The following is a 72089-nucleotide window of genomic DNA, read 5'->3' as shown; positions in this document are numbered from 1 at the left end:
CCATGATTCCGATTTATCTTTTCTAACCCTTTTATGTTATGCTTTAGCTTGGTCATTGCATACCATTTAAAGTCCATTTTAGAACGATTTATATTGTGTATGCATTGCCATGATACTTGGTACATTCTTTGTACTAATACATACTCTTCCCTACAAAGTCTCACTATTGTAAGGTTCGACGTTCCCATTCCGCATCTTCATGGGTAGTGATCACATTAGTAGATTTGAAGTCTGGTGAGTCCTCATGTTCCGAGGACCGAACCCTTATTGCTTATTGCCTTTAATTTTCCATATTGTATGTGATCTATGGGTTACATCTTAACCACTCTTGATGTACTAGATAGCTTTGAGACTATGTTAGATTTTTCGCTTCATTTTTTTGTCAAACATTTTACGATATAAACTGCCTTCTAAATGCTTTAATTATATTATTTTGTATGATGTATGCTAAGTTGCTTGTGTGGGGACTCTCGGGGTCCTACTTAATGTTATGTCTAGGGTGTACTCTACATCGTGACACCAAGCAAGTGACTTACGCCAAATTCTGAGATACTTCCAAATTGTTGAATCAAGTTATAATGGCCCAAGAGAATAGAGAAGTTGTTTCTCCCGTGAACATAATTGTGGGTACGGGGTTGACAAGGATAAGAGACTTCACTACCATGAATCGTCTAGATTTCCATTGTTTCATGATTAATAAGGATCCTCAAGAGTTCATTGATGAGGTGAAAATGATAGTGGGAATTATGGGAGTGTCTATTGTGGGTACTGTAGAATTGGCCGCTTATCAACTAAAGGGCGTTAGTCGAGTGTGGTTTGAACAATGGAAAAGTGTTAAGGGGGTTGATGTGGATCCTCTTGGTTGGGAGAAATTTAAAGGAGTTTTTCTTGATTGTTTCTTTCCCCTTGAGATAATGGAGGCAAATGTTCTTGAGTTCATTATTTTTATTCAAGGGAACATCAGTGTGAAGGATTATGGTGTGAAGTTGTAACATTATGGAAACTAGTAAACTAAACTAGAGCCTCACGTAAGGGTTAGAGTCGTAATTAACTCCCAGTACACAATATATATGTTTTTGAGTTAAACGTCAAGGTACGACCCCCCCCCCCCAAGGAACAACCATGTGTCCTTGAGGAGGACCCAAAAAGATGACCCAAAACAATCCACCCAGGAGAGGGGACCCCCAGCCAGTAGGTTTACCCATCCCCCGTGGGTGGGGGTCGTGGGCCAAGGCCCCAGAAAAAAGGCTACAGAACCCAACCAACGGACCACCAGCACACCACATGAGTCCACTCACACACCGTGGCAGTGGGATCGTGGGTGGTCATTGAAACGGCCTTATGCCAGTTGACTCTAGGGGCCTTTTGGGGTTTTTTTTTATTAAATATTAAGTGCTGTCGTTTTACACTTAATTAAACTAACTATATAAGGTTTATAAGTCCCTAAACTAAGTCATCCAAATCAGAATTTCGAAATTCCCAAATCAAAATCAACTTCCCCCAAAATCCACTCTTTAGAACTCCAAGGAAGAAGGAGAAGAAGATCAAGCTAGCGTTTGGAGAAGAAGGATGTTTCACTCAATATCCTTGGAGAATCATAACTAAGGTATGGTAGTCTTTTCTCCATGGAGCCCCTCCAAAACCTCCAATTTCAAAGCTTGAAATCCCAAAAGTTAGGGTTTGACTTCAACCTCATGGATTCCATTCAAATTCATTTTTAATGATTGAATTATATTTTATTATTGATATTGGATGATTTTAAATGGTTTTATATTGAATTCCCCAAGAATCCTTGAACTTCTTTATTTTCGAAAATTGGATCTCAAATTGTGGGTATTGATTGGTGCAAGTAGAATATTGTAGAATTATGCATGTGGTAATTGAACTACTTGAATTATGTTATAATCCATGTCTAATGTAGTAATTCTAGATGTGGTGATGGAATATGATCTATAGTGCGTGAATGGAAAAGCATGAGAATTATGTATGATTATGAGGTTTATGTATATGATTTATGAACACTTTGAGAGTAAAGTAAATATGATTATGATCTAGTTGTTTTGTTGTTGGATGATTATCCTCATGTACACACTTATGTATTGATATGATATGATGTGAAAGGTTTGTCACATGTAGTGATTCTAAGGTTGGAAGACTAGCCTCACTTATTGAATCTATGAGCCTTATTATGAGTTATGTTGGATTGAGTGTCAACACATTCTTCCATAATTATGAACTTAAGTCAAGACTTAATATGAACTCAATGGGAATTAATGCTTCACACCTAGTGGATATGAATATGAGATGAAACCTTTTACACTAGTTGAGTCTGGCTTTCCAAATGGGTACCTTCTACCATTGTTGAGTTCGAGTTCCCAAAGTATGTATCTCATGATATGGAAACCTTCTACCTTAGTTGAGTCCATTTTTCTAGAAGGAATATCCTTATCCCATAACTATGTGTCCACATAGGTCATTAGCTAGTTGATCCACCTAACCTAAGAGTATGGTTCTACCTTAGGAAAGTAGGACAACCCCTTTTCGATGTGGGGTAGACACCAGATTCAATAGAGAGGAACGTATGCTACTAGAATGCTTCTATATAGGTATTGGCCATGAGATTCGAATGGTGACTGAATAACTTTCTCCAGGCGGACTCATGCAGTTGCCCTATGCAAAAGCAGCCCACCTCCTTGATCACATGGCCAAGACCATCAAGAAGAAGGAGAAAAACCAAGGAATGGCCACTTTGTTCGAGCAGCTCGATGACTTGGCCCAAAAGGTCAATGACTTAGAGGTACTATACAAAGGAAAGGATAAGCACCTTCCTCCTCACAATCGTCAAAAGACGAAGAAGAAAGAGGGTGAGAAATTTGAAGAAGTCCACTTTCTCATCGTACATAAAGGCGATAGGCACGACAAAGTGTTAGAAGAGATTAGAGAGAATGTTATGATGCTAAATTAGATGACTACCTCTCATTCTTTTTTCATTTAGCTGCCGGGGTCCCAAATGGACCAATTGATGCCCTCGCTCAACTCGGATCCAACAGAGGGGTGGCCTTATGAAAATGAGGCAACACCGAATACTGAATTTAATGGCTTATTCACGTCGTACCACGACATTAACTAAGGCGCTTCTTTGGAGGCCAGCCAAGGTCTTAAATGATTTGTTTTATTATAGAAATAATGATGTATTCATTTTACAGGTTGAAATGTGGAAAGTGATCGACAAGTGTAGATTGGTAGTATATAGGTCCATTTCGCGAATCGCCAAAAGGTTCGGCGACCCCGAACAATACCGCTGTTAGACTCAAGACAGATTTACATTGGAGTATGTAAAACTCTGTGAGGAAGGTGACTATTCGGCGTGATGCCAAGTAGTTCGGCGGTCGTGACTACTATCGCCGAATAGGCAACAACTAGACGGTTTTAAAGGCCGATGGTTTCAAAGTTTGACAAATTATCATTTTCCACTCAATTTTAACTTTCGCAAATCCACACCTAGTAAGTAATTTTCATTATCTTTGCATTCCTGTTATTTTAGTCGTCGATTGGTGTTCAAACTTTTGATTACATTGCCTCCTAGCATTTCAAAGTACTTTAATCAGCATAAAATGTTGGTTTTCCCGAACCCTGAGACTTCTTTGAAAAATTTCTTCTCTTATGCAATTGGGCTTATTGAATTGATATGTGCTACGCCTCTCTGATAGTTTTAGATTGTTGAAATGCTGAGTTTGATTTGTAAATCTTTCCCATTTGATATTGAATTTTTGACTCCATTTTTGTTGCGCGTAAAAATGAGTTAAATATGTGAGGTTGTGTGTGCGTGGTGCTTATCATGATTAAGTGTTACGGGTCTGCGACTAATTGTACTAGTGCATAGTTTAATTTTTTTTCTGGGGTTGCGGAGTTGAAGTCGAGAAGATAGGTTGGAAATAGGCACGTTAGGCCGTTTGGCGAGCTGGGTCTAGCTCACCAAACCACTCGGTGGTTCGCCTAATGACCCCATCTTACTTTTAATTTCATGCTACTTGTGACATGGGTTCTGTAACTATCTGCGAGAAGTCTTTCATCGACTAAAGTATTAGGCGACTCACCAAAAGTTTCCTTGATCGCCCTTTCTCTACACCCCTGAACCATTGTTGCACTGTATCTTTCGGAGGATAAAACCCTGCTCATCGAAAGAGGCCGGCGACCCGCCGAAAGGATTTTCCCATTGCCAACTTGTTAAAATTTTTAAGCCTAATCCTATCAACGAGCTCGGCCTAGCTTGCCAAAGCAACTTGGCGATTCGCCAATTTATTTGGTGAATTATTCTACAATTGTGTCCCTATGAATTTGATTTAGTTGTTTTAACTTCTTCCCAATTCTTTGAAGAAATGGCTAGATCTAAAGTTGCAAGAAGAAGCAGGCCACCCTAAGGTAAAACAAAAGGAATTACAATCAACGAAGATGCAACTACATCAAGAAGTAAGGTTGCTAAACTTTCCACAAGTGCTGGGAAAGACAAGACCCTTGAATTATCAGATGTAAGCATTGACAGTAATGGCTTTTATAGAAATGACCCCAACCAATCTGAAAGTGAAGGTGTGGGTTCTGATGAGGATGATTTGTTAATAGCACAGAGGAATGAGCGACGAACTAAGAATCTAATTGATCCATCCAGGGTTAGGAGTCCCCACCCTACCACTATTACACCTCAGGAGGCAATGGGATTGGCTCCTCAAAACAGGGTCCACCACCTAAGTCAATGAATCAACTAAAGGCTGAGGGGCTGAGGACAATTCTTGAGGAAAATCGTTTGTCCATAGACAGGGTTATAGACAGGCACCCAGAGATAATGAAGCGCTTGAGATACCACAAGTTCCAAATTTTCACAAAAACCTTGTGGCCATTATATTTCAAAATAGGTAAGAGAGTTCTATAGTGCATACAGTGCACTAATTCCCCAGAAAAAGCAGCTAGCAGCAGCCTTCAAAGAGGTGGACTAATAGAGGCAGGAGGGTGATGTGTGATAGTGGCGCGATCAACACAATCTTGGGCATGTCCATGAATATTAGGGATCATTATCAGCACTTGATCAGAATAGAGAAGCTGGATGAGATGAAAAAGTGGTTAGCCCAACTAATTTCAGATGAGACTCTGAAGTGGTTGGCGGAAGGAGTTTCGATTGAAAAGAATGAACTAAACATAGCCGCAACAATGTGGTTTGGTTTTATCATAAGCACAATTATGCCATCCCAGAATGAGTCTATCCTTCGTCTTGCCAAGGCAGCTTGCATTGGTTGCATCATAAAGGAAACTTTGATAATTTGGGTACAATCATTGCTTCACAAATACTCATGTGTGCAAGGCAGAGTCGGACCTCACTTTCATTCCCAGTATTGATCACAGAATTATGCAAACAAGCTCAAGTACCTCGAGACACCAAGAAGGATGTGGAAGTGATGCCCACATCCTCTACTAATATCCAGAGAATTGAAGCTGAGTACCTTAAGGATAAGGTAGAAAGGAAGAAGGCAGCATTGGTGGAGTTAGTAAACATAGAATCATCACCCGCAGAGGCACCTCTGCCTACTCCGGCCCCTTGTCCTTCACGTAAATCCATTACCACTGCTACTCCTACTGATACTCTAGGTTCTTCTGCTACTGGACGGTCACCCAGACCCATTGATGCTGCTGCTGTTTCCCAGCCTCCACTCACCCAAGCTTCCCTACTCCGGATGGGACAGCTGGCCCTTTCTGCTGATCGTCGGGTTGCCAGTCTAGAGGCCTCTATTCCAGGAATGATCGAGATTTCCCTAGCTGATGTTGTTACACCTCTGAGTGATCTTAGGCATATTTATATGCCTAAGTTGTCAATAATTGCCCATAACGTCCTCGAATTGAGGAATGACCTTGAGTATATTAGCTTGATTTTTGTTATACTTGTGATGATCGTGCACTTACACACATGATTAGTTGTTGCAGGGACTTTTAAAGAGCTTGGAGTCGAATGGAAGAAAAGAGATGCGAAGGCATGCGTAGAATGGACTAAGTGTGGAAGCACCTGGGCCTGGCGTACTGAGAGATGCGCCGCTCTAAGTTTGAAAGTTCTGAAGCACCTTCCTAGCGCTCAGCTAGGCGCGACACGCCAACCATGAAAGTTCTGAAGTGCATTCCTAGTGCGATGCTAGGCGTGATGCCCCACCCTGATGCCGACGTCTCTAGCAAAAATACAACTAAATATGACTCATTTTTAGTTTAGGAATGGGTCTTAGTTTTTCTAATTATTATAAATAGACCCCTAGGGTTCATTAGTGGGGTTCGAGTTTTATTTGGTGTGGAAGAGCAAGATTCGTCTTTTGGTAATAGGTTTTGATCTTCTAACTCTTCTATTTTCCTGAAATCACATGAACAATTTTATGTTGTGGTTTTCTAATAGCATGAGTGGATAAACGCCCTTGATCTGGGGTTGTATGCTACGAATGGATTGATGATTATTAAAGGCTTTATGAATTAATTCTTGGTCGTCATTATAAGTTACTTATATATTCTTGTTTTAGTATTTCTTGACTGTCCATCTAGAGATAAAGCTATTGTTTAACCTTAAAATCAGGAGATGAGAGGTTAGATAGACCAAAGAATATATAGAGCTCGATCGACCCATTTGATTGAGGTGATTTTTGTTTAGGAGTGACGCTAGAAGAACAACTTGCTTGGTTACAAAATAGGATGAAATATAAATGCTCGCTAGTTAGTCTATTTATCGCTGCTCAACGATGTAGTTAGATAGCTAACTGGAGTAGGCGACTAGATATGTATAGCCCGATTCATACAATTAACCCTATAAACTAGTAACTTGACAACTGAAATTTGTTCTAAGCCAATTATATGTTACATGATATTCAGTATATGTTGCAGCCCTGGAATTGACCTTTACTTGCTTGAAACATCATCTTAAAGTCGTTCACATTTAGTTACATTTATTTATTTCATAATAGTAGTAGTTAACAATCAATCATCAACTCTTAAAAAGGTTACTTTACTTTTATTTGTAGAGTTAAGTGTTGAATATAATTTGATAATAAGTCCCTTGGGAACGATAACTCGTTTCTTAAAGAATCTATATTACTTGTGTGAACACGTACACTTGCGTGTATATTGGGGAGCAACAGGTTTTTGGCACTGCTGCTGGGGACTTAGAAATTGATTTATATTCAATGTTCTTAAGTATACACTTAAGATATTCAGGTATTAATTACTTGATCTTAACCTGTGTATTGCAGACACTTGATTTTCAGGTTTGGCTCGGAAGGGAGATCTTGCCGAACCTTACAACGAACCTAAAAGAGTTCTACGACAGCGTAGAAATATGAATCAAGGACGAGGAGAATTAGGGTTAGGTCTTCCGGAAAACATTGATGATGATAATCAAGACAACTTGAATAACTCGAAAAATGTGAATAACCAAAGGAACCCGAATAACCAAGGAGCACCGCCTGTCGTACCCGCAAGACCAGTCCGTGATGTGGCAGTCCCACTCACAACCAATTATGAATCTAGCATTAGGAAACCTCCACCGGGGGGTAGATTTGAACTAAAGCAGAGCATGGTACAGATCCTCCATTCTAATGGGGAATTCACTGGCCTCCCCCATGAGGATCCTCAAGTCCATCTTAGGACTTTTATAGACATTACCAATACATACATCCCAATTGGAGTCTCATCAGACTATGTAAGGTTGACTTTGTTCCCATTCTCATTGTTAGGAGTTGCAAGGCATTAGTTAGACTCTGAGCCACCAAACTCCATCACTACTTGGGATGATCTAGCAAACAAGTTCCTGAGTAAATTTTTCCCATCCAAGAAAACCACTAAGCTGAGGGGTGAGATAATAAACTTTGTTCAAAAGCAAGGGGAGGACATGTACCAAGCAGCGGTGCGTTTCAAAAAAAGTTTAATGCTTGCCCACACCATATGCAAACCAATGAGGTACTTGCTCACACTTTCTTTAAGTATTTAGACTATAATGCTTGTGCTCTTCTTAATAGTACAGTAGTTGGACATGCCCTATCCATAACAAGTGAAAAGTTATTTTCCTTACTCGATACACTTTCTCAAGGGAATCAAGGGTATGAGGGGGAAATGTCTAGAACCCCAACCAAAATGGTTGTAGGGATCTTAGATGTAGACCAAGCTACTGCCATAAATGCCAAATTAGATGCAATGCAACATAACATTACCTTACAATTTAAACAAATGGCTCTAAATCAGGAACCGGTAAACGTAGTACAACAGGTAGTAAATTGGTGTGAGGTATATGGTAGTGGAACTCATGAAATTGAGCAATGTGAGCCAAACCCGAATTCTATAAACTATGTGGGTAATGCACAAAGGGGTGGAGTGCAACGAAATTATGGTAACAGTTAAAACCCTAGTTGGAAGAACCATCCTAACTTCTCATAGGGTGGGAACCAAAACCAAAATCAGGCGCAAGGGGTTAACCAATACCATTCTCAAGGGGATGGGCAACAATACTACAATCATAACCAAGGCTCAAATCCTAGTGCACCAAAAAGAGGGATGACCAATGCAGAGCTACTCCAAAAGCTCATGACTTAAATAGGGACCAAATTAAATGCTAGATTAGATAAGCAGGATGAGAACATTAGAAACATCTAGATGTCCCAAATGAGATTAGAGAAACAAGTGGTGCAAGTGGCTAATTCTTTGAACCTGCATCCCCAAGGTGGGATGTACGGTGATACTGACCCCAACCAAAGCAGTTGCATCCGGTAAGTACTAGAAGTGGGCTGCAGTTAGAGGAACTAGCTCTAGAGAAGAGAGACACTGTGGTAATTAACAAAGCAAATAAGGTGGAAAGAGGTAGTAAAAAGCTCCAATGTTGAGGTACCCATTCCTCAAAAGAAATTACCACCTCCATTTCCACAAAGGCTGAAAAAGCACAATGAAGATGAATGCTTTGGTAAGTTTCTGTCTTCTTAAAAGGGTTCACATTAATCTACCTTTGGTTGATATTTTGCAAGGTATCCTGAAGTATGCTAAATACAGGAATGACATTGTGGCTACCAAGAGGAGGCTCACGGAATATGAAACTATAGCATTTACTGAGGAGTGCAGCTCAAGGATCTTGAACAGACTGCCCAAATAGTTAAAACATCCTGGTAGTTTTACTGTGCAGATTACAATTGGGCAAAATGTCCATGCCTGGGGGCTGTGATTTTGGGGCAAGTATAAATTTGATGGCCTTATCTTTGTAACTAAAGCATGGGTTGGGTAGGCCAAAATGAACCAATGTTATTCTCCAACTTGCTGATAGATCCATTGCTAAGCCAGAAGGGGTGGTAGAAGATGTGTTAGTGCAAGTAAGTCCATTTATTTTTCCGATAGATTTTGTGGTCTTAGACTTTGAACCCGATCCTAAAGTTCTATTCATTATGAGATGTCCTTTCTTTGCCACGGGTAGGGCATTGTTTGATGTAGCAACATGTCAATTAACCATGAGGAGACATGATAAGGTGGAGGTATTTGATGTTTACTTTCTATTTATGAAGAGTTGTCTGCTATTACTGTGGTTGATCGCATAGTTGAGTCACAATTAGTTGTGCCCGAAGACCCATTAGAAAGAGTGTTAATAGCCCTGAAGAGAGATGAAGACACTGAGGCTCAAGAGATAGAAACATGTATGAAGTTGGCACTTGTGGAGCCTCATAAGTGGAGAGTGGAACCATTAAAGCGTGAGTTAGGGCCACCACCCAAACCCTCCATTGAGGAAGCCCCAAAGCTGGAACTGAAAACACTACCGGCTCACCTCAAGTATGCAATTTTGGGTACTAATGAAACTTTGCTTGTTATACTTTCTGCAGAGTTGTCTGAAATAAAGGTTGGAGGGGCATTGAGGATCTTAAAGCGGAGAAAGAAAGCTATTGGATAGTAGATGGCTGACATTCATGGGATTAGTCCGGCGTTATATATGCATAGAATCTACATGGAAGAGGATCACAAACCAAGTTCACAACATCAACGTCGACTAAATCCTTTGATGAAAGAAGTGGTGAGAAAGAAAGTAATAAAGTGGCTAGATGTTGGAATTGGTTACCTGATCTCTGATAGTAAATGGGTAAGTCCAGTACAATGTGTTCCTATGAAAGGAGGTACGATTGTGGTAAGGAATAAAAAGAATGAGTTGATTCCTACTAGAACAGTGACAGGGTGGAGAATTTGTATGGATTATCAGAAACTAAATGATGCTACCTAGAAAGATAACTACCCCGTTCCCTTCATTGATCAAAGGCCCGATCGACTAGCAAGGCAGGAGTACTATTGTTTCTTAGATAGGTATTCCAATTACAACCAGATCTTGAATGCACCTGTGGATTAGGAAAAGGCCACATTCAATTGTCCTTATGGTACCTATACTTTCAAACGCATGCCATTTGGACTTTGCAATGCACCAGAAACTTTCCAAAGGTGTATGATGGACATTTTTCATGATATGGTGGAAGACTTTGTAGAGATGTTCATGGATGACTCAAAAGAAAAATAATTGGGCTTAATTGTGTAATGCTACTGTAATCTAAGTTGCAAGAGCATGTTAGCTGATATATCTTTAAATGTGTCATGATGCCATGAGTGGTGAGAATTCATTTGTTTTGGCTTAACTTGATATCTATAACTTACCCTGTGTGTGTTGAATTAGTAACTTGTATGACTTAGAGAATGTTATTAAGGCATTTCTTTGAAATAGCCAATTCTTAAATCTACTTGTATGCCTACCATTGAAATTATCCTTAGTGAAGCCCCATTGAGCCTTTAGCCTTGTTTATTGATAAACCACATGAGAAACCAAAATCTGTTTGTTGATACCAAGGCTTTTGATCCTATGAAAATCCTTAATGCATTATGGTAAAGAAGAAGGGCTGGAAAATGCTGGTTGATATAGCTAAGGATGAATTGCTACATTGTGTGGGAAAGAAAATTCTATTTTGGCCCTAGTCCTTAGTGACAATGTGCACCTTGACTAAAACTGAGGGTGGCTAAGTTATAACTATGCTCGAAACATTGGCCCTTATCCTATCAAGGATAATGTGTATCTTACTCGGATGTTGAAATCTAGAGTTTGGATGGCTAGTGCAAAGGCATAAAAAAAAATTGATTAAAAAGAAATAAAGAGCAAATATGGAGCAACAAAAGGGCTAAATAGTCATGAATTTGTGTACTAGGAGGAAAGAAAATCTATAAAGGAGATTGTTGGCAAAATAATGACTTGTGCGTTAGGGAGGTGTAGTCACTAAAATGATTCATAAATATTTCCTCCCTTACCTTAAGCCGACATTACAACCAAATGAACGTCCTCTTGATTCTTTGAGAAATATGTGCGAAAGTAATAATACACTATTAGCAAGCTTATGGTATGTTGAGAAAAGTAAGAACTTCTTTTGTGATGGTGAGTTGATTGTTTGAAAAATAGGCCTTGTTGATATTGCAAGTTGTTGAGTCAAAGGCTTTCCTAAACAAGAACAAGTGAGGGAATTCATGGCATGTGTAAAATTATCTAATTGGTGTGTTTGTATGAGTTTGCATTATCGCGGAAAATTAATAAAAGGGTCATTCTTTGAGCATGTGATGTACTTGGTGTAAATGTTGTGAATTGTTGCATCCATTGTGAACTACAAGATCATTATTAAAAATGTTTGGTTGATTTTAATGTGGGTTGATAAATCCATGGGTTGTGAAGAAGAGTTGATAGTCTCGAGATTGTTTGAGGACAAACAAAAGTCTTAGTGTGGGGTGGTGATCTTAGGCATATATATGCCTAAGTTGTCAATAATTGCCCATAAAGTGCTTGAATTGAGGAATGATCTTGAGTATATTAGATTGATTTTTGTTATACTTGTGATGATCGTGCACTTACACATATGATTACTTGTTGCAGGAACTTTCAAGGAGCTTGGAGTCGAATGGAAGAAAGAGATGCGAAGAATGGACTAAGTGTGGAAGCACCTAGGCCTGGCGCACTAAGAGACGCACCGCACAAGGTTTGAAAGTGCTCAAGCGCCTTCCTGGCACTCTGCTAGGCGCGATGCGCCAACCATGAAAGTTCTGAATCGCCTTCCTGGCGCGATTCTAGGCGCGACGCCCCACCTTGATTCCGACTTTTCCAGCGAAAATACAACTAAATAGGACTCCCTGTTGGTTTAGGATTGGGTCTTAATTTTTCTAATTATTATAAATAGACCCCTCGGGTTCATTAGTGGGGGTTTGAGCTTTGTTTGGTGTGCAAGAGCAAGATTCATCTTTTGGTAATAGGTTTTGATCTTCTAACTCTTCTATTTTACAGAAACCGCATGAACAGTTGTATTTTGTGGTTTTCTAATAGCATGAGTGGCTAAACGCCCTTGTTCTTGGGTTGTATGCTACGAATGGATTATTGATTATTAAAGGCTTTATGAATTAATTCTTGGTTGTCATTATAAGTTACTTCTAGAGATAAATCTATTGTTTAACCTTAAAATCAGGAGATGAGAGGTTAGGTAGACCACAGAATATACAGAGCTGATCGACCCATTTGATTGAGGTGATTTGTGTTTAGGAGTGACGCCTAGACGAACAACTTGCTTGGTTACGAAATAGGATGAAATATAAATGTTCGCCAGTTAGTCTATTTATCCCCGCTCAACGATGTAGTTAGATAGCTAACTGGAGTAGGCGACTAGAGGTGTATAGCCCGACTCATACAATTAACCCTATAAATTAAACCATTAACTTGACAACTGAAATTTGTTCAAAGCCAATAGTATGATACATGATATTTAGTATAAGCTGCAGCCCTGGAATTGTCCTTTACTTGCTTGAAACATCATCTTAAAGTCGTTCACATTTAGTTACGTTTATTTATTTCATAATTAGTAGTAATTAACAATCAATCATCAACTCTTAAAAAGGTTACTTTTACTTTTATTTGTAGAGTTAAGTGTTAAATATAAATAGATCATAAGTCCCTTGCAAACGATAACTGGTTTTTTTAAAGAATGTATATTACTTGCGTGTATAATGGGGAGCAACACTGAGCACTACTATTGATGCCCTATCAGCCAGATAGTAGTGTGTCAGCACAACAAAGGGGCCACAGATGAGGTGACAAATTTAAAAGCAGCAATTGTTGAGCTGTGAAAAGATTTAGACCACCTCAAGTTGACCGATGTGTCCATGGTCCTTGGAATAGTGGAGATTCCAGAAGTGCCTGAGATGCATCAGACCACCACTGGACATGGGGATAGAGCGGAGCAGACAGCCGATCCTAAGTCAGAAGAAGAGACTGATGAAGAGATGCATGAGGAGACTGAGGGAGCTGTAGATGAAGACCTGACCGAGACGGAAGCAATTATGATAGATGTTGTTGTCAATGCTTCCTTAGCACCTGTTGCTAGATCCAGTGGAGCTACTCCTTCTGGGGACACTCCGGGCACTGAAGCCTAGACAGATGGAGTGACCGATTAGCTAGGTTCCCCTCTTTACCACCCTCTCTGTCTTTCTTTATTTTATATTTTGGATTCTGTGTTATTTGCATTTGAGGACAAATGTTTTTTTTGTGTGGTGGAGTGAGGCCTACCTTTGTTTATATTTGGGCTATTTGCTTAAATTGTGTTTACACTGCTTTCTATGGATGTTTGAGTTTGTGGCTCATTTTATTTTAAAGTGCAAAATGGTTTTGACCTGTCCGAAAATTTTTGGCACCACTCATGTGTTGAATGCCATTGTTCTTTTGAAAAATTTAAGTCTCTGTTCCAATCAATACCGATGACTTTGATAGTGGTTATAATCGAACAAACATGAATGTGCAGCTACAATGAGGCCAAATGAAGTTGTATAGACAATATGTGAACTCTTTGCATCTCATTGTGACTAGCCAATAATCAAATCAATTCTCTTGTGATGATCGTTACTCATTAGCAAAAGTGTGGAGTCTTGTTTGACTTATAATGTCAATGCCTAGTGTGATGAGCTTACCTGTGAAGTATGCGTGATGGATACTAGAATTTACCCCGTTGGTTCGGTCAACTAAGTGATGGAATCTCTTGATATGATCTTAGGCAACTTCTAAGAGTGTGAGCCAATTTGACATATACCTTTATTATGTCCTACCTTGTAAGTGTGTGAACCGCTTTTGAACACCCCTTGAGCCTTACCTTTCTTTGGAAGAAACTTGATGAAAACAATGATCGTTCTTTATCCATCACCCATAATTCTCATGAAGTTGTGGTTAGTTGAATAGCCAACTTAGGCCAAAAAGGCTAAGTTGGGGGTGTGGTGAAAAGAGAAGGGAAAATCAAGAAGTGCAAGCAAAGTGTCCTTTCAGCAATGGTGTTGAGAAAAATGGAACCCCTCCATATAAAAAAAAAAGAGAGAAAAGAGAAATAAAAATATAAAGAATGAAAAAGAAAGTTGTGGAATAAAGTACAAAAGAAATGGGGTTTCCAAACAATTCATGGAAAGTTAATAATATGATTACTTCTGAGCACTAAAGAGAATGATGAAAGAATAGGAAAGGAAGTGTTGGGAGCACCACATTTCATGAGGATGAAAGTCACTGATCCTAAATGACCATAACTCTGCACTCATCCGCATTACATGCCTTGAAAATACGTTTCTGATCTTGAGTAAGCCGCAACAAATGTTGATTGGAAAATACTGGAAAACCTATGGGTGAAGGCATGCATTGTCTTCTTCCTTGTGGCAATTAGTGTTGCATTTGATTCTGGAACTTTAAATGATTAAACCTTTGTGTGTGAATATGGAATCATTCCTTGTGTGAGGGCATTGGAAAACTTTGGTTGAGCTTGAACTTGCATTTGAAGCAAGTATTGTGAGCATGAGATTTTTTGATATTGGTGAGTCACAACTTGATTCTTTGAGTGCACATTTGATCTATGCATAAGTAAATTGATTCTTGTTACATGCATTCATGATTGAGTCTTGTGTAGCACTGTTCGAGACACCCTTTTTGAACAACTGCACTTGAGTTTGCTTGAGGACAACCAAAAGTTTAAGTTGGGGGTGTTGATGAGTCTACAAATTGGACTCATTTAGGGCTATATTTTGATAGAATTAGTGTCCTCAAATGCTTAATTTGCCTCAATATCTGATGAAAACCCTAAAGTTTCACGTATTCGGAGTTTGAGGGAAAGCATGGATACTTCTTAGCAAAAATGAAAAAGGAACTTGAAAAAATGAAGAAATGAAGATCTGAGATTCGCCGAACTCATTCGGCGAGTTGCCAAAAGGTCTTACCCTCGCCTTTTGTTCCAGTGTGTTGAGCCCAGAAAGAAAGGATCAAATCGGTGGTGAAAAAGAGCAGTTGGCATGTCGTCGAGAAGTTCTGCGAAGCAGTACTATGTCGCTTAATGATCCAAAACATGACGATGCTGAAGGATAGAGCAAGATGGCGATGAAACCTACCAAAGGGCAGATCGCCGAGTTGATTGGCGATCTTGACTAATTGCACCGAATGGCTCCTCCGCAACACATTTTCTGAAAACAATACATACTAGTTCAGTTTGTATTGTTAGTAGTGAGGTTTAGTTATATTAAGTTTAGAATACAATTTTGAGAGATAATATTCTCTCTAAGTTTGGAGAGGGTTTTTGAATAATTTGAAGATTCAAAGGGCTTCGACTCCAAGATTTTGGACTTGGGTCATGTGGATTCTTCACTGTTGACTTGTTTTAAGACTTATCTTGCATACCTATTGATGGAAACTGAGATTGGTATAACTTTTTATCTCTTATACATGTCTAGCTAAAACCCCAATTCTTGGGGTGTGATTTTATGAAAATGGGTTAGATTATCTGTTGGGTCTTGCTTGTTGATGGTTTATTTGTTGTGTAATTGTGATTTCATTTAGTAGTTGTGGTGGAACTTAATGAAATTGTAGTTGCAAGTGCAATTTCACCTTTGTGTTTTCGACTTGCTCGAGAGAGAGGTTATAAAACTAAGACTACTAATTTGATGGCCGGTGGGATTGGGTCGACATAAGGTTCAGCTCGAGAGAATGAACCGTAGTCCTTCTCCAACACGCTCAGCTCGAGAGTGTGAGTGGGCTAAGGCAGAGGCTGTGCTTAAAGCGGATACTCAATGTTCGAGAGAAACCGAGTTGATTTGTGGTAAGTTGTTCAAGAAAGAATTTACCCCCACTGTAGTCTAGCCTCGTCACAAATACTCAACGAATTTACTATAAAAAAAATGTACCCAATGATCTAGTTTAGCCCCGTATTCCTATCACATCCCAAGAATCCCGTCTCTATATTCGTATCTCTCTTTATTTTTGTTGATTTTTCTCTTTAATTGCTTACAAACCCCACCCCCCATTGATAATTGACACTCGTGTCAAACCCTTTAATTTGTCATCTCTTCATTCGATAAAGTCCTTAGCTACGGTTAGCTTTAGCACTTTCGTGCTTAACCACTATTTTTTAGGAACTACTCCCTTGGGACTCGACCCCATATTACTATTGTACGATCGCAGACACTTGCATTGGAAGTTGTGTCTTGATTAGACAAACATCAATGACTATCATAATTAGTGTATTTTTATACTAACCCATATTTTCCTACATTTTTCAAAGTGTAACGTCCATTTCTTAGGGCGGTCATTATTTGATTCGAGCTTGGATTCCTTTCTTGTGGGCAGTCCTCATGACTCGAGGATGAGAGATTAACTTTTACTTTTATTCTTGTATTTTCATTTTCAGATTATGTTGTTTTGGGCTGTGTCCCTTTTCATTGGTACCATTGTAATAGATGGATAATTGATACAAGTATAGACTTCCGCTTTTCTTTATGAAAATTTCTTAAGACGTGAAATGCATTTTTTACTCTTATTATTCTAATGCTTTATGTTATGAAATGCTAAGTGGCTTAAATGGTGCATTTTGGGGTATTATGTGCCTTGTTACGTCTAGGGGATTGTCACGCCTCAAATCGCATTAAGATGGATAGGCACCTGAAGCCGTAAAGGCTCGAGAGAACCAACATGTAACATGTGCTTATTATGCTTATAACTATTACAATTTTGTGATGTGTTCACATAGGATGCAGCGATACGAACCAACATAAGTAGACCCAAAACTTATGTACAAGACTTGGCCGTTAAGGCCACCACCACTTGTTAAGACGCAACTGAACCATATACATAAGTCTGGAAAGCCTCTATAAGATAGAAACCCTTAGAGTAGATCGGGACAGACCCCACCTTACCCTTAACTACGCTACAATACCAAAATGAATATACCAAGGACTCAGTAAAGCTCCGAATCAACCTGGAGCTCACCAAAAGTAGCTGAGGGTCGTGTGCTCCTATTGAGGAGGTCTACTAGCTAGAGTACTTATGCCTGCAACATGAAATGAAGCGTCCCCGACAAGGGACATTAGTACGAAAAAATGTAGTGAATATGCAAGGCCATAACATATATAAGTAAGTTCGAATAAAACCAAGTATCAATATATGTGTGCATAAATCAGAATAGAACACCACCTTTGTTAAATCGTGTGGAATCATGTATGTTACATTTTAGTCTTTACCTGTCTATGTGTTATGATCTTTATAAGGCTTGTGATACAAATGACCAGGTGATCAGTGGTAGAAGAAGATGATCCATGCTAGGTATTTTAACCCCTGGGATGCGGTCCTCATAAAAACACAAATTGGGATCGGACCATGCTAGGCTTTCGCCCCTGGCTGCCACCCTTCTATACTAATTGGGATCGGCCAATGCTAGGCTTTTGCCCCTGAGCTACCAGCCATATATACCAATTGGGATAGACCCATGCTAGGCATTTGCCCCTAGGCTGCCACCCATAATTATACATATTGCTTCACTTAGATTCTTTAATTGTTGAGATTGTTGTTTTGGTGGTGATAATCGTTTTTGAGATTTGGAAATATGGAACAGTAGTAGAAGATATGAAAATAATACTTTAAGGTAGTAACAATGAGATAAGGGGGGTATGTAATATCAATGCATTACTTGTGAGCTTAATTGACACAATTGACTTCAATTGACTTAGAGAAGGATTCACCAAACTTGCTTTTGCAAATACCATTTCTATATTATCACCTAGGACGATAATTACACAAGTATAGAGTATGGAACATATAATGAAGTAATTCTATAAACTAAGGAGAGAGGGAAATATTGTTAGCTATTTGGAGATTGTACGCTGTCACTCCTTTACTAGGAATAGAACTTAGGAAATTTACTTATTGATATTAATCGCAAGTATAAGATTTCATGCCAAAGAATATTGAATCGAATAGCCTTACATAACTTATCCTCTGACCAATACAACTATCACGATTCAGCCTCTCCTTTTAGGCTTTAATCTACAATATAAGTCATGTTAAACTTAAATTAGAAGCAATCACACTGTGAGCCTCGTAAAACAATAGCTAACTTTGACGGATAATGAGCGCCTACAGCCCTTAAAATAACATCTATCACCACACCCTCCTTTTCTGCCCAATACATACATTATATATTCTTTTCTAAGATTACCCAAGCTGCACCAATAACAACACATGAAACAGCCTCAAATATTCTTTTATCATACAACCAATTATTGAACTCACCACCCCCTTGAGTTCTTTATGACAGCACACCCATAATTCCTCACTCAAACTCATATATAAGGAGGAAGAAAATGGAGCAGTCATCTTACCTCAATTTCTGCAACATCTCCTTATAACTTGAATTCCTCTGGAGATTCAACTTCCCTTCACACATAAACCAAAGAAGAAGAGAAAAGTAAGTAACTAATTAAGGAAGGTGAGGATTAGCTTGTGGGAACTTCTGCCTTGTACTTATAACTAAGTATGAATAACATGTTTTCTAGTCTTCCATGGGAAAATTAAGCTAAATCCATAAGTGTTTCTCTTACCTTGGTTTGCAAATATGAGGGTTTCTTCAGGAACCCTAGAAGAACTTTAAGGCTGATGTTTTAATCCTTAAGAGAAAAGAAGAGAGAGCTGGAGTTAATTCTCAATATTGTATGTTATAAATGAATGAGAATAGCAGCCAATATATCTTATATTGAGCTTTATTCACCTTTAAATATATGCTCTAGAACATCCTTCTTTTTAACTTCATTTTCAGCCACTAATTGGTCAAGTAGGTGATGCACCTGCTTATGTACATCGAGCAACTCAAAAGATCAAACTAGGTGATGCACCTACTTGCTTTCACTTGGGATTAAATATATTGGGCGTTGGCAGATTTTGCTGCTGGGCTTTAGTTTAATTTTCATTTTATTTAACTTAGTTTGGGGATCAAGTGAGTCCATTAGAATAGGCCCGAATCTGATCCATAAACATTGGCCTTTTTAACTAGATCCATATAGCTCAAGTAAGTGATGCACCTACATGGTCCTTTCGACTGGTCAATAAGTCAAAGTAGGTGATGCACCTACTTGTCACCTACTAGCTTAGTTAATTAAAGCAAGCAACTCACTTATTTTATTCCATTTTCTAAATACTAATCCCTTTTCTTTAACTTAGCACTTAACTTTCAACTCTAAGCTCAATTACCACCTTACAATCTCGAGTTTAAATACTCCTGTTGGAGTGGACTTGCAGTACACATTCTAAAATGTGCAACGCATCACATCACCTTCCGTGCTAGTTTAAACCAATGCTAATCATATAAGAAACATGGTCCCTCACCTATACTATACGGCTATGTCAAGTATCACAAGAATAGAACAAGCATATGATAATACGGGTTGTTACGTCCTTTCCCCCTGAAAACATTCATCCTCGAATGTTAGCATGGTTATCTAGCCCAAACAAGTTCAACCCCAAGAAAGGAACTACAATGATATAGCATCTCTCCTCGAATCATGAGGAATCACCAGCAAGATAGGAGAATAAGCAAATCTAAGCTTAAGCCACAACGATGATCACCTTGAGGATCGGATCCTACACTGGAGGAAAATGTAGGAAAAGTAGGGGTTTCTACAAAAATGCACTAAGTATGATAGCCATGCGTAAAAACATTGAAAACATGCTAAACGGGCATTTCATTTGAATGCATGCAATTTACTAAGTTAAAACATCATTATTGAGATAGTGGAAAAGCATAAGTCACAAGCATATTCATTACATAGATCATCATAACACTAAAGGAACATATTAGAAATACCCTTAAAGAATATTTGTGCAATGCATGAATAAAACCCTATAAATCTCACCCATGCTAAGTAAAGCTTCTTGAGTAACCATAGTTCATAATTCATATTCTTGTTGATATTGTTGTCATAGTGGGAATAGGCCTTAACTGACATAGAGCATGTGACCTTAACAGGGAATCCAATGTTACCCACACCGAAAAGGGTTGTCGTTCTTGCCTGTGGTAGAACTATACTCTTAGCTTAGGTAGATACACTAGCTAAATAACACATGGGGGCACATAGTTTATGGGATAAGGAGATTGCTACTAGAAACCCAGACTCAACTAAGGTAGAATATTTCCATCTCATGAGACATACTTTGGGATCCCGAACTCAACTAACGTAAAAGGTCTCATTGGGAAGCCGGACTCAACCAGCATAAAAGCTACATCTCAAATTCAATATCCACTCTGTGCTAAGCATTACTTCCCATGGATTACATATTAAGTCTTGACTTAAGTTCATACTCATGGAAGAATGTCTTCACACTCAATCCAAAATAATTCATAAGATAGCTCATAGATCATGCGTGAGAATAACTTTTTACCGTCCATGTAGTCATATAGATTCAATACATGAGAAAGCCTTTGAACTTTAGAATTATTATATTGTGAGAAAACTTTTCACATCATAATATATTCATATATAATTGTGTATATGATAATAACCTTTAAACAACACAACACCTTGATCATAATCATAGACATTTCACTATCAAAGTGTTCTTGAAGCATATACTAAACTTCATAATTCATGCATAATATCATAATCTACCCTTTAAAGGATCAAAGCTCATATCAAATCAACACATCTAAAATTAACTACATTAGACATGGATATTAACATAATTCAAGTACCTCCGTTACTACAAGCATAATCTCAAAATATCCTTCTTTCATCAACAAACCCACATCACAAGATCATAAATGGGAAATAAGGGGATTTCATGGGCTCTTGGTTATTTCAACATAAAAAATATAATAAATCATCAATTCAACCATAAGATAAAGTAATTCAATCATTAGAATCGTTTTTGAAATGAACCCATGACTTTGGAATCTAACCCTAGCTTTTAGGGATTTCTATCCTTGAAATTAGGGTTTTGAAGGGACTCCTTGAATGATTTATATCCATGGAAGCAGAGCTACCAATCCTTAGCAATGAAATCCAATGAATTTGAGAAGAAAACCTTGCTCCGCAAAACATAGCTCCAACTTCCTTCTTCTTCTTCCTTGAAGTTCTAGAGAGAGAATATTTGAGAGGGAATTGGGTTCGTTTTGGTGATTTAGAAATAATCACTTGGTTAACTTAATTTAGTGATATAAAATCTTATATAGGTGATCTGAATTAGGCTAAAATGACATCACTTAATATTAATTAAAACAGAAAAACCCCAAAGTGCCCCTCAAATAACTCCCGAAAATAGTTTTCCAGACCACCATACATGATCTCACTGACGGGCCGTGGTTGGACCCACGGCCCATGCTGGTGAAGCGTGGGTTGGGGTTTAGAGACTTGGTTTAAGGGTCTTGACCCACAGTCCCTTACCCACGGGTGTGGATTGACATACGAGGTGTTGATCTCCTCCATTGGTCACTGTCCAGGAAAATTTCTTTACCAAGTTTGTCACGACCCAGGGGTACCCCTAGATGTAACAAGGCACATAGAACCCCCGAAAGGCTTCATGTAAGCCACATAGCATATCATAGCATAATAATAGAACAATAAAGAGTAAAAATGAATTTCAAGTCCAAATTTTTCATATAGGAAAGCGGAAGTTTAGAATTGTCTCAAATTAGCCATCTATTACAATATTCTAAATGAGAAAGGGACACAGCCCATAGAGCATAGTTCAAAAACAAAATACGAAAAAAGAAGTGCGATGATATAACCTCCATCCTCGAATCATGATGACTCACCAACAAGCTAGGAGAGTAAGCAAATCCAAGCTTTAGACACAACGATGGCCACATTAAGAACCAGACCCTACACATGGGAAAATGGTAGGAAAAGTAAGGTTTAGTATAAAAATGCACTAAGTATGATAGTCATGCATAAAATCATTGAAAACATGCTAAAAGGGACATTTCATTTGAATACATGCATTTTACTAAAGTTTAAACATCATTATGAAGATAGTGGAAAAGCATAAGTCATAAACATATTCGCTACATAGATAATCATAACATAAAAGGAACATATCAAAAATACCCTTAAAGCATACTTGTGCAATGCATGAATAAAACCCCATAAATCTCACCTATGCTAAGTAAAGTTTCTTGAGTAACCGTAGTTCATAATTCATATTCTTGTTCATATTGTTGTCATAGTGGTAATAAGCCTTAACCGACAAGGACCATGTGAGATTAACATGGAATCCAGTGTCACCCACACTGATAAGGGTTGTCCTACTTGCCTAAGGAAGAACCAAACTGTTAGCTTAGGTAGATCCATTAGTTGAATAACCTATAGGGGCACATAGTTTATAGGATAAAGAGATTTCTATTAGAAACCCGGACTCAATTAAGGTAGAAGGTTTCCATATCATGCTACATACTTTGGGAACTCGGACTCAACTAACATAAATGGTCCCATTGGGAAGTCGGAGTCAAGTAGCGAAAAAGCTTCCTTCTCATATTCAATATCCACTCAGTGCTAAGCATTACTTCCCATGGATTACACATTAAGTCTTGACTTAAGTTCATATTCATGGAAGTATGTCTTCAAAATCAATCCAACATAATTCCTAAGATAGCTAATTGATCATGTGTGAGAATAACTTTTCACCATCCATGTCTTCATAGAGATTCAATAAGTGAGAAAACCTTTCCACCTTAGAATCATCATAGTGTGAGAAATCATTTCACATCATATCACATTCATGCATAGTTGTGTGTAGGACAATAACCTTTCAACAACACAACAACTAGATCATAATCATAGACAATTCACTCTCAAAGTGTTCTTTAAAGCATATACAAAACTTCATAATTCATGTATTATATCGTAATTCGCCCTTTCAGGGATCAAAGCTCATATCAAATCAACACATCTAGAATGTACTACATTAGACGTGGATATTAATATAATTCAAGTAACTTAATTACTACAAGCACAATCTCATAATATCCTTCTTTCATCAACAAACCCACATCACAAAATCATAACTAGGAAATAATGGGATTTCATAGGTTCTTGGGGATTTCAACATAAAACCAATAATAAATCATTAATTAAACCATAATATAAAGCGATTCAATCATTAGAATTATTTTTAAAGGAACCCATGACTTTGGAATCAAACCCTAGCTTTTAAGAATTTCTATCTTTCAAATTTGGGTTTTGAAGGGACTCTGTAGATGAATTTTATCCATGGATGAAGAGCTACCATAGCTTAGAAATGAAATCCAATGAATTTGAGAAGAAAACCTTGCTCGTTGAACCTTAGCTCCAACTTCTTTCTTGAAGTTCTAAAGAGATAATATTTTAGAAGGAACTGGGTTATTTTTGGTGATTAAGAATTAATGACTTGGATTACTTAATTTAGTGATGTAAAATCCTTATATAGGGGATCGAATTTAGGCTAAAACGATATCACTTAATATTAATTAAAACTAGAAAAACCCCAAAGTGCCCCTCCCAAAAACTATTTTTCCAAGCCACACCCACGACCTCATTGACGGAGCATGTTTGGACCCACTACCCATGCTGGTGAAGCGTGGATTGGGGTTAATAGACCTTGTTTCAGGGTCTTCACCCACGGGGGTGACTGACCTACGAGGCGTGGGCCTCCTCCGTTGGTCATTGTCCAGGCAAATTTCTAAGGGTCCTCCTCAAGGACCCATGGTTGCTCCTTGGTGGTCGTACCTTGACATTCCAACACAAAACCCTTTATTTTTAAGTTGGGGAGTTACATCCAAGACTCTAACCCTCACATTAAGCTTTATTTATGCCTACTAATTTCCGGAGTGTTACATAAAGTTTTTCTCTTAGTTTGTTGTTCTTATTGTAGACTTTGAGGATTTCTAAGCTAAATTGTGAGGATTTGCAAGTGGGTTTCTAAATTTCTTCAATTTTGACAATTTTAAAGACTTGGGAACCTTTACCAAAATCATGACGAATGTATTTGGTAATCGTTTCTCTATTTTTATGATGTGTGCCTAAAACCTCAATTCTTGGGATGTGATCATGTCATTAGGGGTTGAATTAGCTTATGGGTATTGATTATTACTGATTTAAATGTTTAATATAAGTGGGTGTAATCATTAGTTTTGTTTTAATCTATCAATTGTAGTTGCAAATGCAATTCTAATTTTGAGTTCTTAGCTTTCTTGAGAGAGGTTTTAGAACCAAATATTTTGATTAACGGTTTGTAGGTATTGGGTGGATATGGTTTCAGCTCAAAAGATTGAGTCCTAAACTGAATCCTACCTATCTAGCTGGAGAGAGTAGGTGTATTAAGGTTGCAGGCTGTTCTTATTTGATAAGGTTGTCGATGTTCGAAAGAAATGTCATGAAACTATATAGATGTTCGAGAGAAAACTATTTCACTCACAGTCCAGCCTACCCTCTGATATTTAGCTATTTATTAGTAGTTTCAATTACCCATATAGTGAAATCTTCCTATAATCGATCACATCCAGAGAACTCCTCTCTATATTGTTATTTCTTTAGTGTTTGATTGTGTTGTAGCTGATAATTGCAATCCAAACCCCTTATATGACATTCGTGTCATCCCCTTAGAGTTGTTTACATGTCTTTTTTGATAATTTCTATTCCTATAACTTATTAGATCTCATTTTTACTTCATACTGAAGTTTGAACACGTACCATTCCATATGGGTTCGACGCCAACTATTTGTTGGGTTTTATACTAGTCAACAATCATGTGAACCTAGAATATGATGAGATGTGCTTGAAACGTTAATCAAAATGGTGCCGCTGCTGGGGAGTAGTGTTGTTTGAAATTCTTTTATTGAAGTTGAATTGTGATCTTTTTGTGTTTGTGTTGTTTCTGTTGAACAGAAGAAGAGATGAGCGTAAACGGGAGTAATAGTAGCCAAGTGGGCAACCAATATGATATTGGGAATCTTAATGATGTGAACGACCGAATCCAATTGGGTGGTGTTGGTGCAATACGTCTACCTCCAATTGATGGGAATCATGTCTTCCATGTTACTAGGACAATGCTACAACTCTTCCAAATGAAATGTTATATGGAGGATTGGCTCACAAAGACCCCATGAGCATATTGTGAACTTTGTGGATGTTTGTAGTCCATTCTCATTCAAGAACGTATCACAAAAATCAGTCTATCTCAGGTTGTTTCCATTCTCTTTGATGGGTTAAGTCACCAAATGGTTAGCTGAATTACCGAAGGATTCCATCACCTCTAGAGATGAATTGACATTAGCATTCTCTATGAGATTCTCTCCCCCATCAAATATTATGATGCTTAGAGATAGAATCCAAGGTTTCAAATGCTTGGAAGGTGAACCTATCCACAAGAAATGGCTGAGGTTTAAGAAATTTGTTATTCATTATCCGACTCGCAGATTGCCAAATCATATATTGCAGTAGTACTTCTATAGGAGCCTTAACTCGGTGACAAAGGAGTTACTGATCAACTTGTTCCCTGAGGTATAATGCAACAGGCCTATGAAGTTGCATCTTAACTCATTAATGGCATGACCAAGATCTATAGGGCATGGTACACTCATGAAGACCAAGTCTCTCTTATCACTTTTCGAATGTCTGAAGAAAAATCTTAAAGGATAAAGAGAGAGACCAAAACATGGCCAAGATGATCACCCAGTTGGATCTATTAGGGAAACATGTGATGAAAGTAGTATGAAGAGTTTACATGATGTGGGTGTTGGTGGAGTGAGCCCTGATGAAGCACATTTTGAAAAATTGTACAATCAAGAAGTGAACTTCCTTGCAAATTATATCATCACATACACTTTCAACAATCACCAAGGTACCAACTCCCCAACAATGTAACTAGTGCCCGCACTTCAAAGAAATCCTTTCTCACTTAATAATAAGATGTTTAAGCTTAAGGATTCAGAAAACAATCATGTGCCGAAGTGAATTCAATACAATTAGTGCTCAATACCATAGGTTTCCGCTTATTTTCACTGCACAGACTAGTCACTAGGATCACTAAAGGACTTTCTTAGCATGTAACGTAGGCTCAGGATCAGGTAGGATACATTTGGGTATTTTTAGTGACTTTTTTGCCCTCCTTGACATTACATTGGCTATTTACTCTTTTCTCAACCAATTTTGACATATTTTTATTTTCTGCTCTTTTCCTTGACTTTCTTCAGCACAGATATGACTTTGACTTTTTCACTTTTCTTTTTCTTTTTCTGTTCATCATTATTATTATCACATGTTTTGTTTCTTTTGAATTCAGTCACAGTTTTTTCTATCCTTTTTTCTTCTTCTACACGAAACTTTTTTTATACCCTTTTCTTTCAGTTTTCCTTTTTCATATCCACCCTCAACTTATGTATTTTACATGAGTTGAGGTGCACAATGTCTGAGGTCAGACCAGGGCGGAGATTAAGGTAACCTCTGAATTGGCCACCCTCAACTTAGGTTTTTTTCCTAAGTTAAGGTGCACATGTTGAAGGAGGGACCAGGGCTAAAATAGTCTTTTAGGGAAGGTGAGTTAGGTGTATTAAAAGAAGTCGTCTTCATTAGGCTCAAACATTTGGATCAAAGGGAGAATTTATTTCTTTTGGTTGGATCATTTTAGGCTTAATTGGACTTATTTAAACAAGGGCCTAGGATCATTTCCCAATTCCTAGCCTAGATTATCTTATCAGGACCAATGGGGAAAGTTGTACATTGGCACACACTACTTGAACATACAAAATCATCTCACACACTCTTGGCATATTGTTTCATTATTGAATTATTGAAGCACCCATTTCAAGTTTTAGCTTAATCTTGCTATCCTACCGGTTCCTATCATGTCAAAAAAGTTTGGACAAGTATCAATTTCATGCTCATGCTTTCATTCTTTCTATCTACTTCTACACATACAATCCTACACATGCCAGTTCAACAGAAAAGTAAAACAGTCCTTTGGAGAAAAAGAACATAGGAAAAAACCCCAAGAGAGGGTTATGAGTTGGGTTACTCTAACTTCATCATATCACTCACAACCCATTTACCCCACCCCTACGAAAAATTAGTTCAATTTACATCAATGCACAAAAAATAAAAACAAAACATAGGGTGAAGTAAATATATCACGCATAAGCACCGATGACCCATCAAGAAGTGGGTGGGTCTTGTTTCCTGCAACCCACTGGATCAGCAATAGGAACGCTATCAGTACTCATCAATAGTGGGAACACCCTCAGTAGTGCTCTGTCATGCCAGGAAACTACCCCCTAGACGTAAACACGAAACCTAGGATCACGAGTGACCCCAAGCTAACCATGAGCTGGCATATCATAAGCATACTAACAATAACTGAATAAAGAGATACTATGTGGAAGCTACAACATGATATTACTCAATGTGAAGAATACCCAATACTGATCTTAATATATATAAATGATATCTAAGAGCTTAGTGATATTGAACGATCATTCAAAACTAAAGTTGGGTCTAACACTATGTCTGAAAAAGCCTCTAACTGACTAGAGTTGTTGGGACATTCCTCCAGCTAACTCTAGTAAAATTGAAACTGAAATAAAAGACTGAAATGGAAAACATCTTTATTATCCTCGAAGTATGAGGACTCACCACTGATGCTGCTGAGTACGAATCGGGAACTGATCTATGTGTGATGTGGATGCTGAGTACCTGAACCTACATCATGAAAGGATGTAGCGCAGAGTATGTGTCAGTGCTTGGAATGTACTGAGAATGCAAGATATAAAATATAACTGAATAAATACATAAACTGAACAAAGTACAACTGAGCAATGATACAATCTGAACAAGAGTATACATACTAAAACATGACTGAAATGTTGAGCTAAATGCAATGATCAAGTTATGATTATGAACATAACATGCTAAGACTGAATACTAAACTATAAATTGAAAACCTGGTCAAATGCACTAGAGTCATACTTTGGGATATACTATTAATCGACATAAAACCAAGTGAGCTAAATGTGGAGTTCGATGTATACGCTCATCGAGAGGACCCAATATACCTTGCCAAGGGTATAAAGGCATGACTGTTGTGATCACTAAATTTGATCCCAACAAAGGGGACTTATAAATCTACAGAGGCACGAAGCTCTGGGACTTTGAGGGTACACTGAACCCTAATCCAACTCGGTGTTAAGTCTACTCCCAAGTGAGCATTATGACTATAATACTGAAATATTGAATAGCTCAAAATACTGACATGCAAAATCTAAGAATGTAACAATTATTTACTGATAATGTGACATTCGAAAACTGAAGCATGATTATCTATTTTATTGACCTACCAAGTGCATTGCATGAACTAAAAGAATCTACACAACTAGGATTCTTAGTATCATGCAAAGAACTAAGCAACGATTCCACAAAAAACATGATAATTCGATTAAGAATACTATAACATCTAAACCACAACCAATCTCTAAGATTCTAGAAACCCTAGGCCTAAACAAGATTTAGGAATAAAAAATATGACTGAATTCTTGGGACCTAGTGGATGAAAGGAATCCACTAGTGAAATACCACATAGTAGGTGACGAATTTCACGAAGAAATCTTTCGATTTCAGAGTTGGAATTAAAGAAAACCTGTTGCGTTCTTGGAAGGGTTTGGGTCGCCTCTTTTCTCCTATTATCACTCTAAGCTTGGTGAATTTTGGACAATAATCATTATGGGTAAGTTCTGACTATTTTACTAGTCTTAAACTGAGTAAAATGATAAGTTTAGGGGTCCAACGTATAGGGGAAAAGACCAAAATGACCCCAATTAAAACCTAACGAGGCCGACCACGGTGCCACTGACAGACCGTCAAAGGGACCACAGCATGTCAAGTGGGTCGTGGTTTGTTGGCCAGTGTCTACTAGTTCTAGTTTGACAAATATCGAGCCTTACCACGGCCCATGTGAAGGACCACGGACCATGAAGGTCACCGTGGTTCTTCACTTGGACTGGGGTCTGTTGGCTTAGGTCCATGTACGCCATCACGGCCTGTCAATAAGACCATAGCCTTGTGAAGGGCTCCGTTGTCTTATGCTTGAGCCTGGTGAGTTCTCAATGGCTTCCACGAGCCTCTCCATGGCTTGTGTGGTGGTCCACGACCCGTGAAATGTCCCATGGTCCACCATTTTTGGGTGGGTGTGCACTAGGGATAGGTCAATGAACCGTGGTTCCTTTCACGGTCTGTGAACCCTTTCGTTGTTCACCTACTTTCTATTTTTCTAGTCTGACAAATTCTGAGATGTTACATGTTCCAAGAACCAGATGGACCAACACCTATATCACGGGCCCTCTACTGCCACATCTCCTCATCAATAATTGACTATCTTTGGGCCACCGCCAACTCCTGTCGCTCTCTCTTTCTTTCCCGTCGGGCCTCATCAGTATCAGAAGTGTGCTCAGAAGAGCGGTGGTGCCTCCTAGCTGCATGGGAAGGGTCGGGTGCTGGCTAAGTATCACCAAAGAGTGAAGACATCACCACTTCATCCTCCTCAGCCTCAGGTGCGGTCCCAGGTACAGTCACAACAGGGGCTATAATATCATCCACATCAGAACGGAGACTAGCCAACTTCGTCTGGAAAGAAGTAACATCAATGGTGGGTCTAGCCCTCTGTAGGTACTCGTAGCTTGAACGCATCTATCCACTTGTGGACCGCTTGAATCTTGGCAACCATCATCTGCTTCATACGAGCCTCAAACTCCCCAATAGATTTTTACATCAAGGGCCTCATGTGCTGCAGCAAGGAATCCATCTAGGCCTCCAACCTCTGGACTCAGGCCAAAGGAACTAAAGTGGACCTTGAAAAGGAAGTGGCTTGGGAAGAGCTCGCACCCTGACTAGTAGCGGTGGAAGGGGGAGCATGTGCATCCGCTGTAGTGGAAGGTATGGAAGTATCGGTAGCCTGCTCTACCTAAATCTGCTCCACATATCCAACCAAATCAGCACCTAGATAAGGTAAGTCAACATGTGGTCCCTTTTGTGTTGTTGCGGGATTAGCATCATCTTTAATATGGTCGATGTTCACAGTCTTTGACACCTAGACATTGAAGCCTCCCGGCATAGATGGAAGATCATACATCAGAAGGGCAAAGTCGTAGTAATCTTGAATACCTTTTCGTGGATCAGGACTATCAAGATTAGGGAGAAATCAAGCTTCAGCCCTGCCATAATCGCTTCAAATAGCACAGCCCTGTCCCAAGTAACAATGTTGTCCGCCTGTGTAGGGTACAATCTCGTACGAACCACGGACCAAAAGAACTTCACAGCGAAGCTCAGGGTTGCCTTTCGATGGATGGCTCGCTACATAGCTGAGATTGCCTTTCTGATAGGCATTGTTATATTTTGCACACACTCAATTCTCTCTCCTTCCTCAGCTATGTGGCGAGCCATCCATCGCAGTATAGTCTCACGCTGCTCAGCATTTCTTTGAAAAGCCCCACTCTAAAGCACCCCCATTTTGTAGTCATACTCCACGGTGTTAATAGGCAAAGTGTTGGTTGGGCCATAAATAAAATGGTGAATAGTGGTCTAAGAGATGTCGATGGATAAATTCCACACTATGGTAGCCTGTAGTGGTAGTTGAGCTAGTGGCTTAAACTGTTTGGGAATAGTATTGTGAATGGTGGTGGCATAGGAGGCGTAGAACTCATGAGTCATCTCCTCGCTAAAATTACTCAGGGTTCTTGCCATCCACTAACATATGTGCCTCTTGAAAAGTTCCTCAATAGCGGCCACAGTATCAAGGCTCCGTGTCAGTACGTATCACTCCTCAGTAATGGTTCTGGCCATCTTCCGGTGTTCATTTAGCACATTTCAATCATCATATATCTAGTACTGACCCTCAATGCACTACGTGTTCGGTTCTGTGGCGCTGGGAACCGGCTCAACTCTCATAATGGATGGATCCTGGGAATCCCTTATGCTATCAGCATCAGAAGAAAAAGCGGAAGTGTCACTAGAACGGGAGTCGGTATGCAACTCAGAGTCAGACTATGAATCTTCTGTCAATGAAGTCCCCTCCTCAGACTGGAGGGCAGCGACCTCGACCTCGTCACTGGATAACATAACCTACCTGGCCCTGTTCCTTGTAAGCTGAGGGCATTGGGGGAGCCTCTGGTCGTCTCTGAGACATACTCTTCCTCATTGGACTCATCAAGCAGGTGGTTGGATGGAGCGATAGACTTTGACCTGCCCCTCCTTTGGTAAACGGGAGCTTGTTTTGGTGTCATGGTACTTGAAGAAGCTTAGTTAGTAATTGAAAAAGTCAGAAAGACCTAAGAAAAATATTAGAACAAGAATAGGACTTAGAGGAAAAATGAAAAAAAATTTAGGCAGTAGCAAATACAGAGACCCACTTTGGGTACCTATGGTCCGTTGATGGAGTGATGGGCTGCGGATCCCCTTTGTAGGTCAGAGAGCCCATTTTTTGGTCTCTAATGTTGGAACCACGAATGTGCAGAATGGTCTGTCGATGGAACGACGGACCATAGTCCACACCGTGGTTCGGAACTTAGCAACTATTTGTGTTTATCTAGCTGATGGACCACAACCTACAGTCCGTTGGTTGTGGCCATTTATCAGGGTTGTGCCAGGTATGAATTTCCAAATTTAAAACAACATATTAACTTCAACAGTCAATCTCAATCTAAGTCTAAACATGCATTTTAAAATATTATGTGGTAGTTCATCATTAATTGAGTTTCAATCATTACACATTCCATATTCAATCAAATCGGTAGTGAAACCCTAAGTCAAAACACCAACTTTGACCTATCAAACCCAAATATGTAATCGAAACAACAACACACTTACATACCATCATTCCAAGGGTAGTCTATGAACTAGTTTTAAACAATTTCACACATGATTAACTACTCAAGGTCAAATTCAACTTTGTGACTTCTTATTTAAACAATGAAACAAAACTCATAGTTCTGGTGACGTTGATTTACCTGACAAGTAAGCAAAGTTGGTGAGTGCGTAGTGAGGAAATTATGTGCTCCTAAGACCGAACTTGACACCGAACCTGGACCTTGATTTCTTGGTAGTAATGGGGGGAAATTGAGGGGCAATGGAGGATTTGGGAGAGATACGGAGGAAATGGAATTAGGAAGTGATTAGAAATTGAAGGGGAGGATTTTATGGATGTAATTGGGGAATTTGAGGGTCATTTGGGTGTAGTAACGGTTGGAAATGGTTTGGGGGAAAAGAGGGAAGTGGGAAATGTATTTGAAATGAAAGGTTTTATTTTAATGGGCTCTGGGTTGGGTCGACTGTAACCCTAACTTGGACCCATGAAACCCCATCGACGGTCCGTGGGTCGACCTATGGTCCGTCAATGGGGACCGTGGTTCACTCCAACAATTAGTAAAACTAATAAAACAGACCTTGCATCTACAGATGCCATCCACGGTTTGTGGATTGACCGACGACCGACCATCGATGGGACCTCTAGACCACTGCATCAGCTTAATTTCAGTAGAATTGCCTTTTCTTCCCTACACACGTAGCAAACATTAGGACTTCCTTTTTATATTTTCTGGACACTTTTTATACATGGACCCTATTATATCTTTATCTAGCCAACACTAAAACAAAAAATTAATAAACAACTATTTAGAAAACTACAAATTTAATAAAAACTCCCTATATCGAAAAGTAAATTCCTATACTTGCTAGATTATACATCTTGGGTTGCCTCCCAAGCAGTACTTGATTTAACGTCGCGGCAGGATGCAGACCTCTTGGTTACTCAGACTTCACCAAGACTTCATTCCTTTATCACCTCATCGACACTCTCAGCTTGCCCCAAATAGACTTTTATCCTCAGGACATTCACCTTAAACCTCGTTCCTTTCTTGTTCTCGAGTTCAACCACTCCATGTGGAAATACTTATGTTACTCTGAATGTCCCGGTCAACTTGGACTTGATTTTTCCACGAACAAGCGCAACCTTGAGTTAGATAATAATACCAGATCACCTGGAGCAAATTTGCGCTTTCAATCTTTTTATCATGGTACTTCTTCATCTTCTCCTTGTACAAGGTTGAACTCTCATATGCTTTTAGGAGAAACTCAACGAGCTCATTCATATCATTCAGTCTTTAACTTGAAGCTGCGCCCCAATCCAAATTCAACTTTTTGAGTGCCCACATTGCTTTATGCTCTAGCTCTACAAGCAAATGACATGACTTCCCATATACAAGTTGGAAAGGGGACATACCTATGGGAGTCTTGAATGCGGTGCGATAGGCCCATAGAGCATTATCAAGGCTTCTTGACGAATCAGTTATGTTGGTGCTCACAGTCTTTGCAAGGATTTACTTTATCTATCTATTTGATACCTCAACTTGACCACCACTGCGGATGATAAGGAGTAGCTACATCGTGGCAAACACCATATTTCTTTAGCAACGCCTTGAAAAACTTGTTACAAAAGTGAGAACCTCCATCGCTGATAATTGCCCTAGGTGTACCAAATCTAGAGAAGATACTCTTTTTCAGGATTGCGGTGACAATTTTTCCGTCATTGTTTGAAAGTACAATGGTTTCCACCTCTTTTGATACATAGTCAACCGCAACAAGAATATACTTCATCCCATGCGAACGAACCCATGAAGTCAAGACCCCAAACTTCAAACAGCTCAATCACCAATATTGGGTTCATAGGTAGTTGTTGCTTCTTTGAAATTCCTCCTTCTCGTTGGCAACGATCACAAGACTTGGCAAAATCATGAGCTTCTTATTGGATGGTAGGCCAATAGTAACCACACTACAAAATCTTATGATCAGTCTGAATATCACAATGGTTGCCACCAACAAGCGACGAATGACACACCTCAAGTATACTCATCATCTCAACATCAGGCACACAGCGACGAATAATCCCATCAGCGAAAACACAAAACAAGTAAGGCTCTTCCCAAAAGAATTTCTTCACATCAAACATGAACTTTTTTCTTTGGTGAAATGTCAAATCCGAAGGCACCAAATCACTTGCCAAATAATTAGCGAAATCTGCAAACCATGGAATAAGGTCATAAGAAGCAGCCAATACCTGCTCATCAGGGAATGCATCAGTAATCCTAGCCCCATCTCCTAGCTTAAGAATAGCTTCCTCCTCCAATCTGGACAAATGATCGGAGATTTGATATTTTGTTCCCTTTCAATCCCTTACCTAAAAATCAAACTCTTGCAACAAAAGAACCCAACAAAAGAACCCATATATTCAACCTCGGTTTTGCATCCTTCTTAGCCATCAGATACCTCAATAATGAATGCTCAGTATGCACAATCACCTTAGTGCCAAGCAAATAGGACCTGAAATTTTTTAATGTGAAAACCACAGCAAGCAATACTTGTTCTTGCAATTTTGGAGAAATCTTTTATGAACCTCTGGTAGAAACCTGCTTGCCCAAGAACACTTCTAACACCTTTAACAGAGATGGGAGGTGAAAGTTTTTCTATTACCTCAACTTTAGCTCGATCAACCTCAATACCTTTCTGCGAAATCCGTTGACCTAGAACTATACCCTCGTTACCATAAAGTGGCACTTGTTCCAGTTGAGCACAAGATTGCACTCTTCACACAGTTTTAGTTCCTCAGCCAAATGAGTCAAACAGTCATCAAACGAGTCACCTACAACAGAGAAATCATCAATAAATACCTCTATCATGTCCTGCACTATATCTGAAAATATCGACATCATACACCGCTGAAAGGTCACTGGAGCATTACATAACCCAAATGGCGTCCTTTTATAGGCAAAAGTCCCATAAGGACAAGTGAAGGTGGTCTTCTCTTGGTCTTCCTGAGCTATGGAGATTTGATTGTATCCTGAATATCCATCTAGAAAAAAATACCAACCCTTGCCAACGAGATGATCCAGCATATGGTCCATAAAAGGCATCGAAAAGTGATCTTTTCTATCTATGCATTTAGCTTGCATTAGTCCATACACACTCTCCAAACAGTCACCGGCCTTATTGGAACAAGTTCATTATTAGCATTAGGAACCACAGTGATCCCACATTTCTGTGGCACACACTGAACATGGAAAACCCAATTGTTATCAGCAAAGGGATATATGACTCAGGCATCCAATAATTTAATAATCTCATTTTCACTACCTCTTCCATAGAGGGATTCAGTCTTCTTTGATGATCAATACTTGGCTTGTTGTCCGGCATGAGTTGAATTTTGTGAAAACAAATGCCCAGAGGAATCCCAATAATGTCTGCAATAGACCATCCAATAGCCCTCTTAAACCTCTTTACTACCGATACCACGACCTCTATTTTCCCTGCACTTGAAACCAGCAGCAATGATTGCAGGCAAAGTGTTATTTTGTCTCAAGAATACGTACCGCAAGTGGGATGGAAGAACCTTAAGGTCTTTTTGAAGGCTCATCCACAGACGATTTTGCAGGTGAGATGTCTCGATTCTTCATGTCTAACTCCAACCATTTTGGGTTGAAAAGAAACTCGAACCTATCAAGTGCAACAACTAGCTCATCATAGTCTCAATACCATCACTATCAAAATTCATCATAACCGCTGCTAGTGCATCAACACCTGACCTCTCTTCAATGGAAACTACAGATTCCTGCTCCACCTTTGTCACGATCCAAGGGTACCCCCGAGACGTAACAAGGCACATAGAATCCCTATAGGCTCCATATAAGCCACTTATCATATCATAGCATACAGTATTAGAACAATTAGAGTAAAAATGCATTTCGAGTCCAAAATCTAATAAAGGAAAGCGAAAGTCTATACTTGTCTCAATTAACCATCTATTACAATACTTGAGTCAAAACATGATCACAACCCAAAACAACATAATCCCAAAGTCAAATACAAGGAAAAAAACTGCAATGAAGATATTTGTCCTCGAATCATGAGGATTCACTAACAAGCAAGGAGAATAGTCGAATCCAAGCTTTTATCAAATAATGACCGCCTTAAGAACCGGACCCTACACTTGGTAAAAGAATAGGAAAATATGGGTTAGTACAAAAATGCACTAAGTATGATAGCCATGCATAAAAGCCTTGAAAACATGCTAAAAGGACATTTTAGTTGTAAAGCATGCACTTTACCAAGATTAAGGATCATCATGAATATTAGTGTAAAAGTATAAGTCATAAGCATATTCAACATAAAGATCATCACAACATAATGGAAACATACCATCAATACCCTCAAAGCATACTTGTGCAATGCATGAGTAAGATCCAATAATCCCACCCATTCCAAGTAAATCTTCTTGAGCAGCTATAGTTCAAGTTCATATTCTTGTCTATACTATCATAGTGAGATAAGCCTTAACCGACATAGACCATGCGAGCTTAACATGGAATCCGGTGTCTACCTCATACCAAAAAAGGGTTGTCCTACTTGCCTAAACTAGAACCATATTCTTAGCTTAGGTGGATCCACTAGCTAAAGACTTATGATGACACATAGTTTATGGGATAAGGGGAATGCTACTAGAAAACCTGGCCTCTACTAACGTGAGGGCTTCCATCCCAAGAGATTACTACTAGAAACCCGGCCTCTACTAACGTGAGGGCTTCCATCTCATATCACTATCCACTCAGTGCTAAGCATTAATACCCACGGAGTTCATATTACGTCTTGACTTAAGTTCATATTAATGGAAAAATCTCTTGACACTCAATCGGGCATAACTTTTACTATAGCTCATAGATTCAATAGGTGAGAATAACCTTTCAACCTTAGAATCATCATATTGTGAGTAAACCTTTTTCACCCCATATCATATTCATACATAAGTGTGTACATAAGGATAACTTCGAAAAACACAACAACTAGATCATAATCATATTCACTTTACTCTCAAAGTGTTCATAAAGCATATACATAAACCTCATAATCACGCATAATTCTCATGCTTTTCCCTTCAAGGACCATATATCACAATCCATAAACACATCTAGAATTACTACATTATACATGGATGATAACATAATTCAAATAGTTCAATTACTACATGCATAATTCTATCATATTCTACTTGCATCAATCAATACGCACACTTTGAGATCCAAATTCACAAAATCGGGGAATTCATGGATTCTTGGGAGATTCAACATAAAACCATATGAAATCATCAATATATACATAATAAAAAATAATTCAATCATTAAAAATGAATTTGAAAGTAATCCATGAGATTGAAGTCAACCCTTAACTTTTGGGATTTCTAGCTTTGAAATTGGGGGTTTTGAAGGGGCTTCATGGATGAATTATATCCATGGATGAAGAGCTACTATACCTTAGCTTTGAATTCCAATGAAATTGAGTGTAAAATCTTGCTCCTTCAAACCCTAGCTTCCACTTTCTTCTTCTTTTTCCTTGGAGTTCTAGAGAGAGTTTTGGGGGAAAAGTTGGTTTTGATTTGGGAATTTGGAATTATGACGAAGATGACTTGATTTGGGGGTCTTAAAACTATATATAGTTAGTATAAATTAATACAAAATGATGTCACTTAATATTAACTTAAAATAGAAAACCCCAAAGTGCCCCTAACTATTTCACCAAAATGTTGCCCAGGTCACCACCCACGGGTCGTGGTTGGACCCACATGGCATGTTGGTGAACCGTGGGGGAGGTTCTGCAGCTCACTTTTTGGGATCTTGACCCACGACCCCTCACCCACAGGGCGTGGGTTGACCCAAGGGGCGTGGATCGCTGTCCAGTTAACTTTTTGGTCACTTTTGAAGGGTCTTCCTCAAGGGCCCATGGTTGGTCCTTGGGAGTTCGTACCTTGATGTTTTAATCCAAAAACATATATATTGAGTACCGGGAGTTATTTACGACTCTAAACCTCACATCAAGCTCTAGTTTAGCCTACTAGTTTCTAGAATGTTACATTATCTCCCTCTTGGGAACATTCATCCTCAAATGACAATCTAGAACCTTATGGAATTAAAGACTCAAAACTAGTAGCCCAATATGCATGAAATATCAAAATAATGCACAATCCTAAGGAGGAAACATCAATTCCATCTCAAAACATAATCAATGCAATAAAAGGAAGTAGTAACTACATCTAACAACCAAATATGCATGAAACTCAATATTTTTCATATTCATAGGAGGAACTACCTTCACCAACTAAAATCATGGTCAACCCAATATCATGGAGCCAATATGCAATTACTCTCAAAATCATACTAAGCATGTTCATCAGCTCATCTCATGAATTCAAATAGGCAACTCATACTAAATGTAACACAACATGAGGAACATAATTAATGAAAACACATTTTCTTACTAAACATTAATTTCTCAAGAACATGCATAACATAAGGAAATCATGGAAAAGATCATATAATCACGCATGACTCCCCAAACTAAAACTCAAGAGGAGGCCATTACCTCAACCTTGAATAGGAGTATATTGAAAGAGATGAGGATATCAGGACTTCATATCGGCCTCATCCTCCCAAGTAGCACCCTCAACTAAGTGATTCCTCCACAAAACCTTTACGGAAGCTATTTCCTTATTGCTCATTCTCTTGACTTGTCAATCAAGGATCTCTACTGGAACCTCTTTATAGGAAAGGCTTTCATCAACTCCCAACCATTCTATGGGAATAATGGATGTCGGATCTCCAATACACTTCATAAGCATAAAGACATGAATTATGGGATGAACCAGAGCCATCTCATTTGGAAAATCCAACTCATAGGCAACCTTCCCAATACATTAGAAAATTTGATATGGGCGTACATACCGGGGACTAAGTTTTCCTTTCTTGCCAAATCTCATCACACCCTTCATGGATGAGATTTTCAAATAGACCCAATCATGAACTTCAAATTCAAGATCCCTCCTTCTCACATCGGCATAAGATTTTTGTCTAGTTTGAGCCATTATCAATCTCTCTCTAATGAGCCAAACTTTCTCAATAGCTTCATAAACCGACTCGGGACCTATAAAAGCAATTTCACCTACCTCAAACCAACCAATCAGAGACCTACATCTCCCACCATACAAGGCTTCAAAGGGAGCCATACCAATACTAGAATGATAACCTATCCCATAACCATGTGCCCACATAAGATATTAGCTAGTGGATTCAATGGATATCCAAGCTAATCTTACAGGTCTTCCTTAGGCAAGGAGACCACCTCTTTTCGGTGTGGGGCCAGATTCCATGTCTAGCTTGCATGGTCTATGTCGGTTAAACACTTATTCCCATCATGTTAGATGTGCATTATGGTTTCTTGAGGAGTTCTACAAAGTGTGGGTAGTAGTATGGGATTCTATCCATGCATTGCACGAGTAGGCTTTGAGAGGGTCATAGTGAGTTCTCTAAGTCTTAATGACTATTGTTTGAATGTCCTCCTAGAAAGAAGTTAAGGAGAATGTTGATCTAATTTCTAATGAATGAAAGTCTTCTAAATGATGTTATAGAGTAATGTTGACGCTTATAAGCTTAAATGTAAAGATGCATGCTATTCTTGGATTGTATTATGAGTTACTTCCTTGTCATGTCTATTGTATATGAATGTGCCTTGTCTATAGTGACTTCAAAGGAGTACTTAGTGTGAGTAATAGTATGGGATGCTACTTGCACATTGCACAAGTATGACTTAGAGTTGTCTTAGATGATGGTCTTAATGTGATGATGTGATCCGAGTGATGTTTATGTGCCTTATATTCTCTATTGTGTAAAGGTGAGATGGATGAATGGTAAGTTCACTTTTGGTGACCTTAAGGTGGTACCTTAGTGTGGGTAGTGGTATGGGACACTACCCAAATATTGCACAAGGTATAGCTTGAGGGTTACTTAAGGTGGAGGCTCAAGGTGAAGGTAAAGGTTTATATGTGATCTTGTTCAAATGTGAATTATGTGACTTTGTATGTTGGTTGTGACTTCTATTATGCCTCTTGTATCAATGTTCATGAAGTTTTACACAAATGGCATTAAAGCATGGCTTTCAATCAAATGTCCTTTTTAAGCATGTTTTTGCATGGTCATCATACTTAGTACATCTAATGTGCTAACCCCATTCTTTTCCCTTTTTACCAAAGTGTAGGCTTTGGAGATGTTGGTGTTCTATGCTTGAAGGATAGGTTTCTAAGGTGCTTGAAGATGAATACTTGGTGAGTCCTCATAGTTTCAAGGAAAAAACCCATCATGTTCCTTTTATGTCTTTAGTTTATGTTAAAGCTTTTGTATGGGTAAAGTCCCAATGTAGTATTCAAAGTATTAGATTGTTTGAGACACAGTGCTCACAGTCTAGAAAGTCTTCTACTTGCTTTTTAATGAAATGTCTTCGATTGTAAAGAAAGTTTTTAATTCTTCTCTATTTTCCTATGTCCTTATGTTCAGGAATACTATGAGGCTTGTATTAGACCCCTTCGGGGTCGAGTACGCCGTGTTACGACTAGGGGGTGCTCTCGGGTCGTGACAAGTTCTTTCCCCTAGAATTGAGGGAATGAAAGATGCAAGAATTCATTAACCTTCATCAAGGAGGTATAAGTGTGAAGGAGTATGCTCTTAAGTTCACCCAACTATCCAAGTGTTCTCCAACTTTAGTGGCAGACTCAAGGGCTGATGGGAGTGTCCGAATTGGCAGAAAATGAGTGTCGTTCGTCAACGAATATCCTTAGTATGAATATCTCAAGCATCATGGTTCATGCCGAACCAATTGAGGAGCAGAAGTTTAAGAAAATGAATAGGGAGGGGAAAAGAGATAGAACGAATGATGGGAACTTTCCCAATGCTAAGTCCGATGAGAAAGGTAGGTTCAAGTCTATACAAAAGTATTCCAGCGAAGACTGTCCATTTCCAAAGCCTAGTTGCACCAAGTGTGGGAGGAATCATCTTGGTAGGTCCCTAGCAGGCATGAATGGTTGCTATGGGTGTGGTAAAGATGGGCACAAAATGATAGATTGTCCGGTCCTTAAGATAAAGGAAGAGAGGGTAAGAAAGTTGACTCTAGTAGGGTTGATGATGAGCCTCAAAAGAAGGATAGGTTTTATGCTCTCCAATATAGAGAAGATCAAGAGTGATCTCCTCATGTCCCTTCCAGTATGTGTTTATGTTTTAGTAAATTTCCAGATTTCTTGTCTTTTGTGACTTATTATAATGGACTTGAAGTTGTCTTTATTATGAGTGGTGCTTCATTGTGCCTCATGTTATGAATTATGTTTAGACGAACTTATGTAGGCTTACTCCCAAGGGGAAGATAGTGTGCCTACTTAGTAAGGTTATTGTATATTTATGTGTTGCCATGATTTCCTTATGTCCATGTCATGAAAATGTTTAGGCCTTGTTAGAAATGACTTATATGCATTATTTTCCTCATGTTGTAGTGAATTTGAGTAGAGTTGCATATAGACTTCATGAAATGAGTATTTGAGCATGCTTTAGTTTTTGGAGTTGAAAGATTCCTCCTTGAAATGAATGCTTTTTCAGAATAAATTTTGTATGGGCTCCATGAGAGTATGTTGAGCATGTTATGACTATGAGATGGTAGTTCCTCCTTGAATAAGACTAGTTATGAGAATGTCATGCATAAATGGGTTGTTTGATGAAGTTCCTACTCCCTTGTGTTGCATTGAGTATGATTAGCTTGGAGTTGAAGTTTTCCTCATTGGTTGTGTGCATTTAGATGTATTGCATGCATGATGGGCTGCTACTCTAGAGTCATTTCCTTTAAGAAGTATTTAGAAATGTCATTCGAGGATGAATGTTCCCAAGGGGGAGATATTGTAACACCCGGAAACTAGTAGACCTAACTAGAGCCATAAGTTAAGGTTTTAGAGTGTGATGTTGAGAATTAAAGTCGTAGATGAGATTTTACGTGTTTGGAATGACGGGTTTAGTAGTTGAAAGTCAAGGTACGTATTAGAACTTGTAGCTTAGAAGACCATTTAGAGTTTGGTTGAGCATGGGAAGGGAAAGTGACAAGGATAAAGGGCAAGCCTAAGCCAAGGGGCCAAGGTTGCCCAACCTTGGCAAGCTACTACTCACGACCAGTGATCTTGACCACGGTCCATGAAGGGGTCCATGAAGACCCCTTAGACTTGTGGTAGGTCTCGTGGACTTCTCTTAGCCTCAAGTGAGGTTTCCAAACTAGGAAGGGTCACTGGTCAAGGGACCACGGGCACCACCACGGGCCATGGTGCCCTTGACGGTCCGTCCAAGTGGGCGTGACCCCTGGCAATAGGCTGCATAGTCGAGGAAACTTAAGTAAATTCCAAAGCATTGTGTTTTATTCACCTATTTAAGATATTTTAAGCCTTTAGCCTCCAATTTTAAGTCACTTTACACAAGACCCAAATCAACACCCCAAATTACTCCTCTCTTTAATATTTCTCTCTAGAAAGACCTCCATTGAAGAAGAAGCTAGAGGTTGAAGCTAAGGTCAAGAAAAAAGGTTCCATTGCTAAAGGCTTGTGCTAGGGCATTGATTAAGGTATGTTTAGATATTCAAATATGGGTTCTTCCACCCATAGATCCCCCTTAGTAATCCCCTAATTTGTGAAGAAGAACCTCATCTAAGCTAGGGTTACTTCCAATGTGTGGGTATATTTGGGTATGATTCCAAAGGGTTGGATAATACTTATTTATGGTTAATTTGGCATTGAATTGTGATATTATGATGAAATTGTATGATTTCAATGGTTAACCGTAGTTTGATTGATGAGTTACATGTTTTATGGGTATGCAATTAGAGGTGAAATTGAAGGTTCATGAGTAATCTTCCTAAATCAATGCCATGTGTAGTAATTGATCAAAGTTACGATCATATAACCATGAATTGAACTAGACCTTGTTGAATATGATGATCTTTACTTGTAAAGTTAGAATTGAACATTTATGATCTATTAAAACTAGAATCACCTAGTAATGAAAGATGTGATCAAAATACCTTGAACCCTAGGCATGAAGAAGAGATTATGAAGGAAACCTTGAGAGTAAGGTTTGTTATTATGATAGCTAGGGCTTTAGGGTGAAGCTAATATGATTAACTATTGATGTAAAGGCACTGACAGTAAAGTCTAAAAGAGAAGTAGAAGTCCAATAGGTAGAATTGTGGTGAAAGTCCTATACTCACCTAACATACCTTATGAATGCTTGAAATTATGAAGTGATAGAATCACTTGAACATGGATTGGTTGTCAAGGACATCCTTCTATGAGTTATTAGTGTTAAGCAAGGCTTAACAATTAAACCTTGGGTTGTATGCTTGACTACAAGTGGATATTGAAGATGAGATGGAGTATCACACATAATAGGGTCGGGCTCCAAGTATAAAGGAGAACCACACCTAGTTGATGTGAGGACTGTCCAAGAAAAAGGGGAAACTCTTACGTAGTAGAGTGTGGGTCTTCCCAAAGTTAGGTCCATGAGATGGAATCCTTTACATAGTTGAGTTAAGGTTTATAGTAGCAATCTCCATATCCAATTAACTTAGACATGCTTGAAGAAGCATCTCATAGCGTTCTAAAGCATAATTGAACTACGACTTACTTAATGAAGTACCTCATAGTGTTCAAGAGTATGAATGGACTTAGACATGCTTAAAGTAGTATATCATAGGGTCTATATAGATGATGAACCTAGACATGCTATAATCATAGGGTTCAATCTAATGATGAACTAAGATGTGCTTAAGAGAGTACCTCATAGTGTTCTAAGGTTAAAAAGAAGAACTAGGTTCCAAATCAAGAAGTACTAGTATGAGGACCAAAATGTAGTACTTAGCATTAGTAGTATTATGGGGTGCTATTCGTGCATTGCACAAGTATGACTTAGGGTCATTCAAGAAAGAATTCTTATGAGTGATGTAATTTAAGATAGGGTTGTGCTATAGTGGAATCGCAAGATATGTTTGACTAAGGATGGTAGTTCCCTTGTCCACATGAAGTAAGATAAAGAGTGAGACTAAATGAGGGTGAGTATGACTAAGATGGCTTAAAGGCTATGCTTAGTGTGAAGGGTAGTATGGGATGCCTTTCATGCATTGCACAAGTGTGTCTTGAGGTTACTTAGAAGTATGGTTCCCTTATGGTATAAAGACCTAAGACTTAACCATGCTTATAGACTATGATTAAGATAACCAAAAATGGGTACTTTGCTTGGGTAGTATTATGGGATGCTATCCATGTTTTGCACATGTATGCTTTTGAGGTTACTTGAGAATGGTACTATTATGGTATAGATGACTAAGAGTCAATTATGCTTATATGATTATGACTTATCTCCTATGCTCATTAACTATGTCTTAAGTTGACTTATGTTTATATGATGCTTATGTTGGAGGTTATGCTATGACTATGATGACTATGCTTATGAACATGTTATTATCTCTTATGTTTATGTTTTGAGATGCTCTTATGATGTTTTTCTAGCTTTCATACTTGGTACATTTAGTACTAATGTATATTGCCTACATTCTAATCAAATATAGGGTCTTGGAGATTGAGTTGATTTGGAGGCTAGGTTCCTAAGGTGCAAGAAGAGTTGAAGAATTGGTGAGTCCTCATAGCTTCGAGGACAAACCCCTTATGTTTCCTTTATGTAAATTCCTTATGTTTTAGATATTTAAGTGGGCTGCGTCCCAAGTCTTGTATTCAAGAGTTTTAATAGATTGTTTGAGACAAAGTTGTAGTAAAGACTTCCGTTTGTCTATGGAAATTGTTTTCGATTGTATGGTTTAAAGAAGTTTTAAATTTCCCCATACTTTCTATGATCTTATGCAATTCAGGGTCAAGTACGCCATGTTACGTCTAGAGGGTACCCCTGGGTCGTGAGAGTGGTATTGGTAAGGGTACTTGTGAGCTAGAGTGCCTAAATGAGAACCTCTGTAATTTATAAGTACCGGTAGGAGTCTTAGATCGGCAAGTTAAAAAATAGAAGAATGAGGAAGTTGCTTTCATAAAAGTGTGAAGAAGTGGCCTTTGTGTGAAGGTTTTAGGTGAGGGTGCTACTTTGGGAGGCCAAGGGCCAATTAGATGTCCCAATATCCTTACCTTTCCTTCTATTCCTCCTTTAGTTTGAGAGGATGAGTTTCCCTTGACTTGTTTCATAATTGTGAAGTCTTGGATGTTGTATGTGTTCCATAATTTCCTTGTTTTGGAAGTCATGAGTAAGTTGTATGTTTCCCATGGTTTATTTAATTGATGCATGTTCTTGATGAATCTGTTTAATGAGAAAATGAGTTTTCATGATCTATGTTCCTCATGTTATTGTGCATTTGGTATGAGTTGCCTATTTGACTTCATGAGATGCGTTGATGAACACGCTTTAGTATGCTTTTGAGAGTAATCGCATATTGGCTCCATGATGTTGTGTCGAGCATTATTTTATTTGGAGAAGTTAGTTCCTCCTATGCAATGAGAAATATTGAGTTTCGTGCATATTCGGTTGTACGAAGTAGTTCCTACTCCCTTGTATTGCATTGACGATGTTTTGAGATAGGATTGATGTTTTCTCCTTTAAATGATGCATTATTTTGATGTTGCATGCATGATGGGCTGCTAGTCTTGAGTCTTTAATTCCGAAAAGTGTTTAGAAGCGTCATTCAAGGACGAATGTCCCCAAGGGGGAGATGTTACACCCCCTAAAATTAGTAGGTGAAACTAGAGCCTTGCGTGTGAGTTTTAGAGTTTTGTGCGTGGGTAAATGTTTTAAAATGGCTTCCCGCACCTAGGATGAGGTATTTAAGGGTTAAACGTCAAGATAAGACCCCCCCAAGGACCAACCAAGGGGTCCTTGAGGAGGACCCTAAAATGTAGGTCCAAAACTGCCCTAAAGGGCCCAACATTAGGACCTGCAAACCATAGACCTACAGACCTATAGGACGGCCAGTAGGTCCACTTATGGTCCGTGAGTCCTAGGTCGTATCTCCCACCTATGTTGTTGTCCAAGTCTCGGCTAAAGGTAGGTAATTTTAGGTAATTCATTTTTAATTAGTTTTTAGTAGGGGTCGTTTAATATGGACTTTATACACCTATATAAACTATTTTAAGTCATTAACCACCTCTTTTTACACTTCATAATTCCCAAACCCAAATTATAACCAACTCATCTCCAAATATTTCTCTCAATAAGAACCTCCATTGGAGAAGACGAGGTCAAGGTCTAGGGCTCAAGAACTCATCTTTTCTACTCAAATTCGTGAAGAATATTCATCTAAGGTATGGTAGTTTTGATTCATGGTTACCTTTTCATCCATGAAGTCCTTAAACTCTCAATTACAAAGTAGGGAATTCTCTAAAACCTAGGGTTTTCACTCCAAGTCATGGATTCACTTCAAAAACGTTTTCAGTGGTTTAATTGCATTATATTATGATTAAATTGATGATTACTTACTGTTTTAATATGAATTCTTCAAGAGTCCATGAATTTCCCTATTTTCTTAAAGTGGATCTTAAAGTGTGGGTATTATTATATGTTGATACAATGGAATGGATAATGGTTGTTTATGGTGTAATTACATAATTTTAGTATGATTATACATGTATTCTTGATTAACCTAAGATTCTAGGATGAAATTGATATAGTTATTGTTATGCCATGAAAGAGGGAATTGAGGGCTTAGATGTGACCTTTTAAGATTGATGAACTAATTTATGAATTACTTGAGAATAGAGGAACTAAAGATGAATCACTTAAAAGTAAAGCTTGTAAACATAAATTGATTAGATTAGGGCTTATATGATGGTTCATGGTTTAGTGATATTGAGATTGAGTTTGTATGATGTTATATGACTATAATTGGTTAAGAATGAAGCATATTGTTAGATTATCTTGAGAATTAGGTATACATGATGATCATGTGAGGTATTTCTTGAGGGTAAGGCATGTAGTATGAAGATGACTTCTAGGGCTTTAGTGGTAAAAACTAATATAAATGAGCTAATGATGTTAAGGCTTTAAGAGGGAAGCTATTGTGGGTGCTAAATTGTATGTGGTAATATTGGGGAAAGACTCCACCAACATGACCTATGTTATGTGATAACAACAAGGTTAAGGGAGATCACAAATAGAGAATTAAATATTAGAATGCGGAAGCACAAAGAAAAGAAACAAAAAAAACTAAATAAAGATATGGGAAATTCGAAGGAAAGATCCACGAATTTCCAAAGATTAGATGTTCTAAGGCCTTGAAAAGATCCAAGTAACAACGTATAGATTTATGGAAGAAATCTAACGCCTTTACTTGAGAAAACGAATCAAAACGATAGATTCGGATCTTGACCGCTTTATGAGTAACTAAAGACAATAATTAGTATGTAGAAACTAATCACCTTCTAAAGAATACCAAAAAGAAACCAAAGATATCACAAGAAGAAGTTACTTTATACCTTAAACTATGAAACTAGTAAAGGTTTAAAGATAAATTCTCAAAGAACAAGTCACAAAGGTTCAAAGAACTCTCTCAAATATTCTTAATATCAATCTAAATTGTCTTTAATGAATGAAAAGGACTCCTATATATAGGAGAAGGGAAAAACGTCCAAGAAGCCAAACCCTAAAAAAAACAATTACAAGGAATCCTACTCTAGAAAGGAAATAAAGTAACCTAACTAGGAACAAATTTAGTACTTCTAGGAAAGCATTAAATGGTACTTAGGAGACCATAAATAGACTAAGGAAAATATTAATAACCTATATATAAATAAATAAATAAGGTAAATCCCAACTAGGAAAAGAATCTTGACAATCTTGGAAAGTTTGACTAGTCTTCTCTCAAAACTTGGGCAGAAAGCAACTCTTGTTGTGGCTGATTCTTGGACTCTTCTTGACCTTTTTTGCACGAAATTGGACCTTAAAATTCCTCATCTTGGGCTTGAATTTGGGCCACCAAATAATTGTAGCATTTGGACAATTCCTCTCCCTTGGGCTTGAGCTCTTCTTCCCCAATAAGAAACCTTTGGATTAGCGATTGAAGCCCATTGAGCTTATCATTGAACTCCTTGGTTTGAGATCTTGTTATGGGCCTCCTTGGAGTTTCTAAAGCGTCATCCTTGTCCTTCAATGGAGTAGAGCTTCCTTGGATGCTATCATTCCCCTCTTCTTGAAGAGAATTCGTCCTCGAATTCAAATCTGCATCAAAATGGGAAAGATCAGAAACATTAAAAGTAGCACTAACTTGGAACTCACCAGGAAGATCAAGTTTATAAGCATTGTCTCCAATCCTTTCAAGGACTTTGTATGGCCCACTTCCTCTAGGATCTAGTTTGGTCTTTCTTTTGGAAGGAAATCTTTCCTTTCGCATATGCACCCAAACCAAGTCACCAGGTTTAAAAACAACATATTTTCTGCCCTTATTCCTTCGCAATGCAACTTCCTTGTTCTTCTTTTCAATTGCAAGCCTTGTTTGTTCATGAATTTTCTTCATCATATCAGCCTTCTTCTTACCATCAAGATTAGCAAAATCATTAGTAGGCAAAGGCAATAAATCAAGGGGGGTAAGGGGGTTGAATCCATATACAACTTCAAAAGGAGTCTTACCAGTAGAAGAATGGAAGGTCCTATTATAAGCAAATTCTACAATAGGTAAGTAATCTTCCCAAGAAGTCAACTTTCCTTTCAAAATAGCCCTCAACATGTTCCCTAAAGTTCTATTAACCACTTCCGTTTGCCCGTCCGTTTGTGGGTGACAAGATGTAGAAAATAGCAATTTAGTTCCCAACTTTCCCCAAAGAATTCTCCAAAAGTGACTTAAGAACTTGGCATCCCTATCGCTAACAATAGTTCTAGGTATTCCATGCAATTTAACCACTTCCTTTACAAACAAGTTAGCCACATGAGATGCATCATTAGTCTTTTTACATGGGATAAAACGAGCCATTTTAGAAAATCTATCTACTACCACAAATATACTATCCTTACCATACTTAGTCCTTGGCAGCCCCAATATGAAATCCATAGAAATATCAATCCAAGGGGAATTAGAAACAGGTAAAGGAGTATAAAGACCATGCGGCAATGTTCTAGACTTAGCCTGTTTACATTCAAGACAATAAGAACACACTTTTTCAACATCCTTTCTCATGCTAGGCCAATAAAAATGTTCAGAAAGTATTTCCAGTGTTTTGGGTACACCAAAATGTCCCATTAGCCCTCCACAATGTGCTTCCCTAACAAATAGTTCACGCAACGAGCAGTTAGGAACACATAATTTATTTTCCTTGAATAGAAATTCATCTTGAAGATTAAATTTCTCAAAAGGACCTAACTTACATTCAGCAAAAATCTCACCAAAATCAGAATCATTAGCATAGAGGAACTTGATTTGGTCAAAACCCAATAACTTTGAAGTAAGAGTAGAGATCAAAACATACCTTCTTGAGAGTGCATCAGCAACCACATTCTCCTTTCCTTGTTTGTAAGCAATTACATAAGGAAAAGTTTCAATAAACTCTACCCATTTAGCATGCCTACGACTAAGTTTACCTTGGCTCTTCAAGTATTTTAATGACTCATGATCAGTCTTGACCACAAATTCTCGAGGCCACAAGTAGTGCTGCCATGTAGCTAACGCCCTCACCAAGGCATATAGCTCTTTATCATAAGTTGAGTAGTTCAATGTTGCTCCACTTAGCTTTTCACTAAAGTAGGCAATTGGCTTGGAGTCTTGCATCAAAACTGCACCTATGCCCTTACCAGAGGCATCACACTCAACTTCAAAAGACTTAGAAAAATCAGGCAATTGCAAAAGAGGCGCAGAACACAATTTATCCTTCAGCAAGTTAAATGCATCATCTTGTTCCTTTCCCCATGTAAAAACCTTATCTTTTTTTATAACTTCAGTTAAAGGAGCAGCAATGGTGCTAAAGTCTCGCACAAACCTCCTATAAAAACTAGCAAGTCCATGAAAACTCCTAACTTCAGTTACACTATTAGGTTTAGGCCATTCTTTTATTGCCTTGATTTTCTCATCATCTACTTCAACTCCCTTAGAACTGACCACAAACCCTAAGAAAACCACACGATCCACACAGAAAGTACACTTTTTGAGATTAGCAAATAAGCGCTGATTTCTAAGAACTTCAAAAACTTGTTTTAAGTGCTCTAGGTGTTCATCCAGATTTTGAGAAAAGATCAAGATGTCATCAAAATACACCACAATAAATTTTCCATGGAAATCTTTAAAAACATGATTCATTAGTCTCATAAAAGTGCTTGGTGCATTAGTCAAGCCAAAGGGCATAACTAACCACTCATAAAGTCCATATTTGGTCTTAAAAGCAGTTTTCCATTCATCTCCAGGATTCATACGAATCTGATGGTAACCACTCTTTAGATCAATTTTAGAAAAGATTTTGGAACCATACAGTTGGTCCAACATGTCATCAAGACGAGGGATAGGATGGCGATACTTTACCGTTATCTTGTTGATGGCTCGACAATCTACACACATCCTCCATGTTCCATCCTTTTTGGGGACCAATAGGACTGGAACAGAGCATGGGCTCATACTCTCTCGAACAAATCCCTTTACAAGCAATTCTTCAACTTGCCGTTGTAATTCTTTGGTCTCTTCAGGATTGCTCCTATAGGCAGGCTTATTAGGAAGTTGAGACCCAGGCACAAAGTCTATTTGGTGCTCAATCCCTCTCAAAGGTGGCAATCCCTTTGGAGTGTCATCAGGAAAAACATCTTCAAAATTCTGCAAAAGAGAAGAAACACTATTTGGCAAAGAAGGAGTTAGTTGTTCAAAATTAATCAATACTTCTTTGTAAGTAAGTAGTATTATGGGCAGTCCCTCTCTCCTAGCATTCAAACACTCTTTCGCTTTTATATAAAGGCTCTCATTTTTCTTTTCCTTAGCCTCTTTCCTCTCACCAAAACATTTTATTTTTTTACTCACACCCTCTTTTACCTCTTTACTTAGATCGCTGCCCTCTCTCTCTTTCTCTCGGCCATCTCTCTTTTTTTCTATCTCTTGGCCTTTTTCTTTTCCCTCAAGCACACTTTTTACCTCTCCCTTTTGTTTTCCCATTGTTTCCCTCAATCGTTTTTGATCTTCAAACACTTGAGAAGGAGATAATGGTGCAAGAGTATACTTCTTACCATTATGCAGAAGACTATACCTATTCTTTCTCCCATGATGAGTAGTATCCCTATCATACTGCCAAGGTCGGCCAAGTAAAACATGACATGCTTGCATTGGAACTACATCACAAAGAATCTCATCTTCATACCTACCAACATTGAATGAAATCATGCATTGTTTGTTTACTTTTACTTCTCCACAATCATTCAACCATTGGAGCCTATATGGGGTAGAGCGCTTCATGCATGCAATTCCTAGTTTATCCACCAAGTATGAACTCACCACATTTGCACAACTTCCCCCATCAATAATCATAGAATAAGTCTTCCCTTTTATCCCACACCTAGTATGAAACAAATTCTCTCTCTGCCCTTCATCAACACTACCCAAATTGATAGTCATAATTCTCCTAACCACCCCAATTATACCATCATTAGGCAGTTCCAAATCATCTTCCTCACTTACACCTTCTCCCTCTTCTTCTTCCCCCTCACTTTTTTCACTCTCATATTCTCCATTCTCTCTAAGTAGGATGTTTCTTCTACTTGGACATTCATGCATCATATGCCCCCTTCCATGACATTTGTGACATTGAATAGAACTTGAAGGTTTAGAAGATTTAGGATTAAAGGTTTTACCTCCCTCCTCAACCTTACCTTTACCTCTATCATCTTGAGGTTTGGAAGGAGCTTTCCCCTCTTGAGTTGACCATGGCTTCTTAGAGATAGTGTTTGGTCGACTTCTCCATGAGTTATTTTGCTGCTTTTTCTCAATTTGTTTTTCAACTTTTACAGACAAATCAACTAACTCATCTAAAGTTACATATTGTTGTATCTCTACTACATTAGCTATTTCTGTATTTAAACCATTTAAAAATCTAGCTATTGTAGCCTCTTCTTCCTCCATGCAGTTAGCTTGGATCATAGTCATATCCATGCTTTTGAAGTACTCATCCACCGACATGGAGCCTTGCTTCAAGCGTTGAAGGCGAGATTGTAGATCTCTTTGGAAGTATGATGGAATAAATCGCTTCCTCATTACCCTCTTCATCTCTGCCCACGTAGCAATAGGTGGTAGCTCCTCTTGCAATCTGTCCCTAGCAAGCTTTTTCCACCAAGAAGCAGCATAATCAGAAAACTCAACAATAGCAAGTTTAACTTTCTTACCCTCAGAGTAGTTATGGCAATCAAAGATGGCTTCAACTCGTCTCTCCCAATCAAGGTACAAGTCTGGATCCCTTGTCCCCTTGAAAGATGGCATCTTCATCTTTATACTATTTATATTATCATCTTCTACTCTACCTCTTTGTCCCCTCCTATCTCTTCTTTCTAGATTAAATTCAACATCAAAATCATCATTATCATATTCAGGATTTACAAAAGGGATATGGGGTACATTCCTTCTAACTTGGGGTCTAACATTATTTGGGGGTACAACATTATTCTCCCTCCTAATTGCAGCTATGGTGTCATTCTGCTCGATAATCATATCCCTCATCTCTTGAAATTGAAGGGTCCATCTCTCAAATTGTTGGTGCATAGCTTGAAGGGTGAAGTCGTTCCTTCCTTTGACCTCGGTTTCTAAACGAGCCCTTTCCTCATCACCACCTGAATTAGACATCTAAAAAAAGAAAAGAATAAATGATCAAGTATCACACTTTTAATATGGCTTTTACCCTCTTTTAAACTCACCCACACTTGCCTTTTTCCACAAAAAATCACCTTTGAACAAGAATACTTTGTAGATTTATAATTAAACCAAAACGTGTATCAAGTTCGTAGTAATAAAGTATGGAATCTTGGGGTACAAAAGAAAGTAAAGAACTAGTCCTAGAACAAGTAGGATTTAGTTGAAACAAAACGCGAATAAAAAGGAACTTATTTTAGAATTATAAGAACAAGAAAAAAAAAATTCCTCTTATTCTTAAAGGTCTAGAATCCCCTCTTCTTGCTACCTTCTTGCTTGGAAACAAATTAATGCAAAACTTGGAGAGCAAGTAATAAGTTTACTTGGAGAGCAAGTAATAAGATTTCTTGAATAGCAAGTAATAAGCTTTCTTGGGTATCAAGTAATCAAATTTCTTGGAGGACAAGTAATCAGATTTCTTTGAGAGCAAGTTATAACTTTTTTTTTTTCTGTTCACGCAACTGTAATAATTTATTTTTATTTTTATTTTTCACGACGCTACTGTTCACGCTATTTTTTTTTTTTTTTTTTTTTTTTTTTGTTGTTGCTCTAAGAAGAAATCCCAAGATTTATCAAGAACGGAATCTTGATAGAACCGCTCTGATACCACTTGATAACAACAAGGTTAAGGGAGATCACAAATAGAGAATTAAATATTAGAATGCGGAAGCACAAAGAAAAGAAACAAAAAAAACTAAATAAAGATATGGGAAATTCGAAGGAAAGATCCACGAATTTCCAAAGATTAGATGTTCTAAGGCCTTGAAAAGATCCAAGTAACAACGTATAGATTTATGGAAGAAATCTAACGCCTTTACTTGAGAAAACGAATCAAAACGATAGATTCGGATCTTGACCGCTTTATGAGTAACTAAAGACAATAATTAGTATGTAGAAACTAATCACCTTCTAAAGAATACCAAAAAGAAACCAAAGATATCACAAGAAGAAGTTACTTTATACCTTAAACTATGAAACTAGTAAAGGTTTAAAGATAAATTCTCAAAGAACAAGTCACAAAGGTTCAAAGAACTCTCTCAAATATTCTTAATATCAATCTAAATTGTCTTTAATGAATGAAAAGGACTCCTATATATAGGAGAAGGGAAAAACGTCCAAGAAGCCAAACCCTAAAAAAAACAATTACAAGGAATCCTACTCTAGAAAGGAAATAAAGTAACCTAACTAGGAACAAATTTAGTACTTCTAGGAAAGCATTAAATGGTACTTAGGAGACCATAAATAGACTAAGGAAAATATTAATAACCTATATATAAATAAATAAATAAGGTAAATCCCAACTAGGAAAAGAATCTTGACAATCTTGGAAAGTTTGACTAGTCTTCTCTCAAAACTTGGGCAGAAAGCAACTCTTGTTGTGGCTGATTCTTGGACTCTTCTTGACCTTTTTTGCACGAAATTGGACCTTAAAATTCCTCATCTTGGGCTTGAATTTGGGCCACCAAATAATTGTAGCATTTGGACAATTCCTCTCCCTTGGGCTTGAGCTCTTCTTCCCCAATAAGAAACCTTTGGATTAGCGATTGAAGCCCATTGAGCTTATCATTGAACTCCTTGGTTTGAGATCTTGTTATGGGCCTCCTTGGAGTTTCTAAAGCGTCATCCTTGTCCTTCAATGGAGTAGAGCTTCCTTGGATGCTATCATTATGAGTACTTGAGATCATGCATAAAATGAATTGATTACTTGAATTATGTATTAATTGAGTAATTTCTATAGTTTTGATGTTGAATTTCCTCCAAGAACCCATGAACCCCCATGTCCCCAACTTGTCACTATGTGATGTGGGTGAGTTGTGGTGAGATGAATATTATGAGAATTATCTTGTAGTAGCTTAGTTATGTGAAACATGTTACCATCTACATTAAATGTAGTAATTCTAGATAGATTGGTTGAATGTGATCTAGAGTTCTTGAGGGGCAAAACTTGAGTATTAGTTATGTGTATGAGACATGTTATACAATTAGATTGCTTTGATAGTAAAGTGAATGCATTATAATCTAATTGTTCTCTAGTAGCAATCCCGTTATCCCATGACTACGTGCCCCCGTAGGTTATTTAGACATTGGATTCATTTCAAAGATAATAGTTGAGTTCTACCTTAGGCAAGTAGGACACCCCTTTTCGGTATGGGGTAGACACTGAATTCCATAATTAAGATCTCATGGTCTATGTCGCTTAAAGCTAATTCCCACAAGGTCAAGTTAAGGATGAACTATGGCTATTCAAGAAGTACTACTTAGTGTGGGTGGGGGTATGGGACTTCATCCATGCATTGCACAAGTAGGCTTTGAGATTAGTTGTGGTAGATTCCTTTTATGTCATGATTATTCATGTAGTGAATGTGCTTGTAACTAGATGGCAATTTCATTAGATAGTAAGGCTACTTGAAATGTTGTATGCTAACTTGCATTGTTGCCATGGGTTGCTTTTCTAGATATAGTTGACTAAAAGTGAATGATTCCATGCCTATTAGAAATAGGCTAAGAATGAGATTAAGATATGGTAAAACATGAATGAGGATCTAAAGTGACTTGCTTAGTATGGCTGGGATTATGGGGTCTTACCTATGCATTGCACAAGCTTGCCTTAAGGTGGCTCATGAACTGTTTCTCTCATGTCATACTAAAACTAGATTGTAGTGACTATGTATATGTTCCCAATGGTATTCCTTATACTCACTAGATGTGATTGTTATCTGCCATGCTATAGTCTATGTCTTATCATGATGTCTTTTATGCTTATGACTTGTGTTTCCACATTAACTTCTAAAGATGGTTTAAACTAGCAAAGTGCATGCATTCAACTAAAATGTCCCTTTTAGCATGTTTTCAAAGATTTTTAGGCATGGCTATCATACTTAGTGCATTATTGTACTAACCCATATTTCTTCTACATTTTTCACAAAGTGTAGGTTTCGGCGATATCGACCTCCATCTTCGTGGCTAGGATCATAGTAGATCAAGAAGAAGAAGCTTGGTGAGTCCTCATAGTATTCGAGGGCTTGGTCATTATGTCCTTTGAATCTTTTCTTTATGTTTTTGCCTTTTGTAAGGGTCGTGTCCCTAATATTGTATTCAAATGTTTTAGATGGTTTGAGACATAGTGTTGTAGACTCCTACTAGATTTTATAAAAGGCTTCGATTGTAAAAGAAAAGTTTTAAATTTCCATACTATTTTCTATTATCTTATGTTATGATATGCTATGAGGCTTGTATGAGGCTCTTCAGAGTCTTGTACGTTGTGTTACATCTAGGGGGTACCCTTGGGTCGTAACATACAAGTAATGTCTCTATATTTTCAATGCAAATACCACCGCCGCTAATTCAAGATCATGAGTAGGATAATTCTTCTCATCTACTTTAAGTTTCCTTCAAGCATAGGTAATCACTTTCCCATTTTCCATGAGGACACATCTCAACCCCACTCTAGAGGCGTCACAATATACCACAAAACCATCTGTACCTTCCGGTAAGGTCAACACCGGAGCAGATGTAAGTCTATCTTTCAACTCTTGGAAGCTTTTCTCACAACCCTCCAACCACTCAAACTTAGCCTTCTTTTGAGTCAAAGTCGTCAATGGAGAGGCAATGGAGGAAAACCGCTCAACAAACCTCCTATAGTAACCAGCCAAACCCAAAAAGCTTCTAATGTCGGAAGGAGTTAGAGGTCTAGGCTAACTCTTGACCTCATCCGTCTTCTTAGGATCTACCTCAATACCCTTTCTTGACACAATATTGCCAAGGAAAGCTACGAACCTTAACAAAAATTCACACTTCCTAAACTTTGTGAGAAGTTGTTGGTCCTTAAGAACTTGCAACACAATTCTCAAATGGTCCATATGTTCATTCTCACTTTTGGAGTAGATCAAAATATCATCGATAAACACAATCACAAACATGTCTAGGTATTGCCTAAACACTCTATTCATCAAATCCATAAATACCGCCGGAGCATTAGTCAACCCAAACAAAATTACCACAAACTCATAGTGACCATACCGGGTTCTAAAGGCCATCTTTGGAATGTCAACCCCTCTCACCCTTAGTTGGTGATAACCCAAACAAAGATCAATTTTAGACAAATAGCTTGTGCCCCTTGAAGTTAATCAAACAAATCATCATTTCTTGGAAGCGGATATATATTCTTGATGGTTACTTTATTCAATTGGCAATAATCAATGCACATTCTAAGAGACCCATCCTTCTTTCTAACAAACAACACCGGAGCACCCCGTGGAGAGATACTCGGTCGGATAAAACCCTTGTCTAACAAATCCTTCAATTGTTCTTTCAACTCGGCCGGAGCCATTCTATAAGGATGAATGGAGATAGGTTGCGTATCCGGTAAAAGGTCAATACCAAAATCTACATTTAGAAATTGTAATTTAACCACTCGAGTCCTACAATCTACAGAGGCATAACATGCATGCAACCAATCCATACCAAAAATCACATCAAAGTCTAACATGTCTAACTCCACTAAATCCACCAAAGTAACTTTATGAGACAAGGAAATAGGAAAACTTCTATAAAATTTCTTAGCCACCATAGAGTCACCCACTGGGGTAGAGACCAAAAAGGGTTCTACTAACACTTTGGGGAGTATTTCAAACTTCATGGCCACAAAAGGTGTCACAAAGAACAAAGTAGCACCGGGATCTAATAAGGCATATATATCAATAGAAAAGACTTTTAACATACCGGTCACTGATGCTTATCGTGACCAATGACACTATCCTACGGTATGAGTGTCTACGATCATCGATAATATAGTAACCCAACCAAGGGTTGGGGTCGTGTCCCAAGGGAGCGATTTTGAGAAGTGATAGAAAAATAGAATTACATTCTAACTAGTTGTAGCTAAAGATATTAACGAACAAAAATATAGTAAATAAAAGGGAGGTGACACGAAAGTGTCAAATATCAAATGGGGGATTTCGAACTAGTGATAAAACAACAAAATAAACAAGAAAATCAAGTATGGGGAAAGGTTTTTGGGATGTGACCGCAATATAAGTTGAGATAAATTGTTGGGTATGTGCTTTCGATACGAAATTTGCAAAATAATAATGATTAGGCTAAACTTTAAATGGAAATAAGTTCCCTCTCGGGCAACTTACCCCGTTTCAAATGTGTTCCTCTCGGACACCTATTTGCCGGATGAAGACCAGCCTACGCCTTACCCCACTCACTCTCTCGACCTGAGTGTTAGGATATGGGACTAGGCTTACCCTATCAGGCTAAACCTCATGTCGGCCCACTCCTTAGGCCATCAGTCTAGTGGTTTTAGTTTTGTGACCTCCCTCTCGGGGAAGTCGAAAACACATGGGTGGCTTTGTATTTGCATCTACAAACCCTTTAGATTAAACCACAACCACTAGGTGAAATCACCATTAAAATACATCTAACCTATCAGCAAGCAAGACCCAACAAGAATATCAACCCATATTTGCTAAATCACACCCCAAGAATGGGGGGTTTTAGCCACACATCAAGAAATAAGAAATTATACCGTACATTATAATGAAATCAATTGGGTATAAGAAATTAAACCTTAAATTAAGCAAAGGAAAATGAACAGAGACCCACTTCCAACTTGGGGAAGATGAACTCCTTTCTTCAAGTCTCCACTAAACCTTCTCCAAACTTGAGAGAAAAATACAATAGACTAATAATAATTTTTACTCTAAAATGTTCCACTCCAAATTGTTCACTAAGACTATAATTCTAACTAGTATTTATAGTTTTCACAGATTGTGCTGCGGAGGATTGTTCAGCGATATTAGTTGAGATCGCCGATGAACTCGACAATCCGCCTTTTGGTCAGCTCATCGCCTTCAGTGTCTTGCCTTTAGCATCCTCGTGTTCTGGATCATTAGGCGGTACAGTGTTGCTTCGCGGAACTGATCGGTGACTCGCCGACTGCTCCTTTCCTCACCTTTTGATCCACTTCCTTCAAGGCTTTGCGTATTGGAACGAAGGGCGGTTCATGTCATTTCGGCGACTCGCCTAGTTTAACTCGGCGATCCATAGGATTCCATTTCTTGTTCTTTTCAGCCCTATTTGCTCTATTTTGCGCCTAAGTGTCCATGCTTCCACTAAAACTTCAAATACCAGAAACTTCAGCATTTTAATCCGATATTGAGATAAAACAAGCATTCAAGGACACTATTTCCATTAAAATAAAGCCCTAAATGAGTCCAATTTGTGGACTCATCAACATCCCCAACTTAAACCTTTGCTTGTCCTCAAGCAAACTCAAGTTCGGTCATTCAAAAAGGGTGCCTCAAACAGTGCTACACAAAACTTAATCATGAATGCACACAACAAGACTCAATTTACTTATGCAAGGATTAATTTTGTACTCAAAGATTCAAATTGTGACACACCATCACCAATGATTCTCATGCTCGCAGTACTTGCTACTTGTGCAAGTTCATGATCAACAAAAGTATCTAAATCCCCTCACGTAAAGAACGATTCCATATTCACACACAGATATGAGTCAATTTAATATCAGGAATCAGATAGAACGCTCACACTCAAAAAGAGGAACACAATGCATGTTTTCACCCAGAGGTTTTCCCTTATTTTCCAATTGACTTTCGATTTGGCTTACTCAAGATCAAAAAGGTCTTTCTAAGGCCTGTAATGGAGATGAATGCAAAGGTATGGTCATTTAGGCTCAGTGACTTTTTCCTCGTGAGTTGTGGCATTCTCAAGGCATTCCCTTCTTTTCCTTTATCAATTCTTTTTCTGGTGCTTCTAAGTCACCTTTTTTTTGTTTTATTCTCCTTCATAGATTACTTGAAAGCCGATTCCCTTCATACTTTATTCCACATCTCATATATATATATATATATAATTTTATTTTTTTTTATTTTTTTTTATTTTTGAATTGAATTGAAGGGGTTCCATTTTTATGCAATACCATGGGTTAAGGGGGACTTTTCTTGCACTTCTTGACTTCTTCTTTTCCCTTTCACCACACCCCCAACTTAAGATTTTGGCCTAAGTTGAATATTCGCTAAACCACAACTCAAGAGGATTGTAGGTAGTGGTTCAAGTAAAGTCTAGGGTTCATCAAGGTTCTTCCCAAGAAAGGTAAGGCTCAAATGGTGTTCAAAAGAGTTTCACACGCTCATGAGTAGGCCACAAAAAGAGGTATATGTTAGATTGGTTCACACTCTTCAAAAGTTTCCTAAAATCATCTCAAAAGGACACCTTTCTAAATCAATCAGACTAACAGGACAAATTCATGCATGGTTTACAGTAAGCTAATCACACAAGGCATCGATACTTCAATCAAACAAGACTAGACACGTTCGCTAGTGTGCAACGGTCCTCACAAGAAAATCAATTCGATAAATGGCTAGTCACAACGAGATGTAAAGAGTGCACATATTGTCTATGTAACTTCATTTGGCTTCGTCGTAGTCGTGCATTCATGTTTGTTCAAATGAGATCACTATTCAAGTCATTGGTATTGATCGAAATCGAGACTTAAATTTTTGCAAAAGAACAGCCACTTTCAGCACAAGAGGTGGTGAAATATTTTTGAAAGGAACAAAATTATTTTGCAATTAAAACAACAGGAGCCATAAGCTCAAACATCCACAAAAAGAAACAGTATTTAGAACACAGTTTAGAGCAAACCAAACGACCCAATTTCATGCGCAAAACAGCAAAGTATTCACACAAACAAAACAAAAAGGGAGAGCCTCGCCCCACCTAATTAAAGAGCGTTTGTCCTCAAATGCAAGTAAACACGAAAATATATCGACAAGATAGGAAAAGACAATGTGAGAGAGGTAAGGAAAGGTCATGTCTATGCATTTGCTTCATTTGTCGGAGCATTGTTACATGCTGCATTAGTCTAAAATTTGACAATGGCCCCCAGGTTGTCATTCTGGGTTTCATTGTGTTTCTTTGTTCTACCTTCTGCAGCGACTTTAGCTTCAACCATTCTATCCACGTCATGGGCCGCCAAAAAGGAATTTGTGGTTGTGTATAATTTGTGTCTCCATGAAGGAATGGTGGGATCAATGGGAATCCTCCCACTTTCATCTCTTTTGAAATTTCTTGCTCTTACATGTCAGGGTGGCATGTCTCTTCCTGCAACTTTTGGTTTTCCCATTTTTAGGTTAGTTATTGAAATCCATGCATAAAGGAACTAAGAGTGCAGGTAGGAAGGGTGAATTATATGGCCTCTCGGCGCATCACCAAAAATTTTCAGCGATAGAAGGCATATCGCCGATTCTTACAAATTAAATAACCCAAATTTGGTGTTAATGAAAGGAGACAAGAGCAGTTCGGTGAATCGTTGAGTGATTTAGCGAGCTAGGTCCGGCTCGCCAACTGACTCAATGCGCCTTTGCTCTACGCGATTTCCAGCCTCAACCTCGCAACCCTGGTCAAAGAAACTCAAGTCCATATAGCACAAACTCACAATAAAACCCATAATAGTATCACATCCCCACAGTAAATTAACTCAAATTAGAGAACAGTTGATTTGGATTCTACCAATTACGCAAAGATTACTAGATGGTATTCAATGATGTATGAAATGCCATCAACGCGGAGATTCAGCCAAGACTTGGCAATATCAACACTATGCAAATGAGTACAATATTACTAAATTAAACACAGGGTTAGAATCACCAAGCTTAAGTGCCGAATCGGATGCTAATGAAGTGCAGAGCAGCAATGAGATCCAACTCCGCGCACAATTGGACACTTATAATAATTTAGGCTTGCAAGAAATATAAAACTAACGTGCAGGTGTGGGTTTGGTAGGATGAAGACATGGGAGAAAATGGATGAACCAGAATATTTAAACATGTGTCTTGCAGAAATCGTCCAGTTTTGCCCATTCGGTGATGTACATTGGGTAGGCTCATTCACTCGGCGAAGCACCAAGTGTCTAGTCTCTTCACCAAATGTAACATGGCTCACAGCTCATGTGAGGATCCCAACGGCGGTCTATATTGCAATCACCGACCGGGATGGCGATTCACCATTAATTTTCTACTGAACACCGAGTTTTTACAAAATGCCAGCTTACATTGCCTTGAGTCACTCGGTGAAAAGAATCGTGTTCGCCGATGTCATTGGCGATCCGCCAAATGGACCCGCTGTTTTCCTCCATATATTATTTCATTCGCCTCACTTGCTCCAACTTGTACAAACTACACACCATTATTTTCTCAAAGTAAAACAAAGCAATAAAGGGTTTTGGGTTGCCTCCTAAACAGCGCCTTAGTTAACGTCGTGGCACGATGCTAGTCCACCTTCAACTCTCACTCTTGGGGTTAGCCATAGTGTCACTAGGCAAGCCCCCTTACTGTCTCAGATTTAGGTGAGATAAGATATGACACATTTGGGTCTCCAACCGCTTGATTGAAACTGAATGGGAGGTAACGATTTGGCTGAGGGTGGAAACATCCTCTTTCATGCCTCTCAGCATATCCTCAGACATACTACCCTCTGAGTCCTTTGGCTTTTGGCGTTCGTGGGGAGGCACGTATCTGTCTCTAATCCAACCTTGATTTCCACCATGCCTTGGGTAGTTTGATCGATAATCACCACCGTGGTTGGCAAGGAAGTTTACCTCTTCATTATACAAGGCGTCAAAACTTGCCTCCTCAGGATTTGCGTACCCGACCCCCATAGCATTGACACCACGGGTACCAGTTCCCATGACATTTTTGGATAGAATATCAAGTTGTGTCATGATCTTGGCCATATTTTGATCTCTCTCATTGTCTTTTTCAACATGCACCTTAGATAGCTTAAATGTGATCGGTGAGACTTGATCTTCGCGGGTGTACCACGCCCTGTTGATGGTTATCATACCATCAATGAGTTGGACTGCCACGACCTATGGTTGTTGCATTAAGCCTCCGGGTGAGAGTTGGTCAGCTACACCCTTGTTTATCGAGTCTAGACTCCAATAGAAGTATTGAAGGAGCACATTGTCAAGAAGACCATGTGTTGGGAATTGTTGCACCAGTTTTTTTAAATTTAAGCCAGGTTTCGTGTAGAGGTTCGCCATTCAGACTCTTAAAGCTTTGGATGCTATCCCGGATAGTCATCATCTTTGAGGGAGGGAAAAATCGCACATTGAATGCATTCACCAACTCCTCCCACGAAGTGATTGAGTTACGTGGCAACTCAGCTAACAACTTGCATGCCTTACCCATCAATGAGAAAGGAAATAACCTCAATCGAACTGATTCCTGAGAAATATTTTTGAATGAGAATGGTCCACACACGTCTACGAAGTTTCGAAGATGTTCGTGTGGGTCCTCATGAGCTAATCTGCTGAAAAGCCCCTTTAGTCGCAGAAGTTGCAACATGGTGCTTGTTATGGAGAATATTGTGTTTCCTTCTGCTGGGGGCAGACGAATAGCTCTAACACCTCCCATGAGATGCCGATCATTGAGATTGGGTTCTTGGACGTCATAGAGATTTCCGATGTCATCCTGATGGCCCACCTAGCTCCCGTTACTACCGTTGACACTCATGCTTTCTGCAATATTTCCAAAATCACTAAAACACAACTAAAAGTTAAGTTAGTAAACTACAACAAACAAGAACAATAATTCTATTAGACTAAAAATTCTCACATAACACCACTTCCCGGCAGCGGTGCCATTTTGATGCTTATCGTGACCAATGACACTATCCTACGATATGAGTATCTACGATTGTCGATAATATAGTAACCCAACCAAGGGAGCGGTTTTGAGAATTAATAGAAAAATAGAAATACATTATAACTAGTCGTAGCTAAAGATATTAATGAAAAAAAACAAAGTAAATAAAAAGGGGTGACACGAAAGTGTCAAATATCAAATGGGGTTTTGGTATCAAGTGATAAAACAGCAAAATAAACAAGAAAATAAAGTATGGGGAAAGATTCTTGGGATGTGACCGAAATATAAGTTGAGATTAATTGTTGGGTATGTGCTTTCAATAGGAAATTTGCAAAATAATAATAACCACACTAAGCTTTAAATAGAAATAAGTTCCCTCTCGAGCAACTTACCCCGTTTCAAATGCGTTCCTCTCGGACACCCATTTGCCGCATAAAGACCAGACTACGCCTTACCCCACTAACTCTCTCGACTGAGTGTTAGGATATGGGACTAGGGCTCACTCTCTCGGGCTGAACCTCATGTCGACCCACTACTTAGGCCATCAGTATAGTGGTTTTGGTTTCACGACCTCCCTATCGGGCAAGCCTAAAACACATGGATGGCTTTGTATTTGCAACTAAAAACCCTTTAGATTAAACCACAACCACAAAGTTAAATTACCATTTAAATACATCTCACCTATCAGCAAGCAAGACCCAACAAGAATATCAACCCACATTTGCTAAATCACACCCCAAGAATGGGGGGTTTTAGCCACACATCAGGAAATAAGAAATTATACCTAACATGATAGTGAAATCAACTGGTATAAGAAATTAAACCTTAAATTAAACAAAGGAAAATGAATAGAGAAGACCCACTTCCAACTTGGGGAAGATGAACTCCTTTCTTCAAGTCTCCACAAAACCCTCTCCAAACTTGAGAGAAAAATACAATAGACTAATAATAATTTTTACTCTAAAATGTTCCACTCCAAATTGTTCACTAAGACTATAATTCTAACTAGTATTTATAGTTTTCACAGATTGTGCTGCGGAGGATTGTTTGGCGACATTAGTCGAGATCGCCGATGAACTCGGCGATCCGCCTTTTGGTCAGCTCATCACCTTCAGTTTCTTGCCTTTAGCATCCTCGCATTCTGGTTCATTGGGCGGTACAGTACTGCTTCACGGAACTGATCAACGACTCGCCGACTACTCCTTTCCTCGCCTTTTGATCCAATTCCTTCAAGGCTTCGCGTACTGGAACGAAAGGCGGTTCATGTCATTTCGGCGACTCGCCAAGTTGAACTCGGCGATCCGCGGGATTTTTTTGCTTGTTCTTTTCAACCCTATTTGCTCTGTTTTGCGTCTAAGTGTCCATGCGTCCACTAAAACTTCAAATACCTGAAACTTCAGCATTTTTTATTAGGTGTTGAGATAAAAAAACAAGCAATCATGGTCACTATTTCCAGTAAAATAAAGCCCTAAATGAGTCCAATTTGTGGACTCATCAGTCACCACATCCAGGGAGCTCTCTTTGTCACCTTGGGATTGAAGAGCATAAAAGCAGCTTTGCTTTTGGGCATTGAAGTTTGAACCATTTGGAGGAGCTTGCTTGCCTTCTCTCCCCTTGGCCATGAGCACCGGGCATTCTGTCATCTTGTGGCCACTCTTTCCACAGCCATAGCACCCATCCGAGCCAACTAGGCACTTGCCATCATGTTTTTTACCACACTTTGCTCAATTAGGCCTAGCAACATAAGAACAACCACCATTGCCTCCTTGTGGTTTAGGGTTGGACACCCTTGGAGCACTAGAGGAGCCTTGGTTGGAGAACCTTTGTTTGAACCTTGGTCGACCTTGTCCATCGGACTTAGCATTAGAGAAATTCCCATCACTGGTTCTAGCTCTTTTCACCTCCCTACTCTTGTCTTGGAGTTTCTCATTCTCAATTTCTTAGGCATACACCATAAGACGTGAGATATCCATATTATCATGAAGCATTGCCGAACGCATTCTTTTCTTACCAATCTAGACACACCCTTCAAATACCTACTCATCATATCCCTTGAATCCGCCACTAAAGTCAGCGCATACTTGAAAAACAGAGTAAACTTTAGAGAATACTCTTGAACACTCATACCTCCTTGACGAAGGTTAATGAATTCTTCCACCTTAGCTTCCCTCAACTCTCGAGCAAAGAACCTATCAAGGAATGCCGATTTGAAAACTTCCCACTCTATTGGACCCGCTCCTACCGACCTATTGGTCTTCTATTGAGTATACGATACTTGAGCCACACTCTTCAATTGGTAAGCGGCTAAATCCACTTTCTCTACCGAAGTCACACCCATGGTGTCAAGTATTTTAAAAAGCTCTTCCATAAATTCTTGTGGATCCTCTCCCACTTTGGAACAAAGAAACTCGGGAGTGTTCATTCTTGCAAAATACCTCAATCTAGAAGCCACGGAATTCATATTAGGATTGACCGAAGCTACAACTTCTCTATTGGATTGAGCCGTCACGACTTGAGCCAATATTTGGAAAGCCAACCTAAACTCCACATGGGTCACATTCTCAACCACAGGATCAATCGGAGCCTGGTGAACTTAAGGAGCTTGATTACCTTGAAGAGCTTTCTCATTGACATTGCCACCGTCCATTCTTGTAGCATTAGCCCTTCATGTATTCATATCCTGAAGACACTAGAGAAGGATTAGGAGAGAGACTTTTATGCAGTTAAACTCTAAAGCACGACTTAAGAGTAATGAAAGAAGTGAAATTTCCTAAACATCTTATATCCTCTCATTCATAAATGTGGTGTGCTTCACACTCATTAACAAGACTCCAATAGACGTGGTTTATGAGACATCATCCTAGAATTATTCTAAACCTTGTGCTCTGATTACAAAGTTTGGCACGACCCAAGGGTACCCCCTAGATGTAACAAGGAACATAGAACCCCTAAAGGCTCCATGTAAGCCACTTAGCATATCATAACATAAAGCATTAGAACAATAAGAGTAAAAATGCATTTCGAGTCCAAAATTTAATAATGGAAATGGAAGTCTAGACTTGTCTCAATTAGCCATCCATTACAATCCTTGAGTCAAGACAGGGTCACAGACCAAAACAATATAATCCCAAAGTCAAATACAAGGAAAATAAACTATAATGAAGATGTATATCCTCGACTCATAAGGACTCACCAACAAGCAAGGAGAATAGTCGAATCCAAGCTTTTATCAAATGATAACCGCCTTAAGAACCAGACCCTACACTTGGGAAAAGTATAGGAAAATATGGGTTAGTTCAAAAAAGCACTAAGTATGATAGTCATGCATAAAAACCTTGAAAACATGCTAAAAGGACATTTTAGTTGAAAAACATGCATTTTACCAAGATTAAGGATCATCATGAATATTAGTGTAAAAGCATAAGTCATAAGCATATTCAACATATAAATCATCATAACATAATGGAAACATACCATTAATACCCTCAAAGCATACTTGTGCAATGCATGAGTAAGATCCCATAATCCTACCCATGCATGGTAAAGCTTATTGAGTAGCTATAGTTCATAGTCATATTCTTGTCCATACTATCATAGTGGGATAATCCTTAACCGACATAGACCATGTGAGCTTAACATAGAATCCGGTGTCTACCCCACACAGAAAAGGGGTTGTCCTACTTGCCTAAGGTATAACCATACTCTTATCTTAGGTGGATCCACTATCTAAAGACCTATAAGGGAACATAGTTTATGGGATAAGGGGATTGCTACTAGAAAACCCATCTTCTACGAATGTGAGGGCTTCCATCCTAAGAGATTTCTCCTAGAAACCTGACATCTATCAACATGAGGGCTTCATATCATATCACTATCCACTCGGTGCTAAGAAGTAATACCCACGGAGTTCATATTAATGGAAGAATGTCTTGACACTCAATCCAACATAACTCCTACTATAGATCATTGATTCAATAGGTGAGAATAGCCTTTCAACCTTAGAATCATCATATTGTGAGTAAATCTTTTTCACCCCATAGCATATTAATACATAAGTGTGTGCATGAGGATAACTTCCAACAACACAACAACTAGATCATAATTATATTCACTTTACTCTCAAAGTGTTCATAAACCATATACATAAACCTCATAATCATGCATAATTATAATGCTTTGCTCTTCAAGGACCATAGATCACAATCCATCAACACATCTATAATTACTACATTAGACATGGATAATAACATAATTCAAGTAGTTCAATTACTACACGCATAATTCTATCATATTCTACTTGCATTAGTCAATATGCACACTTTGAAATCCGGATTCGAAAAATGGGGGAATTCATGGATTCTTGGGAGATTAAACATAAAACCATATAAAATCATATATATATCCATAATAAAACATAATTCAATCATTAAAAAAGAATTTGAAAGGAATCCATGAGATTGAAGTCAAACCCTAACTTTTGGGATTTCTAGCTTTGAAATTAGAGGTTTTGAGGGGCTCCATGGATAGAATATATCCATGGATTAAGAGCTTCCATACCTTAGCTTTGAACTCCAATGAAATTGAGTGGAAAATCTTGATCCTTCAAACCCTAGCTTCAACTTTCTTCTTCTTCTTCCTTGGAGTTCTAAAGAGAGAGTTTTGGGGTGAAAGTTGGTTTTGATTGGGGAATTTGGAATTATGAAGAAGATGACTTGATTCGGGGGTCTTAAAACTATATATAGTTAGTCTAAATTAATACAAAATGATGTCACTTAATATTAACTTAAAATGTAAAACCCCTAACTATTTCACCAAAATGGTGCCCAGGTCACCACCCATGGTCACCCACCCACGAGCTGTGTATAGACCCATGTGGCGTACTGGTGAACCGTAGGGGAGGTTATACATCTCACTTTTTGGGGTCTTGACCCATGACCCCTCACCCATGGGGTGTGGGTTTACCTAAGGGGTATGGGTTTACCTAAGGGGTGTGGGTGTCATGACCCGAGAGCATCCCCAAGTCGTAACATGCGTATTCAACCACTCGGAGGTCTCATACTAGCCCGTAGCATTCATCACATTAGATATGTAAAATAGTGCGGAATTAAAAACTCTTTAAATAAAATCCCATAAGACTAAAAGGTCACTTTTAGAAACATCCTTCAAAAGTACACAAGCGGAATGCTAAGTCTCTTAGCCATCTTAGACATAAACGTGAAAACATACTAGGGACACGGCCCTTTACAATCAAAAGAAGTCTATTAAGTCTATTACAAGAACCTTATCATAAAACTAGAATAGAAAAGTCTTGTCCTCGACATATGAGGACATACCACAAGATCTTGGAAGAACTTCATGTTCCAAGCTTACTATAGAACCCGCACACTTTCCGAAACCTACACTTGTAGAAAATAGAGAAATATGGAATTAGCACAATTAAGTACTAAGTATGATGATCATGCAAGAAAACGTGCACCACGGACATTTACAAGGAATAAAATGCTTTTAAGACCTTCTTTAACAAACATTTACAACCACAAGCATAAACCCACATTTCAAGTCACCATTCACAAATAAGACAACATTCACATCACTTACAACTCAATTAACACAAGCGTATAATACTTAAACAAGATAGCAAAGTAATTCCTTCCTTACCATCCAAGTCTCTATCTCAAGTCACCCTAAGCCACACTTAAGTGAATAATGAAATGACCGCCCATACAACCTCTTCATATACACCTAAGTGTTCCTAAGAGTTACTATAGACAAGGTTTTTTTTTTATAACATACTAAGTCAACATTCTTAATAAAACCAATTAAGAGACACACAACCATATAGGGGACAATCACATAATAGCCCTAAGGCTTAGGGAACTCACATTAGCATCTTTTAAGCCTACTCGTGCCATGTGTAGATAGCATCCCATACTACTACCTACACGTTGTAGAACCTATCCAATACTAGAGTGCACATCCCATATGATGGAAATAGGCCTTAACCGACATAGACCACACTAGCAAGGTATGGAATCCGGAGTCTATCCTACTCCGTGGAGGTTGTTCTACTTGCCAAGGGTAGAACTAAAAGCAACCCATGTTGGCACATGGTTTAAGAGATGTCCAAGGATGTTCATTGTGCATAATATCATGCTCAACTAGGCCACCATCCTAACCACATCCACTCGGTGCTTAGCCTTGGTTTCCATAGAGTATTCAATCACATATGTACTAGAGAGGGTTCCTTTTCTAGTTCAACCAACTCATAGTACCTCTTCCCAAGAAATGCACCATTTCTTAGTCATAGCCAATCTAGGTTCATAGGGATAGCTCATTTGACTTTCTTAGATAAGGATTCTCATGCCATTCCGGCTCCATCCATCTCTAAGTCTATCATTTCACTCAAGAGGGGAACATCACCCTAAGGCCCATCCTTCAAGGTTATATATTTACTTAGGAAAACTAGACTCATGAAAAGGCACTATGCTTAAGTCTACTAATTTCAGTCTTGGCCTAGAATTCCTCTTTTAGCATTTATTGGAAGAGCTCCATTACTAAGTCATAGCCCAACCAAACATTCATATATAAAATCAAGCTTTCATGACACAAGACAAGATACTCAAGTCTAGCATATGAGCTACAACATCATCTTACAAAGACTCATCATAGTCCATCATCACCACATATCATCATTTCAAGAGAAACATGCTTTCTCATTAGCATACTAACACTTTATACAATATCACATTAATACCATTAGAACATCTTCACATTATAGCTTCACACAAACTTTACATATAGCATCATATGTGTATAATAATACAACACTATAATAACACTCATATAATGCCCTTCATGGCCTCAATTTACAATAAAACGATATTCCAATATTATACAACAACTTCACCAATGAATTCATGGCTACAATTCACAATAATACCACATAAGAATATGATATAACAGTTCCACCAAAGATGCATTCAACCTACCAACAACAATCAATTTAATAAAGAGAGTTCAAGCTTTCTTACCATAATCCAAAGCCATAGCCAAAATCACCAAAATCCAAACAATCACCAATATTTCACCCATAAGGCTTACCACCCTTATTAACAATTAATCATGAATAAACATTAAACAACCCAAGAGATATCAATACAATTCACTTTACACCTAATTCCATCAACTTTGAATTTATAGAAAAAGACCCACTTCATAAGCAAATTTAGGAGTTTAGGGAAATCATGGGTTCTTCAAGGAATTCCATATGAAATCATCTTAAAAACATTAGTTCATCAATATAATGGCTTAGAAAACGTTTTGCAAATGAACCCATGCTTAGATTAGAATTTGAGATTGTTGTTCTTTGAAACATTTTTTTTTAAACTCTTTTGATTGGACTCCTTGAAAGAAAGATTGATCAAGGATCAAGGGTCACCATACCTCTAAGTTGAAAACCCACGAAAATTGAAGATGAAAGAACTCGAAATCTTCAACCCTAGCTCCAACTTGACCTTGACCTTCAATGGTTTCTAGAGAGAACCCTTTTTCTTTAAAGATGAATTAGAACAATACATTTTTAAAAGTTTTAATACCATATATAGTTATTAGAAATAAAATAAAATATACCCACTTCTTAATTTAACTAAAATTAATATTTACGAAAACGCCCCTTGCCTACATGGACCGACGAAATAAAACTAAGGCAAAGTTCAATTTTTTTTTGAAAAATTTCATAACTCCAATTTATGCTTAAACTTTAAAAATTCATACGTTAGGCTCTAGTTTCACCTATCTATTTTTAGGGTCGCTACATTATCCCCCACTTGGAAACATTCGTCCTCGAATGACACTTCAAAACATTAAGGGTAATGACTTAAAACTTGCAGCCCACAACAATCATACTATATCAATATAAAAACACTCATCAAGGAGGAAACATCAACTCCACATAACAAGTCATTACAACACAACTTCATTCATATTTATGGAAATAGGAATCACACCTACAACTCAACATGCCTCAAACCTTTTCCATTTCTCATTTATTTGGAGGAACTTCCTTCTCCATAGCACCTCATGCACATAACAACATCAAAGAACACAATATGCAATTATCTCATTAAAACACAATCTTGCCACATCAAGAAAACACTTAAGCATGCTCAACTAGTCAACTCATGAAATATTTTAGCAACTCATCTTATATGCATATATAAACATGAGAGACATCATTATGAAAACTCATTTTCTCATTTAACAAGA

The sequence above is a fragment of the Solanum verrucosum genome, unplaced genomic scaffold (genome assembly GCF_900185275.1).
Source record: "Solanum verrucosum unplaced genomic scaffold, falcon-dt-bn FXZP01000246.1, whole genome shotgun sequence".
NCBI lineage: Eukaryota > Viridiplantae > Streptophyta > Magnoliopsida > Solanales > Solanaceae > Solanum > Solanum verrucosum.
Note: the sequence above shows the minus strand (reverse complement) of the source record.